Here is a 72,089-nt window from a genome sequence, read left to right as displayed (position 1 = left end):
CTTTATTTTCTAAAAAACTAACTTGAACCGGAAAATTTCCCAAGCATGAGATGGCCAATCAGAGAGGAGCTTTCTGATTCCCTCCAGTCATTTCTGTCCACACACACACGAAGCTCAGGAAGTAGGAGATGTGGTGAGTTACCAGTTGGTTGAGCTGAAGTTCTGCTGTCTGATCTCCACCATCTCCAGTTGGGAACGAGAGAGAAGAAGGAAAAGCAGCCGTCAGGAAGATCCAGGAGGAGTGCAGCAATGGGAAAGGTAATCCGTCTGTCTGTCTGTCGTCTCCGTCCAGATGCAGAGCTGCTTCATCGATAATCCCACCTGGGAATGATGCAGCTTCAGATTCCCAGTAGGTCCAGATGCGCACATCACGGCTGATGTGATGCAGAACATTTGTTCAAATCCTGGATCAATAAGGTGCTCCTCTCTTGGCTGATTAGGAACATCAGAGGCATTCCTAGCTAAAGCAAGCTGGAGAGGCCTGGATCTGGTACTGGTTTAGCATCATGTTTGGGCTCAGTAATAAATGAGTCAACAATAATAATAAATAAAAAAAGAACTAAACCTGCAGCAGCTGTTTCCATGATTCCCAAACTGTCCAGTTCAACTGCAGTAAAACCATCCAGATGTGATGCCTAAAAACCATCAACCACTACCGACTTCAGTCTGGTCCAGTGGAACTGGATCTCTGTAATCCAGTTTATTGGTTTCTATTCTGGTTTATACAGTTTGGACTGAATCCTGTCATTGGTTCAGTCCTCCATCCTGAGCTGCATGAGGCGTGTAGAAACAATACCAGGAACCAGTAGTTGGGGGAGGAGAAGACAGGAAAGAGGGTCAACAAGCAGCATAACTCTAATACAGGAATCCTGCTGGGAAAGAAGAGAAACACAAATGAAACAACAGTGTCAGATATTCGTACATGGAGGGTAAAGAGAGCAGACAGAAGCCCAGTGCATCATGGGACGTCCCCCAGCAGGCTCTGCTATAGCAGCAGGACTAAAAGGATGGATCAGGGTGACCAAACCAGACCTGACTGTAAGATGACTGCAGGAACCAGATCTGGTTCCTCAGAAAGACGTCAGATAACTGGAGGTTCTGCCTCATTAAAGGTCAGGAAACAACAGAAACTCCTTTCACACAGCTGATGTCGCGCGACTTGAAACATTTTCACACGGTTGAATCAGAAAAACAGATTCAGTTGATTCAGGAGCTGCAAACTGAGCTAGAGAACTGAACCAGGACTCGGGATGTAGGACCAGACCATGTGTGCAACCTGTTAGAGGCCAGATCTTCTTTACGTCTTTATGAAATAATAACAAGAGATAAGGATGGCCGAAGCTGCAGACGGCCTTAAGCATGAACAGAAGGAGTTTAGTTGGTTCTTTGGGTAACCGGGAGCCAGCTTTGCACAATAGGAGCGATATGATGTGATGATGGGGTTGTAATGATCTGGGCAGCAGAGATATGGACCAGTTGGAGCTTGTGGAGGGACTCGTTGGGGAGCCTTTGTGGAGGGACTCGTTGGGGAGCCCTTGTGGAGGGACTGGTTGGGGAGCCTTTGTGGAGGTACTGGTTGGGGAGCCTTTGTGGAGGGACTGGTTGGGGAGCCTTTGTGGAGGTACTGGTTGGGGAGCCCCTGTGGAGGGACTGGTTGGGGAGCCTTTGTGGAGGTACTGGTAGGGGAGCCTTTGTGGAGGTACTGGTTGGGGAGCCCCTGTGGAGGGACTGGTTGGGGAGCCTTTGTGGAGGTACTGGTTGGGGAGCCTTTGTGGAGGTACTGGTTGGGGAGCCGCTGTGAAGGGACTGGTTGGGGAGCCTTTGTGGAGGGACTGGTTGGGGAGCCTTTGTGGAGGGACTGGTTGGGGAGCCTTTGTGGAGGTACTGGTTGGGGAGCCTTTGTGGAGGGACTGGTTGGGGAGCCTTTGTGGAGGTACTGGTTGGGGAGCCCCTGTGGAGGGACTGGTTGGGGAGCCTTTGTGGAGGTACTGGTTGGGGAGCCTCTGTGGAGGGACTCGTTGGGGAGCCCTTGTGGAGGGACTGGTTGGGGAGCCGCTGTGAAGGGACTGGTTGGGGAGCCTTTGTGGAGGGACTGGTTGGGGAGCCTTTGTGGAGGGACTGGTTGGGGAGCCTTTGTGGAGGTACTGGTTGGGGAGCCGCTGTGAAGGGACTGGTTGGGGAGCCTTTGTGGAGGTACTGGTTGGGGAGCCCCTGTGGAGGGACTGGTTGGGGAGCCTTTGTGGAGGTACTGGTTGGGGAGCCCCTGTGGAGGGACTGGTTGGGGAGCCTTTGTGGAGGTACTGGTTGGGGAGCCCCTGTGGAGGGACTGGTGGACTGGTTGGGGAGCCTTTGTGGAGGGACTGGTTGGGGAGCCTTTGTGGAGGTACTGGTTGGGGAGCCCCTGTGGAGGGACTGGTTGGGGAGCCTTTGTGGAGGGACTGGTTGGGGAGCCTTTGTGGAGGGACTGGTTGGGGAGCCTTTGTGGAGGTACTGGTTGGGGAGCCCCTGTGGAGGGACTGGTTGGGGAGCCTTTGTGGAGGTACTGGTTGGGGAGCCTTTGTGGAGGGACTGGTTGGGGAGCCTTTGTGGAGGGACTGGTTGGGGAGCCGCTGTGAAGGGACTGGTTGGGGAGCCTTTGTGGAGGGACTGGTTGGGGAGCCTTTGTGGAGGGACTGGTTGGGGAGCCTTTGTGGAGGTACTGGTTGGGGAGCCTTTGTGGAGGGACTGGTTGGGGAGCCTTTGTGGAGGTACTGGTTGGGGAGCCCCTGTGGAGGGACTGGTTGGGGAGCCTTTGTGGAGGTACTGGTAGGGGAGCCTTTGTGGAGGTACTGGTTGGGGAGCCTTTGTGGAGGGACTGGTTGGGGAGCCTTTGTGGAGGGACTGGTTGGGGAGCCCCTGTGGAGGGACTGGTTGGGGAGCCTTTGTGGAGGTACTGGTTGGGGAGCCTTTGTGGAGGTACTGGTTGGGGAGCCGCTGTGAAGGGACTGGTAGGGGAGCCTTTGTGGAGGTACTGGTTGGGGAGCCCCTGTGGAGGGACTGGTTGGGGAGCCTTTGTGGAGGTACTGGTTGGGGAGCCTTTGTGGAGGTACTGGTTGGGGAGCCGCTGTGAAGGGACTGGTTGGGGAGCCTTTGTGGAGGGACTGGTTGGGGAGCCTTTGTGGAGGGACTGGTTGGGGAGCCTTTGTGGAGGGACTGGTTGGGGAGCCCCTGTGGAGGGACTGGTTGGGGAGCCTTTGTGGAGGGACTGGTTGGGGAGCCTTTGTGGAGGGACTGGTTGGGGAGCCTTTGTGGAGGGACTGGTTGGGGAGCCTTTGTGGAGGGACTGGTTGGGGAGCCTTTGTGGAGGTACTGGTTGGGGAGCCTTTGTGGAGGTACTGGTTGGGGAGCCTTTGTGGAGGTACTGGTTGGGGAGCCTTTGTGGAGGGACTGGTTTGGGAGCCTTTGTGGAGGGACTGGTTGGGGAGCCTTTGTGGAGGGACTGGTTGGGGAGCCTTTGTGGAGGGACTGGTTGGGGAGCCTTTGTGGAGGTACTGGTTGGGGAGCCTTTGTGGAGGGACTGGTTGGGGAGCCTTTGTGGAGGTACTGGTTGGGGAGCCCCTGTGGAGGGACTGGTGGACTGGTTGGGGAGCCTTTGTGGAGGTACTGGTTGGGGAGCCTCTGTGGAGGGACTCGTTGGGGAGCCCTTGTGGAGGGACTGGTTGGGGAGCCGCTGTGAAGGGACTGGTTGGGGAGCCTTTGTGGAGGGACTGGTTGGGGAGCCTTTGTGGAGGGACTGGTTGGGGAGCCTTTGTGGAGGTACTGGTTGGGGAGCCCCTGTGGAGGGACTGGTTGGGGAGCCCCTGTGGAGGGACTGGTTGGGGAGCCTTTGTGGAGGTACTGGTTGGGGAGCCCCTGTGGAGGGACTGGTGGACTGGTTGGGGAGCCTTTGTGGAGGGACTGGTTGGGGAGCCTTTGTGGAGGTACTGGTTGGGGAGCCTTTGTGGAGGGACTGGTTGGGGAGCCTTTGTGGAGGGACTGGTTGGGGAGCCCCTGTGGAGGGACTGGTTGGGGAGCCTTTGTGGAGGTACTGGTTGGGGAGCCTTTGTGGAGGTACTGGTTGGGGAGCCGCTGTGAAGGGACTGGTAGGGGAGCCTTTGTGGAGGTACTGGTTGGGGAGCCTTTGTGGAGGGACTGGTTGGGGAGCCCCTGTGGAGGGACTGGTTGGGGAGCCTTTGTGGAGGTACTGGTTGGGGAGCCTTTGTGGAGGTACTGGTTGGGGAGCCGCTGTGAAGGGACTGGTTGGGGAGCCTTTGTGGAGGGACTGGTTGGGGAGCCTTTGTGGAGGGACTGGTTGGGGAGCCTTTGTGGAGGGACTGGTTGGGGAGCCTTTGTGGAGGTACTGGTTGGGGAGCCCCTGTGGAGGGACTGGTGGACTGGTTGGGGAGCCTTTGTGGAGGTACTGGTTGGGGAGCCTCTGTGGAGGGACTCGTTGGGGAGCCCTTGTGGAGGGACTGGTTGGGGAGCCGCTGTGAAGGGACTGGTTGGGGAGCCTTTGTGGAGGGACTGGTTGGGGAGCCTTTGTGGAGGGACTGGTTGGGGAGCCTTTGTGGAGGTACTGGTTGGGGAGCCCCTGTGGAGGGACTGGTTGGGGAGCCTTTGTGGAGGTACTGGTTGGGGAGCCCCTGTGGAGGGACTGGTTGGGGAGCCTTTGTGGAGGTACTGGTTGGGGAGCCCCTGTGGAGGGACTGGTGGACTGGTTGGGGAGCCTTTGTGGAGGGACTGGTTGGGGAGCCTTTGTGGAGGTACTGGTTGGGGAGCCTTTGTGGAGGGACTGGTTGGGGAGCCTTTGTGGAGGGACTGGTTGGGGAGCCCCTGTGGAGGGACTGGTTGGGGAGCCTTTGTGGAGGTACTGGTTGGGGAGCCTTTGTGGAGGTACTGGTTGGGGAGCCGCTGTGAAGGGACTGGTAGGGGAGCCTTTGTGGAGGTACTGGTTGGGGAGCCTTTGTGGAGGGACTGGTTGGGGAGCCCCTGTGGAGGGACTGGTTGGGGAGCCTTTGTGGAGGTACTGGTTGGGGAGCCTTTGTGGAGGTACTGGTTGGGGAGCCGCTGTGAAGGGACTGGTTGGGGAGCCTTTGTGGAGGGACTGGTTGGGGAGCCTTTGTGGAGGGACTGGTTGGGGAGCCTTTGTGGAGGTACTGGTTGGGGAGCCTTTGTGGAGGGACTGGTTGGGGAGCCTTTGTGGAGGTACTGGTTGGGGAGCCCCTGTGGAGGGACTGGTGGACTGGTTGGGGAGCCTTTGTGGAGGTACTGGTTGGGGAGCCTCTGTGGAGGGACTCGTTGGGGAGCCCTTGTGGAGGGACTGGTTGGGGAGCCGCTGTGAAGGGACTGGTTGGGGAGCCTTTGTGGAGGGACTGGTTGGGGAGCCTTTGTGGAGGGACTGGTTGGGGAGCCTTTGTGGAGGTACTGGTTGGGGAGCCCCTGTGGAGGGACTGGTTGGGGAGCCTTTGTGGAGGTACTGGTTGGGGAGCCCCTGTGGAGGGACTGGTTGGGGAGCCTTTGTGGAGGTACTGGTTGGGGAGCCCCTGTGGAGGGACTGGTGGACTGGTTGGGGAGCCTTTGTGGAGGGACTGGTTGGGGAGCCTTTGTGGAGGTACTGGTTGGGGAGCCCCTGTGGAGGGACTGGTTGGGGAGCCTTTGTGGAGGAACTGGTTGGGGAGCCTTTGTGGAGGTACTGGTTGGGGAGCCCCTGTGGAGGGACTGGTTGGGGAGCCTTTGTGGAGGTACTGATTGGGGAGCCTTTGTGGAGGTACTGGTTGGGGAGCCTTTGTGGAGGTACTGGTTGGGGAGCCTTTGTGGAGGTACTGGTTGGGGAGCCTTTGTGGAGGGACTGGTTGGGGAGCCTTTGTGGAGGGACTGGTTGGGGAGCCTTTGTGGAGGTACTGGTTGGGGAGCCTTTGTGGAGGGACTGGTTGGGGAGCCTTTGTGGAGGTACTGGTTGGGGAGCCCCTGTGGAGGTACTGGTTGGGGAGCCTTTGTGGAGGGACTGGTTGGGGAGCCTTTGTGGAGGTACTGGTTGGGGAGCCCCTGTGGAGGGACTGATTGGGGAGCCTTTGTGGAGGTACTGGTAGGGGAGCCTTTGTGGAGGTACTGGTTGGGGAGCCCCTGTGGAGGGACTGGTTGGGGAGCCCCTGTGGAGGGACTGGTTGGGGAGCCTTTGTGGAGGTACTGGTTGGGGAGCCTTTGTGGAGGGACTCGTTGGGGAGCCCTTGTGGAGGGACTGGTTGGGGAGCCGCTGTGAAGGGACTGGTTGGGGAGCCTTTGTGGAGGGACTGGTTGGGGAGCCTTTGTGGAGGGACTGGTTGGGGAGCCCCTGTGGAGGGACTGGTTGGGGAGCCCCTGTGGAGGGACTGGTTGGGGAGCCTTTGTGGAGGTACTGGTCTGGGAGCCCCTGTGGAGGGACTGGTTGGGGAGCCTTTGTGGAGGGACTGGTTGGGGAGCCCCTGTGGAGGGACTGGTGGACTGGTTGGGGAGCCCCTGTGGAGGGACTGGTTGGGGAACCTTTGTGGAGGAACTGGTTGGGTAGCCCCTGTGGAGGGACTGGTTGGGGAGCCCCTGTGGAGGGACTGGTTGGGGAGCCCTTGTGGAGGGACTGGTTGGGGAGCCCTTGTGGAGGGACTAGTTGGGGAGCCCCTGTGGAGGGACTGGTTGGGGAGCCCCTGTGGAGGGACTGGTTGGGTAGCCCTTGTGGAGGGACTGGTTGGGTAGCCCCTGTGGAGGGACTGGTTGGGTAGCCCCTGTGGAGGGACTGGTTGGGGAGCCCAGCGAGGAGGGAGTTGCAGTAATCAGCGCAGAGTAGGCAGTATGGAGGCGGGGATGTTGCGATGGTGGAAACAGGCAGACAGAGGGATATTATTGATGTGGCAATGGACAAAAAGAAATATTTACGTGTGAATTGACAATATTCTGATTCTTCTAAACTGGTTAATTTATGAGTAAAGCTACGTTTCACTTGGTCAGAGAAGATCACCCCACGGGGGGAGAGTTTAGGTGCAACATGACGCTGCTAGAAGAAGAGTTTGACCTCTGAAAGTCCATAAAGTCGCATCATCGTCAGCAAGTCTGAGACAGATTCTCTGCTTTACGAAGTCATGTGACCAGTAGACAGCGATGTTTACAGGTAAACAGGTTGTGTTTGTGTGGTTCTGGTTCTGGATGTATGACGTGTTTGTTTCTCCCCCTGCAGCCGAGTTTGTGTTTGTGGACCTGACCTCCTTAAAGTCTGTGCGACAGTTTGCTCAGACGTTCAAAGATCGAAGGCTTCCTCTCCACGTCCTGGTCAACAACGGTACACTGCACACGCCAACACGTTCACACCGTCACACCAGACTCCCGCTGCAAACAAACATCATCGTTTTCCTTTTAACATAATTAATCATTTTATTTTTTTTATTTTGTGAAGACTATTTATTTATCGATTGATTGATGTATTTATTTATTTATCTATTGATTGACTGATTGATTGATTTTTTTCATCTTTTGATTTATTTATCTGTTGATTTATTTATTTATCTATTGATTTATTTGTTAATCGATTTATTTATTTATGTATTGATTTCTTCATCAGTTTATTTATTGATTTATTTATCTATTGATTTATCTACTTATTTATTTATCGATTGATTTATTTATTAATTGATTTATTTATCTATTGATTTGTCTATTTATTTATTGATTTATCTATTGATTTATTTATCTAGTGATTTATTTATCTATTTATTTATTTATTTATCTGTTGATTTATTTATTTATCTATTGATTTATTTGTTAATCAATTTATTTATATATGTATTGATTTCTTCATCAGTTTATTTATTGATTTATTTATCTATTGATTTATCTACTTATTTATTTATTTATCTATTGATTTATCTATTTATTTAATGATTTATCTATGGATTTATCTATTGATTTATTTATTATTTATTTATCGATTGATTGATTTATCTAGTGATTTATTTATTTATTTATGTATCTATTGATTTATTTATCTTCTGGCTAATTTCTAAAATAGTCCAAAGATATTTATAATGAAATAAAATAAAATTTGGCCTTTTTTTCGGTATAGGTGACGTAGTTTTCTCGGACCAGGTGACATTATTTACTGTCGAGTGTGTTTTGGTCTGATATGGAGGATGAGTGATGTCTGATCAGGCTGCACGGTGGATGAAGAATGCGATGATGATGATGAAAACATCTCCACATCAGTGCAGACAGCAGCAGTTGCAGCAGAAAGAAATAAAACATGTTAACGGAGCTGCAGATGATCCGGTTGTGTTTTCTTTCCCCTAGCCGGGACCATGCTGGTTCCTGAGAGGCAGACGGAGGACGGCTTCGAGTTCCACTTCTGTCTCAACTACCTCAGCCACTTCCTGCTGACCAACCTGCTGCTGGACGTGCTGAAGAGGTCGGGGAGGCCGGGCTGCTGCTCCAGAGTGGTCAACATGTCCTCGGCCACTCACTACGCAGGAGTTATACACATGGACGACCTAAACAGGAGGTACGACTTCTTAAACACCGGATGCTCTGCATTGAAAAACAGCAGCAGATGCATAAATCCGACCTTCCTCCTCCTCATCAGGGTCTGCTACAGCTCCCATGGCGCCTACGCCCAGAGCAAACTGGCTCTGGTCCTCTTCACCAACTACCTGCAGGAGCAGCTGACGGCCGGCGGCTTCCATGTGATTGTAAACGCCGTGGACCCCGGTATGGTGGACACGGCGCTCTACGACAACCTCTGGACACTGGCCCAGATGCTGAAGAGACCCATCGCCAAGGTGCTGTTCAGGGTACGTGGTCACCTCCATCAGTAGCTGCGTTTCTCACAGTTTCTCACTAAATAAAAGTGATTTGTGGAAGTTTTGCAAACAAAAAAAGCCATTTGCAGGTGTTCAGCCCATCAGCCTCAGTTCTCGTAAAATCTCCTCCGGCTGACGGGATTTTACAAGAACTGCGACTAAGGCTTCAGCTTCTACATGTAAAACCAAACCAAAAAAAAACCAGACAGAGCAAAAATGGCATGAATGGCTTTGACTTTTAAGGGTTAATGATCCTCTCTGACGTCCTCCAGACTCCAGCCGAAGGAGCAGCCATCTCCATCTACGCTGCAGCCGCCGCAGAGATGGAAGGCGTGGGCGGCTGCTACCTCTACAACGGCCAGAAGACGCGGTCCTCCGAGCTGTCCTACGACCCAGAGCTGCAGGCCAAGCTGTGGAAGAAGAGCTGCCAGCTGACGGGTCTCCAGGAGGACTGAGACGTCCCGCCTCTGCTCACACTAGCGCTGCTGTATAGTTTACATCATATGAGAAGACAGACTGGTTATGGTGCCACATTCCCTCAGATACTTGGACTTTTGCTTCAAAGTCTTCCAGAAATCATGAGTTTAGGTGGAGATCTTTGGACGTTTTAGCACCAGATGGGTTTGACTGACAGCTGGAAGGATGTGAGTTTGATCCTGAAGCATTAAATCCATTTCAGTCTGTGATTATAAATTATTAAATTATGTTTCTTTCTGTTTTAATCCCGCTGAACATGTGAGGAAGTGTTATTAATTTAATGTTTTAAATCCAAAGTGCCTCTTTTGATAGCACAAGGTCATGATCAGAGGGTCAATATGAGCATGTTTACAGTGTGAATGTGGAGAAATCATTCCAATAAAATGCCAACATGTCAGACTGCGGTCAGTAAATCCTGTTTTCTTTGCTCATCCAGAAAACCAAAGATATTCTCTTCTCTGCCAACAAGGATCATTTTTTATATTTTATTATTTATTTTTTATTGTATTTTCCTCCCGATCATCTTCATGTTAACGACATCTGATCTGTTCATGGTTGGAAATGGACATCTGCGTCCTCTGAATCACTTCATACTGACTCAGACATTGTGGAAAAACAAGCTCATATGAATCAGTTTTTATGGATACAGTCCAATTACACAGTCTGGCCGAAAGGGAAAAACAAAGTTACACGCTTGTTGGACGCTGTTGCTTCGCGTCATTGAGCTTCTGCAGTGTCAGGATGGAGAGTCCGACTATTACACAAAGCCTTCTCCAGCCCATCCCATAGATCAGGGCTCTCCCACTCCGGTCCTCCAGGTTCTCCATGTATACCTGCTCCAGCACACTTGACTCAAATGAATCATTCATTGTGCAGAACTTCATTGGCTGTTGGATCCATTTAATGTGAGCCAGATGTGTTGGAGCAGGTTTACATGGAAAACTTGCAGGACAGCGGCCCTTGAGGACCAACCAAGCGGCAAATTCTGGTGGTTAAAAGTGAAGCCTATGCAGAAGTGCATAAAACTGCAGTTCCCCCTTCGTCCACTAGAGGCTGCAGAACAGAACAAATCCCCATAGACTCCCATGTCAAAAAGACCAACTTCACAGCAGAAATAAATATGTTTACAGCCTGGTTCAAAAACCCATTTTAGGTTTAATAGGTCAGGTTCACCTTCATGACAACTGTGGGGGGAGTGGATTTTTTTCTAACTCGCCCGTTTAAAAGTAATTTAATCTCGAAGTTCGGCATATTTAGGGGCGTGTACTTTTGATTGACAGGCACCAATCTCCCGCTTCAAGTCAGAAGAACGTAGAACAACCGCGGTTTTTAGCCGGTTAACAACGTGACTTAGCTTTAGCCCTCTTACCTCCGTTAGCTGGTTATCTCCTGTTATCTCCGGGTTAGCTCAGTTAGCTTTTAGCTACAGAAAGCTCGGAGTTCGCTCGATGTCAATCATCCACCATGGATGATTGACATCCATGTCAATTGACATCCATGTCAATTGACATCCATGTCAATTGACATCCATGTCAATCATCCATGGCGCTCACAGCCCCCATCTCAGCTCCACCTCTTTGCCCATATTTATATTTTCCGGGTGAGACGACATGCATGCCTCTGCCAAGATGACGATGTAGGAACCGCCCACCGAGCTTCAATTCAGCTCTTCAGAAACCTACGGATGGCGTCATGGAGACTCCGCACATCTCTTTATATACAGTCTATGGGACCAACTTTGGTTCCTCCTGCCATAGATCCTCTATGAGGTTTCAGGTGTGAACTCTGTGGTGTGATGACGATGTCTCCTGTTCCCTGAACCGCTCTTTCCCAACCTGAGCGCCATCAATCTGTTTTCATCTTGGGAGAATAGAATAACCTGATCATTCAGTAGGTTTAGTCATCAACTGACCTCCTGAACCAAGACCTGAGCCTAGTCTTGACCAACGGCAGTAACTCCACATCATAGACTGCCCAGTCTGAGTTCTGTTGGCGCTTTCTACATCAGCACAAACACCCTGCATCAAAGTTCATTTTTCTGTGATGCAAATTAATCCATTTCTATTTTCTGTCTTATCGCTCGGGTTTAGTTTCACCCTTAGTTAACCTTTGTGTACACTGCTTTTAGTTCAATAGAAGAAGAAAAGAAGACAGCCACAGATGTGACATCTTCATGTGATATATCCAGGTTTTAGGTCAGAAGCATGAAAGTAATTTCAGTTCAGGTTCTACATCCAGAGCAATCTGATCTCCAGCAGGACGGACCACTAAAATAACAATGTAATTACCTGGAAAAAAAACACAAACGCTACATTTTATCCTTTATTTTTGTGCAAAGAAGTGCAAATACATAATCAAGATGTTTGTATTTAATAATATTTCCTTTTAAAACACATGAACATCTGGATTCTTACCAGAGATGTCTGATATTATCAGCCTGTTGATATTATATTGATATTATTAAATGCAATATCAAATATGAATTAATGGAATCTGTATTTTGTTAATGATACAACTTCAACACATGTACATATTATTTATAAAACACTGAAGCGTCCTCTAACTCAAAAACAGATGTCATGTGTAGTTTTCCACATAATTGTATCCAAAAATATTGATGTCAGTTATTTGTATCAGAGATTAAAAGTTGGACAAAATCTAAACATCAAATACCTTAAAAAAAAAAAAAAAAAAAAAAAAGCCAAAATTAAACATCCCCAATTCTTACTGAAGAATATTAATCAATATATATTTATAGGGGTGGGAAAATAAAAAAAAAATCAAATATTAGGATTTCTTGCTTTACAATTTTAAACAATTTTTTTGTTTAAAAAAAAAAAAAAAAAAAAAATATATATATATATATATATATATATATATATATATATATATATATATATTTATGTATATGTATATGTGAATGTATAGGTCATAATTTTACATTCATGTAAAAATACAAACTGTTTATTAACCTTCACCTTCTTCAGACCAGGGGATGGTAAGCAGCATTTTCCACGGCCTGCTGGATGGATTGGGTGTAAAATGGTGAAAAACATGGCAGCTGTTTATGAGGATAAACAAATAAAAAACAAATCCAGTAAAATTTACAGATTTACTGCTGTGAATCTGGAGAGATTCTATAAAATCCTGCCTCGCCAGCGATGGACTGGCGATCTGTCCAGGATGATGAATGAATAAAGTCCTGCCTCGCTTGTAAAACATGACATGAAAAATCAGCAGAAAAGGATTATTGCAACACTTTTTTGTCCCTGAACATAAACTTTACAAACATGTGAGTAACTGGTCCTGACTGGCTCTGAGCCGGTCTGCTTAATCAGCCTGGGATGAGGAATCTGTTCAGTATGTGGGCTCGGCTCAGACCTGAAGCAGCTTGTCGCGGCTTTAATGACTTAGTTCTCGGTGGGATTTGCAGAACCTGCTGTGTTTGGCTGTTGCTTCAGCTCAGACGTGACCTGAATGCACAGAGCTGAACGGGTGAAACACTCCAAGATATTCAGGTCAGGAAAATGTAGGAAAACCGGGATCAGCTGCACTGTGACCCAGATTACAGTTTTAATCCCGGTTTCTTCCATCATACCAGAACTGAGGAAACATGATGTTACAGAAATACAGTTACCCTCATATGTTTTCATCTCCTTTCATTAAAGAAAAGGCTGAATTTACAGCAGTCACTCAAATAACTGGAGACTTAAAAAAGTCCTTCTTTAATGAATAAACATGAGCACAACTGTAAATGATGTAAACTGGGTTCTGCATCAGTCAGAACCTTCTGGACCATCTCAGACAAAGAAATGTGTCTTCCTTTTGAAGAAAGACCCCCTCCTGCTGGACCGGTCCAGCTCTTCTCTGTCTCTGAAGGAGGTGCTGTGGACCAGCTGTGAAGTCCTCAGACGGAGCTTCTCCAGGCTGGGTCTAATCCTCCCCAATGAGGACCTCCTCCTGACAATGTTCTGCCTGCTCCGGTCCTCCCCGTCCACAGAGTCGTTGTCACTGGAGTCGGGCGCCTGGAGGGGCTTCAGGAGGACCTTGGAGAACCTCCACCGGCCTCCTCCAGTCTTGCGTCCTCCGTTCTCGACCTGGAGGTGCTCGTAAGCCCCGATGATGTCCCTGATGTCCACGCTGGCGCCGTCAGCCAGGTAGTGGCAGGCCTTCCTCCCGCTGTAGTCTCTGATCTCCACGTCCGCGCTGTAGGCCCCCACCAGGAGCTTCACCACCTCCATGTGGCCGTGCATGGCGGCCACGTGCAGCGGCGTGTACCCGCTGTTGGAGCGCACGTCCACGCTGAGGTTGATGTGGTTCTGCTTGGCGAAGTTCACGACCAGGGCGAGGACTTCTGGCTTGCCGTGCTTGGCCGCCCAGTGCAGGCACGTGAACCCGGTCACGAAGTCCTTCCTGAGGACCAGGCTCGGTTCCGAGGTGAGGAGGCGGTGCAAGCCGGCCCACTCCCCGTCTGAGGAGCTCATCATCCAGGCATGCTCCAGAGGGTCAAGGGTCGCGGTGGTCCGGTCCTCCTCCAGGGAGGAGGAGTCGCTGTCGTTGTTGGACAGGTAAGCGCAGCCGCGGAGCCCCAAGCTGCGCCTCAGGTGAGGGGAACTGTTCATCATCAGCTCGAGGAAGTGTTTCCGGCTTGCACGCGGGGTGTTGTCCTCACTACCAGACAGGCTCTGTCCGTCCGAGGACCACTCGTCCTCCCGCGGGACGTCCTGAGGGTTCACCTGCGATGGACCGGGGAACGGGATCGCGCCGTCCTCCACGGGGAGCGGCGACGGTCCGATCACCGTGATCTCCAGTACGTCCGGCACGTGTCCACTCCGCGTGCAGCTCTGTTTTCCCCCCATCTCACCTGAGTTTCTGTCCAGCTGCGTGGTAAGAGATGTGAAAGAATGCGGAACTGTGTTGGAGTCATTTCCGTAACCTGAGCCGCGCGAGGCGGCAAGCGGCGGCCTCACCTGCGCCGCGTCACCACCGCTCACCTGGTCCGTCGCAGGCGCGTCACGGAGCGGCGCGCTGGGAGCCTCCTCCTGCTGCTCCTTCTCCTCCTTCTCTGCTGGTGAGCGGAACCTTTTCCTCAGACACACGTATTTCTCACCGTCCTCATTCCTCACAAAGGCAACGTTGTCGACGTAGCTTTTAAAGGTCTGCCTCGCGGCCGCTTTCCGCTGCGGCTCCTCCGGGAAGGCGGCTTTAAAACGCTCCAGCAGCTCCGAGCTCCGAACTTTTCCTCCGCGCTCCTTTAAAAAGCCCAGAACCAAGTCCTGGGTGACGTCCATGGTCCACTCGCCTCCTTAATCCTGCAGCGTGAAGCCGAGATAAGCAGCAGGGAAAAGCTCCGGATGATCCATCAGAACCAACCACAACTGCTGATGCAGGTAAACTCAGAAGCAGCGTGCGGCGCAGCTGATCTGTGAGCTTTATATCTAGCGTGCTCCGTCTCCTAGCAACGGCAAACAGAAGGCGGAGTTTCTGGATTGTACCATTATTCAGTACAGGAGGGGTTACGATTAAGCTCAGCGTTGATTTTTTATTAACAAATCCTCAGTTAATTGTAGTTAGTCCGTGTTATAAAGCTATACACAAAAGTCTGACCAAACAAACACTAGTAAAACGTAATTTTTTTTTTTTTAAATTTTTTTTTTAAAATCACGGAGCTGTTTATGTCAGATCCCCTCCGTTAGTGAACGGTGCAAACTGCAGGATTGTCGTAATGAAATAAAATAAATACTTTAGTAATCCCCAGTAATCCCCAATCCTGATGCTACTACCCCAGCAGATGCTGCAAATCTGACTGCACTCTCCACAACAGACTTATATGCAACATCTTGAAATGAAATTTAATGAAAAATACTTCATTATTCCCCAAAGGGAAATTCAATTAACCTGATTATTCAGGCAAATTTCATTACCAGCTTTGATGAAGAAAGATTAAACTTTACTGTAATGAAGAAAATTCATGTAGGTTATGTAAAAAAAAAGAGGTTACAACACGTGTCCCATGTTCAAGTTTGTAAAGAAAGAAATGAAAAAACATGGACAAATGTTTTGGCATAGTGGTGGTTAATACTGTGATAATTCTTCCACAGCATAATCCTTAAAGGAGAGGAAAACTTGCTGAATTAACCTGAAACTGACAACAGTTGGAAACATATTAATGAAACTGGACGGGATGAAAATAATGGCACCCATTACATCCAAGTCAAGCAGTGCTTGCAACTCTTATTGGGATTTCTGCACCTCCACAGAAGATTCAGCAGGATTTAGAACGGACTCATAGACGGCCACTACAGAACAGTCCATTATTTTGTTTTAAGCGGTTCTTGACTAGGTCATTATGCTGGAGGACCTTTGGCCTGCAACCTAGATCAAGCTTTCTGAGACTGGTGAGCAGATTTAACATAAAATCTATCAGTCAAAGTTGGACTAATTCATCTTGAAAATGATAAGGTTAGCAAATTAGTAATTAACAGATCTAAAATACATATTGTGATTCACTCCACCACAAGTATAACTTCATTATATATATCTCTATATATATATATATATATATAGTTATCAAATTTTCTTCCATTTGTTACATTTCCAGCTTTATATTGCTCCTGTTCCAACCTTATACAAATGTGTTGCTGCCATCAGATTTAAAATGAGCTCATATTTCCCATAAAATTGTAAAATGTCTCAGTTTTATCATTTATGTTGTTTATGTTCTACTGAAAATAAAAAAAGGAGTTTATCAGATTTACAAATCATTGCATTTTGTGTTCATTCATTTCTATTTTACACAATGTCAATTGCATATTTATTCACATATGGAAATTAAACTTCTTCTCTGTCAGGTTTTAGGTAAATTTCAATGTTGCAGAAATGGTTTTAAGAAATTCGTGACTGTTGATCCATTTAGGCAGTGACTGTTCAGGCAGGTTTCTTGGTGTGGGTGGGTGTGGAAGAAGCCAGGTATGGGTGCAGACAGGTGTATGATGTCATTGTTGTGGGAAACAGGCTGGTTGCCATGTTGCAGTGACAACATGAGGGGGGAGTCTGTAGTTGAGGCTGGTGATGCCTACACCAACACCTACTTTCTACTGTTAACAGTCAGGTTGCAGAGTTGATCGGTACATCTATAAAGAAATATAATTGATTAGTTGATTAAAATCATAAGAGGAACTGTTTAAATCATTACAGAGCAATAATGTAATAATGAACTTATCTTTTCATGAAGAAACTGGATTTGTAAATGTTTAAAGTGGCACTAATAACTTTTCAACCTTTAAAATTTGCATTCAAGCCTCCTTTGATGGCACAATGAAATCTATTATATGCATTTCTGGAACTGTTGCTGCCCAGCAGTGTACTGAGGTTGGAAAACTCCACATTACAACTTTATCTCATGCTATGTGACGTTGCAGGCAAGTTCTGCTTCATGTCACATGCAATGATGCTAGCAAGCTGATCTTAATGTCTTTCCGCATCTGCATGGATCAACCGTGTCATTAAAATAGTTTAAATTTGAAAGTAGTTTCCACTTTATTCAGCCTGTATGATTATTAAAATTAGCCTAAACTTAGTTTTTGTCCCTGTGCAAGTACAGCTACTAATGTTATGTGAGGATATTAACCTGGTGTTAGCACGGAGCTACGCAGCATTGCTAATTTAAGTCTATGCTAGGTCTAGATTAGTTTCAAGTTTAAATTTTGGAAAAACATGTCATGTTTAGTTATTGGTGTATTTAAGGACTACAAATAAACTCAGTTTTATCAAGATTTCCAAATTGGAGCTGAAAATAAACTATAAAGATACTCAAAGTATCTCTGTCTCCATTAGCACACCTAGCCAAACGCTACATTATATAGTTTAATTTAAAAAAAAGTAGCTAGCAATACTGCTGGTTTATTTCAAAATAACTACAACATAAAACTATGGAGATGTATATCCTACAACCAGTTTTATTTTATAGAGGAAGATATTGTATAAGAATGTTGTGAAAGGGAGATATTTCTGAATTTTTAGCAAACAAGTGAGCAATGCAAGTCAGTGGGGTTGCAAAGTCAAACTTGTTGTGAATGGTGATCTAGATTATTAATGGAGGCAGTTTAAACTACAATTTACTCAACAAAATATCACATTGCTGAGTCTTTATATCACGACTGCCTGACACTAAACAAAGAGCAGCTTTAAATGGATTTGAGGCTTGCCCAGGAAAGTTACCCGTGCTTGAAGAAACCATCAGGAGATTTAAATTCAACTCATCAAAGTTTTTATTCAAATTAAAAATGTCCCAAACAAGAACACAGCAACAGGTCAGTGTGTCTGTTTTAAAGACTTAACAGCAGGAAGGACGTCATCCAGGTGAGTCACACCTGAAATACAAGAGTCAAAGGTGAGTCGACTGTGTTTCTTCACATCCCAACAATCCAACATCAATGACCTTCAACTCATTTTCAGGAGATTATATCATATTGTTTTGCTAAACATCATCTGTGAGGACTGGATTGGAACCAAACTAGCAACCTTGTGACTGGAAGACAAGCAATTCATTTCCTGAATCACAGCAGCTTTATCAGGAATATGTTCACGCAGCCAAACGGCTTCATTGTGAGCCTAATCAGTCACATATTAGTTTGTTGTTACAAGAGAATTCCACTAGGGGCGCATTACAGAACTCAAACTGGAAATAGTTGCTGAAAATGTAGGATGCAAATAAAATAAACATGGTAACAATACAGGACAAAAGTATTTAGTTTTAGTATTTAATGTTAAGATAATTGAGGAAGAAGTAATTCCAGTGGTGTCATAGATGGTACATTAGGCCTCTAAACAAAGGAGACATGACTTGTCTGAAACGTTACATAATTTTCTTTGCTGTCCAACTGTGACCTTACCTCTGTATAAATGGTCCCTTCATGGCACCTAATGGATATTTACATGTTGCAGTCTACGGACGCATAGCGTTAGTTTCTGAGGACAGTTTCCCGTAACTGATCAATTATTTGTAAGAATAAAATCAGGCCTGACTGGCACAACTTAATGAATCCACTTAGTCCAGTAGGAAGAAAATAACTCCAACTTAAAATGAACTAAAGCTGTCGTCTTTTCCATGTTGTAAATGTCGTTTGTACGGCATTCAGGGTCAGGATTTGCTGTAAAAGACATTTCATATTATGTTCCTTTTTTTTTTTGAGTAGCAACAACAAAATATTTAGGGATGCTCTGAAACCAGTATCGGTATTGGCTCAATACCAAGCATGTGTACTCGTACTTGGTATTAATAAAAGTGTACCGATACCACAACTGATACCACGCTAGTCAAGCTAGCGCAGATGTGTTTGACAACATGCTTCGGATGTGTTTTAAAAGAAATAAAAGCCTTGAATGTTAAAATGTGACATTTTTTGTTACACTAAAACAGTGATTCTCACTGTTATTTTCAACAAGAGTCGCACTCCATATACTAAGACAAGAGGAGAGCCGCCACGCCCCCAAAAAAGCGTTCCCACGCTACATATCCTGCTACGTTGCCAAATCAGTAACATTCAGATTTTTAGTTAGGAATGGTTATCCTAAATATTGCACGGAGTAATGCCATTGTTATGCAACAGTATATGGTGAACATACAATAATGCCTCCAGAATGTGGCCGTTTCTTTATCATTATACATACGGAGCTACCGACGGAGCAGCTCTTTGGCAGAGTTCGGTGCAGCTGAAATTAGCCAAAACTGGCAACTCTGACAGGGTCAGTTAGGGCTGTTAGGAGAGCAAGGTTACTGCAAGCAGCCTGCAGTTCTTGTTTGTGGAGAGAACTGCACCGTTGAGGATCATTATGACTTGTTTAGATCGCATTTTCAGAAAGCCAGTGGCTGCTTCATGAGCCGCAAGTCAAGAGTCGGTGAGACGCATGCGATGAGGAACACGGCACTAAAAGGTAGATCTTTGTTTCAAAGCCACACATTTATAGTTGTCCATCCATCCATCCATCTTCTGTCACTTATCCGGGGTCAGGTCGTGGGGGCAGAGGCCTAAGCAGGGAAGCCCAGACTTCCCTCTCCCCAATCACATTTGCCAACTCTGCGGGGGGGGGGGGGGTCCCGAGGCGTTCCCAGGCCAGCCGAGAGATCTAATCCCTCCAGCGTGTCCTGGGTCTTCCCCGGGGTCTCCTCCCAGAGGGAGGCGTTATTTAGGGCTGCATTTAGGTAAAATGTGCCAAATTAAAAACTTGTTGAAATTGTTGACTGTAATGTTATTATATTTGTATTGGTGAGGTAACTTCAGAAAGGATGGGTAATTCATTACAACCTAATGAAATCTTACACAGTTATGACAGCAATAATGACCATCGTCACAATAATGTTCACATAAACAGGGCGGCTGTAGCTCAGGAGGAAGGGTAGTCGACTTGTAACTGGAAACTAGGGGGTTCTATTCCAGGCTTCCCCTGACTATGTGCCTAAGTGTCCTTGGGCAAGACACTGAACCCTAAGTTGTCCCCCGACGTGCCTATCGTGGTATTAGTCGCTTTTCATAAAATGACTATAGAATAGAATAAACACATTTGGTATCGGCAAATATTGGTAATTAAACTCCCAAAAAGTGGATCGGTGCGTCCCTCAGAATATTCATCAAATATTTTTCATTTTTTCATTCAGGGCCTTTATTTTCCCTTTTTGATGGTCTCTAGTCACCGAACAGTCCCAAAAATCCTGTTGCAATTTGATTATTACTATTCCTCTAGCACACCCGCTGGATATTATTGTAATGGTATATCTGACGAGGTGCGATAAAAAAAATCTCACCAAACATTTCATCGTATTCAGTGCGATGAATGTATTTCATCGCACTCAGACCCTGTTTAACGCATGGAAAACACAACAACAATTACGGGCCTCAATGTCATAATTGTACAGCTGCATATTCTTATTTTATTTGATCTTTTGAAGAAAAACACATTTTGGGTCGAACATTTATGCCGCCACAGAAGATGCCGAGGTTTCATACGGCAAACAGCTTAAGGTGTGTTGTTACAAAGTTTCACTGCCCACTAGAGGCCTAGCTTGCGTACTACATCATTCCTGGTCCTTTTTGCATAGATAGTTTCTTCTGTTGTGTAAATGTTTTCCATTCTTTCAAATATGGAAAAAGTTTTGGGGCAGCATGGCGGCGCACTGGTTATTCTTGTGGCTTCACAGCAAGAAGGTCGCTCCTCCGCAGGGGGGGAGGTTCAAACAGAAGCCTTCCTATGTAGAGTTAGCATGTTTTCTCTGTGTAATCGTGGGTTCTCTCCAGGTACTCCGGCTACCTCCCACCATCCAAAGACATACATGTTAGGTTGATATGGTTTCTCTAAATTGTCCCTAGGAGTGAGTGTGAGCGTGAATGATTGTTTGTCTCTCTGCGTTGGCTCTGCGATGGACTGCCGACCTGTCCAGGGTCTACCCTGCCTATTCCTCAAAGACTGCTGGGATACGCTCCAGTTTCCCTGTGATCTAAGTCACACGTGGACTAAGGGGTATAGAAAATGGATGGATGGATGGAAGTTTTGTTTAAAAATGTTGTGTAAACACAACCTATGTATCTCATATATTTAATATATCTAGTTTCAGGGACCTGCTTCATCAACATTTGCTCTGAACACTGTTGGACACAATCAGGTACTTGTCTTCTGCCCCTTGGTGATCACATTTGGTACTACAAGAATTTTTACATCACACAGTACATACTGTGTAATGTATCTGCATATATATGCTCATCATTTCCATTTTACATTTAGTTCAAAGGACCAAATAAAAACTTTCAAAATGAAAAATATATTATTTATAGAGTCAGATGTAGAAAATGTGATGGTTCACCTTTTCATTGGCTGTCAACTGTATTAATACATCTAAATGTATAGCCTGTTTTCCTTCTCTTGCTTGTATTTATGGTTTGATTGTGTTCGTACCTACCCAGAATGAGCAGCATTTCTGTAACGAGGGCGTGGAAAGCTGGGAAGAACTCATCGTGCTGCTTCACTTTGAGGATGATGCTGGAAAACGAGACAAAAAGCTGAAAACCAAGGTCTTCATCATGCAAACCTGCTCCGCTCTCATGTTCCAACCTGTTGATGTCGGCTTCTCCCAGCACGTCCTGGAACGCTGCAGCACTGGTGTTAGAGGAAACCAGTCCGACAATGTGGTTCACCACCTCAGCTGCAGGAACTCTGCTGTCTGATGGGAAAACCACAAACATTTGGGTTAAATTCTTCCAAACCCCTTTCGGAAACATCTGAAAGGAGTAACTAGGTTCAAAGGGTACCAAGGTTCAGAACATCTCTGAGGTTCCTCATGGTGTTGGTCATCTCCCCCAGACGGGAGTACACCTCGTTCATGCGTGGAAAGACCCCGCTGAGGGAGCAGACATCAAACAGCTTCTGGAAATGAGACACCATGGAGGCCAGAGTGTACCGGGTCGGGCTCCGGAGCGTCTGCAGAACCAACAACAACGTCAGCGAATGTGTGTGAATGAGGTCGAAGAGAAACAACTGAAAATTGGACCTGCTCGCCATCGGCTGAAGAGTGTTCCAACATGGTATCTACCAGCACCATCATGTCCTCCAACTTCACTCCATCTGCAGCATCACCATTGTAAGGTTGCCCCGGCAACAGCTTGGTACTCAGTTTGTTTATACTGCGATGAAGATCCTGAAAACACACACACACACTGATGAGAGCGTCAAGACAAACAGGTTTCTCTCTGGACACGAAGGCAGCTGGACGTCACCTTCAGCAGGTGGAGCTGCTGCGCCCACTCCTCCAGAATCGGGAGCAGGACTTGGAAGTCCGCCGGGTCAGAGCGCCGAGAGGATGGTTTGGGTCTGCAGAGTCGTAACGGAGCGTTGGGATCGGTGACAACAGCAGTGATCTCAGTCAGAAGCTGGAAGATATAAACACAAAAAAACCCAGATGGAGGAGGCGGAGATGTTTCAGGAAGCGGAGAAAAACGCCACCGAACTCTTACATTGTGGTACTGGACACACAGCCGGCATCCACTGGACTGCTCGCTGGTTCGCTCATAGAGCTCATATGCGTTGTGTCTGAAAAAGAGGTTGGTTCTGACATGAGTGCTGAAACCATAGACTGCATATAAAGAGATGGGCGGAGCCTCCGTGACATCACCCGTAGGTTTCTGAAGAGCTGAATTGAAGCTCGGTGGGCGGTTCCTACCATCGGCATCTTGGCAGCATCATGCGCGTCGTCTCGTCCGGAAAATACATATATGGGCAAAGAGGTGGAGCTGAGAGGGGGGCTGTGAGCGTCATGGTGGATGATTGACATCAAGCGAACTCCAAGTTTTCTGTAGCTAAGAGCTAACCGAGCTAACCTGGAGATAACAGGAGCTAACCAGCTAACGGAGGTAAGCGGGCTAAAGCTAAGTCACGTTATTAACCGGCTAAAAACTGCAGTTGTTCTACGTTCTTCTGACTTGAAGCGGGAGATCAGATACCTGTCAATCAAAAGGACACGCCCCTAAATATGCCTAAATAAATTACTTTTAAACGGGCGAGTTAGAAAAAAATTCACTCCCCCCACAGTTGTCATGAAGGTAAACCTGACCTATTAAACCTAAAATGGATTTTTGAATCAGGCTGTAAACATGTTTACACCCCTTAACCCCCCCCTTCCCCATGTGCACCCCTCCCCATGACAACAGATCTATACAGACAAGCACAGCCAGCACCTTTACTTCACCAATGCAACACTGAGTGAACCACTCCAACTACCTCTTGCACATGTAGCCTACATTGTATTCAGTGTATATTTTTAATTGTTATTAGCTTATATTTCTTTTTTTTTTTTTATATTTCTACTTATGTATCCACTATTTCTATTCATACTTCTATATAGCTTTTAGTAAATATGCATATTTCCTTCTCTCAGCCACTTCTGACACCTCCGTTCCAGTTTCGTATCTCTGACATGTGAATGTGAGATGATGCGACAATAAAGAATCCTTGACTTGACTTAAAAACTGTCTCATGGTCTCTCACACTGTGATACACACACACACACACACACACACACACACACACACACACACACACACACACACACACACACACACACACAAGGACACTTAAATCCTACTGCCACTATGCTGAATCCAACTTTTACATTGTTTTAGAGGAGATTTCAAAACGTCAAGGTGTTTCGGGATGAAGCTAAAACTATCATGATATGATAATTGAATTTCACTTTGGGGATTAATAAAGTATTTTTCATTTCATTTCATATCAGTTTTAGGGCGTACCGCCAAGCCTTCATTCTCTCTGCAGCACATCATCTTTATTTAACCATTCTGATGATTTATCGGCCATTAAATATCTTTATAACCCACAATAAAATGTTTCCCATTCAAATGTCTGGGATATTTTTGCAGCATACTTCACCTGTAGGATCTGATATTGGGTCTAATAAAGTCACACAAAGTGTTCAGCCATGATGGTCTCAGCAGATTCACACACCTGGAAAGTCATGTGACCAATAAGAGTTTACCTGGTGTTGGTGTTTCGGTTAAATCCCTCCAAACGTCTCAGCTTGTGCTTGTAGAACTTCACTTCTTTCAGCGTGGGCCTGGACACAAACAGCGTTAATAACCGCATGATGGCTGGCTCGTCTCACACACACACACACACACACACACACCTCGCATCCAACTCCTGCTTCAGCCGATCAGCCTCCTGCTTCAGCTCCTCCACCTGACGGCGGCTCTGGTTCTGCTGCTCCTGGAACGTCTTGGGACAAAAGCAGAGCAGGAATAAATTGTTGCTTTGAGGAGAAATGGGTTCTGAAAAGGAAAAGCTGGTCAGATCACCTGCAGGATGGTTTTAAAAGACGGAGTACTGGACGTGGATGTCTTCTCACGCAGTTTGGATCCTCTGGCAGATCTGGAGAGGGCAGCAGAGCCAGAACCACTGGGATCAGAGACTAAACTTTGGACTGGGAGCGTGAACAGAACCAGAGTTACCTGAGCTCCTCCAGCAGTTGGCTGAGTTTAGCTTCATAGTAGCCGATGACGTCCATCAGCCTGCAGGAACGGCAGCGGTGAGACTGATTTAAAGCTTCACGGCCTCAGAGAGAGTCTTCTAGGTGTGACAGATGAGCTTACTGTGGATCGGCTGCAGAGCCGGGCTGGAAGAGCTTCCTGCAGATGTTCTGGAAAGCCTGACTCTGCCGGTCCAAGCGCTGCTCCTCCTCTCTGACAGCGAAGTGGAGCTTCCTCTGGACCTGAGCAGCCTCCTCCTCCTGTCTCCTCAGCTTCAGCTCCAGCTGCTGGCACCGTTTCTGAGCGGGTCAAACAGAAGCTTTGCTTTAAAACACCTCGCAGGCCGGGATGAACGCGAGGCGAAACGTTACAAACACCTTCGCGTCTGTTTTTCCCCGCTGCAGCTGCTGGGTGTAGCTGTGCTGCTGGGCAGCTTTGCCCAGGTAGCGGTCCTCCAGGTCCTGGACTCTGGTCTTCACCTGGTCCAGCAGAGACTCCAGCTCCGTGATCCTCTGAGACTGCTGAGCTGCTCGGTTCACGTGCTTCTGGACCTCCTCTCTGACAACACGAAGGGAAATCTATGTTTAAACATGAGTCAGCAGCTCGGATTGAGCATCTCAAAGCCAACAAGAGGCGCTCTCCGATGCAGACTTCCTCTCTCTCCCTGTCACTCCCTGTGTGGGAGAACGTTCCACACACCCAGTAGCTCCACTGCCTGCCTACTGGGACCAGCCAGGCCTGCCATCCCATGTCCCCACCAAGCCCTGGTACTTCCTCTCTGAGGCTTCCTCACATCCCTCTTCCCATGGGATCGTCAGTTCAGATGACCTTCTAGGACACCTCTGACCACATGATCTGGTTGGGAGACATTTAGACGACCTGAGGGGAAGTGGCGTCTCCTCCCCACCTTCATGCCCAACAACCATCTGCCGTCGACCTTCCCTGGTCTCCCTTTCCGCCCCCTCCCCGCTTGCTCAGAAATAAAGTGAGCGATGATGTAAGCTTTGTGACATGCTGGAAGTGAGGAAGAGGCTGGTCTAACAGCTGTTAGCAGCTGCTTGCGGTGCTTTTTAGTCATTAATTCATTCGTTGCCATGGTTACAGCAAGCAGAAGTCCGCAACTTCCCGTTAGGAAACCACCAACGACACTGGATCGTGCAGAAAGCTGCAGTATTTCTAACTTGTATTCTTGTTATTGATCATTGGCGTGACTGTTGGGGTGTGTGGTAGTGGGCGCCGTGGACGTTCCAGTGGATGAGATAGGATGACAGGAAGACAGGTGGTCCATGCAAACACAGATCTACATTATTAAACACACTCGCTGCAGACAGGTGAACGCCTCAGAGATGATCAGCAGCTCTGTGCTGCTGCAAATGTTTCTACATCCCAACAGGAGGGCACGCAAATCCCGAATCTATGCTGATAAAATGCATTTCCTGATACTTTTACACAGAATCACATTTCATATTCTCCAATCACATTTCCACTAGGGCTGCTCGATTATGACAAAAATTATAATCACGATTATTTTGACTGAAATTGAGATCTTGATTATTTAACACAATTATCCAGTATTTTTAAACAACGCTGCGCGTCGTGGTGTCCTAGACTCCGTGTCGTGCATTATAACCGTCTAATGGACGGTTCCGAGTTGTAGCTTATATAGGAACTATTTTACATTGGCCTGGATGTACGTTTTAAGCCAAACAACCGCTGTCAGGCTGCAGCGCGTTTCTCTCATCCACCTGTTAAAAGACGGCTGATCTGAACCAGCTGATTAACGCGTTGCTATGGTAACGCCCCGGTAACAGAGGGATATTACAGTGTTTAACTGGCCGAACTATGTATAGGAAAATAAAGCAGCCAGTTGTCACTGACAATGGTATAAACTATGTTTAGGTGAACTTCCACAACCTACTGCAGTTATTCTACATTGACCTGCAGCCGGAGCCGACTGAGACTGGCCGCCTGGGAGTGCTTTAGGACGGGAGAGGCTCCCGCTGCTCCTTCCTTACAGTAACTGCAGAACAATATGTGCCTTCAAGTCAGTCGCCAAAACACCAGAAAAGTCTCTAATAACTCCAGTAAAAGCTGCTAGATTCGTCGCTTTTAACAAAAAAAGCCTCCAGATTTAGCGAGAAAGTCTCCAAGTTGGCAACAGTGTCTGAATGAAAGCAAAGCGGCTGTGGGAGGAGTTTACAGCACAGCGCTGCAACGCCAGAGACGCTCAATTAGCAGCTGAAGACAGCAGGAGAGGAAACTGCAGAGAGAAACACTGCAAAAACTCAGCCTTAAAAAAACAAGAAAAAAATATACAAAAATGAGGTAAATGTTGCTTAAAATAAGATAAATTATCTGCCAACAGAACAAGAATATTTGGCATGTCAAGACTTCCCAAAACAAGTAAAAATAGAGGAATTCTCTGGCTTAAAAACCAAGAATCATCTTACCTTTAAAAAAAAAAAAAAAGCATTGAAGATTTTTAATCTTACTTAGATTTCAGTTTTTGCAGTGAAAATAATCGCACCCTTTTATTTTTATGATGGTTGAAAACCCAGATTGTAATTTCCTGTGGGACCCCGTCAACAACAGTGGGATGCTTTCACAGGCTGGCATTTTAAACCTCAGATGGTTTAAAATGCATCTGATCACACAGTCAAGTGTTTCTACTGGACGTACTTGAGTTGGTTGTTGGACCTGACCAGCTCCTGGATGAGGGCTTGTCTCCTCTCTGAGTCTGTCAGCATGATCCTCAGAGTGGTCCTCACCTCACCAGCTGACTTCTTGTCCAGAAGGACCAAATCTAACAGTACAAAGATGGAAAAAAAAAACTTTTCAAACCTTTCCAACGTTCAATTTTTTTTTAATACTTTAAGAGCATTTAGTCAACTTTACACGTCAGTTTCACGTTTCTTCACCTGAAAGATTCTTATTCTCCACTGGATCTGCAAAAAACACCGGCTTAAAGCCGTGATGCTGCAGAAGTTTGTTCACGTCGTCCCACTCCACCTGCTCCTGCTGCAACACACAACAACCATCAGCCAACGTTACAATGTACGTCTGCTGCACACAGCTGGGAGGCTGCAGCCCTACCTGAAACTGCCTGCAGGTCCACACATAAACATAGCTCTCATTTCTAGACTGGAGGAAATGTGCAGACCTGGAGTCCATGTGTGCTGAAACAGATCCAGTAAAACCAGAATGATGCGAGTGGAGCATCTATACTGCAAGGCCAGTTTGTAGAATGATGATCAGGTGTCTGCAGCCTCCTCAGATACTGATGCAGCTCAACAATAAATGAAACGTGATCCACACTGACCCCCCCCCCCCCCCCCCCCCCCCCCCCCACACACACACACACACACACAGCAGAAGTCTCTGATGTCTTCATTAAAATGAGTCTTACCTGCTTCATCCTCCCAGCCCCCTGCAGGGAAACACACACCACCAGGTTTATGGCAGGAAGCCTGTTTGACAGAAAACTGATGGTTTTATTCAGTCTGGGTGCAAATCGGAAAAATAACAGCAACTGTTAAAGATTTAGGTTTGCTGGCTCCCATAACAAAGAAAAAAAAAAAAAAAAAAAAAAAAAAAGGATTTAATTAAATTAAAGTAGCTTCCTTAAAGTCTGATGAATCCGACCTGCCCGGCATAAAGAGCTGAGTAACGTGACCTGCTCCACGTTACACTGCGAGCGACGAGTTCGTGTTGTGAGATATTAGTATAGTTTCCCAAATCTTAAAATCAAGCATGCTGTCCAGATAAATTACCGTTTATCAGGTTTTCTTGCTTCTAGGGAAACAAACAAAACAATGAAGATCCCTCTTCCGCCATTCAAATGGTGCGCGGTGACGTAGAAGCTTCGAACCAATAGGAAGTAAGTATTTCAGTCTTCGACCAATCATCTCACAGAAGGACTTCTTGTTGTAATGGAGACATTTAACCACAAGATGGCAGTAAAGGCGCTAAATGTTAAAGATGAGTTCTGACAGAGACGATTCTAATACTCCTGCTGGGACCTCATTTGTTTATTTTCTTATTTATTTATTTATCTATTTATTTATTCATTTATCTATTTACTTACTTAGTTATTCATCTATATATTTATTTATTCATTCATCTAGATATTTATTCATGTATTTATTCATATATTCATTGATTCATCTATATAGCTATTTATCTATTTATTTATTTACTAATCTATTTATTTATTTAGTTATTTATTCATCTTTATATTTATTTATTTATTCATCTATATATTTGTTTAGTTATTCATATATATATTCATTAATTTATTTTATTAATTAATTTATTTGTTTATTCATTTATTTGTTCATTCATTTATTTATTTATTCATTTCTATCTATCTTTCTTTCTTTCTTTATTCATTCATCGATATATTTATTTATTTATTCATCAATCTATCAATCAATCAATCAATCTATCTATCTATCGATCTATCGATCTATCGATCTATCGATCTATCTATTTATTCATTAATCTATTTATTCATTTATTTATCTATGTATTTATTTATTTAATCATTTATCTATTTTTCATTTATGTATTTATTTATTTATTCATTTAAATTAAAAACTACTTTTAAAATAAACAATCAAATTTCAAGAGAATACAATTATTGCTGATTTATTTGCATATGTTGTAATGTCTAGATAAACTAAAACTGCGTTCTGTGTTCGGTTTTTCTCTCATTTAAATTGTTCTGTGTTTCTTTAATCTGCTTTTACTATTTTAGTTTGTTTTAATTCTTCTAATTTTAGTGTACTTTTATTGCCTCTCGTGCACTTTGCTTTTAATGCTTCATTTAAAGCACTTTGAGTTGTCTGGTACATGAAATGTGCTGTAAAAAAAAACCTGTTTTCCCCTTGAATTGAATTTAAGCCAGTTGGTTTTCTGTTTTGCATCTTACCGTTTGGTTTTATCAGACATTTTGTTTCTAAGAAAGGCCTTTCAAGTAAAAACCCCCCGAAGCAACTAAAAGGAGAAGAACATTCATTCCATTTGGAGAAGTGGGAACCAAGACATTTCCATGGAAAATAATTTGTCTCAGAGTAGCTGCTGCTTAAAACAAGCTTCATCTTCCTCACTTTAGTTCCACATGTTCTGCTAAACAAAACAAGATATTTTATTAAATTAACTGGAGATGATGATTTATTACAAGAAGATTCCTTAGCTGTCTAGAAAAAAAATGCTTTGCATGAGTTTGCATGCTTTCTCTGTGACATGATTGTGTGTTTGGACCCATACTGACCGATGCTGGAGCCACAGCCTGGATGAACTAAACAAGAGAAAACTCAGAGCTGCTGCTTGTGGAACAATCAGGAATCAGGAGTATTTTTACGCAGACAAATGGAAGGAAATGCTCTGCAGAAGTCATGTGACTTTATCCTGGATGTCAGTGTGCTTCCAAACTGCATCATGATGCAGGTCAGATGTTTCTGCCTATCTGGAGCTCTTGATGGGTCAGAGCATGAGCTCCAGATGTTTTAGTTTCATGAAGGACTTTGTTTGGTCAGTCCATCAGGCTGACTGCAATATTAAACATATCAGCGCTCCGGTTGTTCTTCTGTCTTTAATTATTCTCCTTTAAGTTTTTAACAGAATCAGCCAAGAACCATCAGGCCCTCTCAGACCACCCTCCAATCAGTCCCACCTCCTCCTGATGAAGTGTCCTTGGACAAAACAATGAGTCCCACTGTGTCAAGCTTTCCTTAAACGCTGTCTGGAAAGAGGATGCTGTCTTTAGTTCTGCTCCTACATAGACAATGGGCCTCTTTCACCAATAACATCTTACAAATCTGTTTTGAAGAACTTAGATCCATGAATACGTTTATAGACTACATGATTGTTTGTATCTTCAGTCTTAGAAGGATGAATACCAATCTTCATAGTTTAAAAGATGTGCCAGCTGGCCATAATAACATCCAAAAATGCCCATGAAAAGGGCATAAACGTATGTTCTGCAGGCACAGAGGTGAGAGTGAGACGAGGAAAACTACACATAATGCCAAAAGAAATGAATAAAATAAATAATTATGAAGATGAGGTCAGCTCAGTATCAGGTGATTTTATTGTTAATTTCTTTGATCCAATGGAAAGCTGTCTTTGGCTCGGATGTAAAGATGATTGTACAACACAGCTTCATAGACGAAGAGAAAAAGATCAGTGAAAGCAGAGAAATACATAATGAATCTATTGGAAGAAATAGAATAATAATGTGTTTTAGAAATATACAAGTGAATGAAAATGATAAGTGTCTGGTAGGTGTGTGCAGATAAATCCTGCAGAACCAAACGGCAACATCCAGCAGTTAAAAGTGAAGCCTATGCAGCAGTTCCCCCTTCATCCACTAGGGGCTGCAAAACAGAGCCAATCCCCATAGACTCCCATGTTAAAAAGACCAACTTCACAGCAGAAATATACATGTTTACAGCCTGGTTCAAAAATCCATTTTAGGTTTAATAGGTCAGGTTTACCTTCATGACAACTGTGGGGGGAATGAATTTTTTTCTAACACGCCGGTTAAAAAGTAATTTATTTAGGCATATTTAGGGGCGTGTCCTTTTGATTGACAGGTACCAATCTCCCGCTTCAAGTCAGAAGAACGTAGAACAACCGCGGTTTTTAGCTGGTTAACAACGTGACTTAGCTTTAGCCTGCTTACCTCCATTAGCTGGTTAACTCCTGTTATCTCTAGGTTAGCTTGGTTAGCTCTTAGCTACAGGCAGGTCGGAGTTCGCTGGATGTCAATAATTCACCATGACGCTCACGGCTCCCCTCACAACTCCACCTCTTTGCCCATATTTGAATTTTCCGGACGAGACGACATGCATGCCTCTGCCAAGATGGCGATGGTAGGAACCGCCCACCGAGCTTTAATTCAGCTCTTCTGAAACCTACGGGTGACGTCACGGAGGCTCCGCCCATCTCTTTATATACAGTCTATGAGTTACACACAATATTACGGAAGATGAGTCGTGTTTCAAGAGTTTTCATCAATGTTTCAACCAAGCGGCAACCTCCGGCGGTTAAAAGTGAAGCCTATGCAAAAGTGCATAAAACTGCAGTTCCCCCTTCATCCACTAGGGGACTAAACAGAGTAAACCCCCATAGACTCCCATGTTAAAAAGATCAACTTCACAGCAGAAATAAACATGTTTACAGCCTGGTTCAAAAACCCATTTCAGGTTTAATAGGTCAGGTTTACCTTTATGACAACTGTGGGGGGAGTGAATTTTTTTTATGACACATCCATTTAGATCAGAGTTGGCCAGATCTGGTCCTCGAGGGCCACAATCCTACAGGTTTTCCATGCATCCCGATTCCAACAAACCTGACTCAACTAAATGAGTCACTGTGCAGAACTTCTTTGGGTGTTGGATCTGATTAATGTGAGCCATAAAAGTAATACATCAGAAGTCTGCAAGACATCGGCCCTTCAGGACCGACTTCGGACTGATTTAGATGTTATTTTAGTCTCAAAATTCGGCATGATTAGGGACGTGTCCTTTTGATTCACAGGTATTCAATATCTCGCAGCAAGAAGGCAGAGTGCAGCACAACCTTAATACAGCATGACTTCACATATCATCTTTGTGTTGATCTCCTGCCCCGCGCTAACCGACCTGGCCAATCGCTGTCTCCTCTCGCAGCCCTCAGCCCGCTTAAAGGCTACAGCAAGCAGAAAATTGCCGTGAATATTTTCAAAGCGGACAGAACAAAACTTTCACCTGGAGATGACCAGGATCCAGGATTGACTCTAGAATCAACAACATTCATTCATTTTCATCCATTATCCTAACCGCTCAGTCCGATGAAGGGTCGCAGGGAAGCTGGAGCCTATGCCAGCAGTCTTTGGCCGAAAGGCCAAAAGGCAGGGTACACTCTGGACAGGTCGCCAGTCCATCACAGGGCAAAACAACAACAGTCGTCGAATAAAGAAAACAGAACCGGATCAACATTAGGCTTGTTTCTCCAAAGTTGAAAGTGTTGCAAGTGCTGAAGGCAGGGCAGGATAAAAGGTGCACAGTCCCCTGGGCCCAGAGTGTTCCAGGGGCCCCCTTCCCCACCGCAACATTGTGAAAACTGTGAGTGATATACTGTGAAACGACGTTTCTAACATCTCTCAGCCAGTGGTACCAATTGCAATACACTAGACACTGTGGTGTAACTATCTGGCTTTTATATACATTTTGTTTTATGTCCAAACTGCTGGTATGTGCCCCACATGGGCCCCACACGTGGGTCTCCTGGGCCTGTGTCCATAATGTCCATTGGATAATCTGGCCTTGGCTGAAGGGCCAACAGTTTGACTTGGCGCTAGCTCTTCTTCTGCTCTGAGTAACCACATGAACACTCCAAGTCATGCTGACATGTTCTACAAAACAGTGATATTGGGTTTTTTGTTTTTTTGTTCTTCATTTGTAGACGAGGTGAGTGAGCGGCAGAGCGAGGTGGGACTCATGGCACTTTGTTTTGGATGACAGGTAGCGCTCAACTGCAAACCTTGCGGCGAAAAAATTTCTTATAGTTTCCCTTTAAACCTTTTTGTTTATTTTGTAAAGTCATCACAAAACGTTCAGACAACAGCCATATTCTGCAGCACAAACATTTAACGTGTCATTCTTTTTATCTTCCATGTTTAGAAATAAGTATTTTATTGTTTATTTTTATCATCTTTGATTTATTTTGTGAATTAACCCTTTCATGCATAGCAGCCATACAATGGACAACTATTTACAAGCTTTTTTTTTTTTTTTTCTTTTCGCATATTCATGAATGAGGATGGTTTTTTTGGTAAATAAACCACTTCAGTGGATGATAGTGAGTCATCCAATACATTTCCACTCACTGGAGAATGAATAGATATATTATATAAATGAACATGATGTAATTACACAAGTTTGCCTTTGTGATCAATAGGAAAAAATGATGCAGTATTTTATAGAAGATTTACATAGTATAATTATGTTTATGTATTATTTTATAAATATTTTGTAGGACACATTCAAATTAATAATATATCATTATATATTCTAAATATCATTAATAAACAAAAAAGTATCATTGCATATGAATGTAGAGGTAAAATACTGTATTTAATTATTTATTAATTATTTTTCATTAAGGATTTTATTTAGAAGTAGCACATCAACACATAATGATAAAATATATTATTATTATTATTATTATTAATAATAATAATAATAATAATAATAATAATAATACATGTATATCTTATTTATATATATTTTATTTATTATTTTATAATGTTATTATTATTATTGTTATTATTATTATTAATAACAACAACAACAATAATAATAATAATAATAATAATAATAATAATAATAATAATAATAAAAAATAAAAAAATAATCATAATTAAAGCCGCAAGCGGCATCCATCGGGTCCTCGCCTCATGCCGAACCCTCCACCCGAACTCGCCACAAAGCTTCCGGGTGGATGTGAAGTAAAAGGCATGAATCCAAAACTAGTTTGTTAAAAAACAATGCACATACAGTGCTAAATGGGCGTGAACGCCAAGATGGCAGAAACCCCGTTGCAGTGGTAACAGGTGGTCAATGCACTTTTTTACTCGCCTTGGGTTGTTACACATGTGTACCGAATTTCGTAGCCCTAGGTCAAAGTAGAAGATCGGGCCCCTAGGGCCCCCCCCCCAAAATGTGCCCCCCCACCACAATACATATTAAAATATGTTAAGGACCTACCAAATATGAATGCTTTCCATTTTGGTGCAGATCGGATGTATTTCCGCACAGATATTAGTAAACCGTGTTTCATGGCGAGATGGATCTTTTCAAAGATGGCGGACACCCTGTTGCCATGGTAACAGGTTGTTAATTGAGTTTTTTTCTTGTCTCGGGTTGGTACACGTGTGCTGAATTTCATCGCCCTAGGTCAAAGTAGACGATCGGGTCCCAAGGGGCCCCCCAGAAAAAATGCCCCCCCTACTATACATATTACAATGCGTTAAAGACCTACCAAATATGAATTATTGTAATTTTGGTGCAGATCGCATGTATTTCTGTGAAGATATGAGTGAACCGTGTTTCATGGCGAGAAGGTTGTTTTCCATGGGTTGCCACGGCAATACGCTTTCTTCTATCAAAAAGATTTGAATAACTTTTGGTCCCCATCTTGTCACGAAGCTCCATGGCGAATGTGGAGACAATAGCATGAATCGCCTCAGACTAGTTCGTTCAAATACGAATCGACAAAAACAGGCAAAAAAATGGCCGTAAACGCCATGATGGCGGACAACCCATTGCCATGACAACAGGTCTACGATTGACTTTTTTGGTCGTCTTATGGTGTTAGACATGTGTACCGAATTTCGTCGTCCTAAGTGAATGTAGACTTTTGAGACCCCATTCTATTTTCCATCTTTGGCGTTTTCTAGGGGGCGCTGTCGAGGCATTTTTGCATTGGCGTGCACGCGGACACGCTTTTTTCCATGGGTTGCCACGGTAACACGCTTTCTCCTATCAGAAAGATTTGAATAACTTTTTGTCCCCATCTTGTCATGAAGCTCCCTGGCGAATGTGGAGCCAATCGCATGAATCGCCTCAGACTAGTTCGTTCAAATACGACACGCCCAAATTGACAAAATCGGGCAAAAATATGGTCGTAAACGCCAAGATGGCGGACAGCCTGTTGCCATGACAACAGGTGTTTCATTGACTTTTCTACTTGTCTTGAGGTGATAGACATGTGTACCGAATTCCGTCGTCCTACGTCAAACTAACCTTTTTTGACCCCATTCTAGGGGCCATTTTTGGCGTTTCTAGGGGGCGCTGTCGAGGCATTTTTGCATTGGTGTGTACGCGGACCCTAGAATATTGCTATTTTTGCCGGGCTTGAGGTGTGTGCCAAGTTTCGCAACTTTTCACGGGGCCTAAGGGGGTCAAAAAGGGGCGAGTTGTGGTGATAAGAATAAACATTTCAACAATAGGGCCCTGCCATACTTCGTATGGCTCGGACCCTAATAATGAGAAGAAGAAACGCTGACGATGGGGGATATTTCTCCACCATCCCTTTAAGCACCTAAAACCAGACACTGCCTTCAAGTTGAGAAATTAGACGAAAGCATAATTCATGGTGTCTGACATTTGCAGTGACCGGCTGGGAAGTGTGTGATGTCGGTGTACACACACTTGTGGCTCTCCACGTGTAACGAGAGTCTATTTCAAACATCCAGATTTAATAAGAGCCCAGCTACTCACTGTGTCCTTACAGCCATCGACTCCACTGAGCAGAAAATTAAAATGGAAATTCAGTCCCTGACGGGTTAAGGGGGGGGGGGCATTGACCTGCTCTGAATGATTTATAGTGGGTGATTACATCACCTTGATACTTACTGGACCACCAACTCATAACCATGCAGTTAAACATGCAGTGAAGGTCCTCTTGCTGGTCAGGATGGATTGGTAGCACAAACCGCTCATTAGATGTTAAATTAATCCATTTTTTACTTTTACTTCCCTTAATAACTTGTCTTGTTATGAACTAAGATTGAATCCCTTTATGATAAAGCTGGAGTTGGAGCGTATTTCTGACCACATGCTGCTGCGCTGAGATCCATGGAGTTCATGCAAAGGCCATTAAGTAGCTAATGGAGTTTGATAGCAGAGGAAATGAGCTGCAACAGGTGAGACGGATGGATAACTTCAGCAGCTGAAGGAGAAGCTTCACGTTTCTTTTCTTGTCTGACTGGACGTGATGCCATCTGCTGACCTACAAGTTCGATATGCAGATCAAGCCGACAACGCTCCCGCAGGATCATCTATGGTCCAACATCCACGGAAAGTTCCCCAGTTAGCCACATACTGGTAAATACCTTTACAATGGGACTTAAACTAGGACAGAGTTGCATGTTGATTAAATAGACAGAGTAAATAATTTATTACATATATATATATATATATATATATATATATATATATATATATATATATATATATATATATATATATATATATATATATGTACACACACACAGTTGTGCTCATATGTATTCATACTCTTTCATTAAAGAAAAGGCTGAATTTACAACAATCACTCAAATAACTGGAGACTTAAAAAAGGAAAAATAACTAAAAATTTGCAAAAATATAATTTAGTCATATAAGACACTGTTTTTTCATTTAATTGAGTTGAAGAAAGAAAAAAAAAACCAGACCAAACAATTTGGTCCTGACAAATGACTGGACAAAAGACTTTTCTGTTGAACAGTGGGACAAAATACCTGTCAACAGGTGCAGAAGTCTGACTGAGAGGAACAGAAAACACCTGACTGGAGCGGAAACATTAAAGGATTGTTCAACTAAATATTACTTTATGACTGATGGAATATGGAATAAATTATCTTATGTTTGTTTTTAAAAAAAAAAAAAAAATTCTATTGAACCAAAATTAGAAAATAATATAATGATTTTCATAAAATTTTTATTTCTTATTACTTTAGTCAGTTTCAGCTTATTTTACAGGCAGCTGTTTTTTTTCCCCTTCTTTAATGAAAGGGGATGAATAAATATGAGCACAACTGTAAAACTGAAGAAATCGCAGCTGGTTCTCAGCAGAACTCTCACAGTGGCATTTTGGATCAGATGGAGACATTTCAGAACAATAATAAACAGTATCAGTCGTCCAAGCTTGTAATAAATCCATGGACAAGTTTTTCTGCAACACTTTGGGACTGGATGTTCCTCATTTTGGGAATACTATGTAGGTTAAGAAACCTGTTTATATGTATGCCAGGAGACCAGTCCTGGTCCAATATAAAGGTTCCTTATTGTATATACCATGCTGTCTAATAATATTAATATTATTTTAGAACTTTTGGTTTCCAGTCCTGGTGTTGATGGATCCTCCTCTGCTGATTTTGGACCTTCTGGCACAATACAGTAAACCTGTTGTCACAAATCTGAACAGTGATTTTAATCTAGACAGGCCGATCAGTGCAGTGGTTGAATCCAGCTTTTTCCAGCTGAGGTAAAGCCTAAACTTGTTCCTTCTGAAACAGTAATTCATGTTTTTATAACAACACGAATTGATTACTGCAACGCTCTTTACTTTGGCGTCACACAGAAATGTTTGTCCAGTCTCCAGTTGGTACAAAATGCTGCGGCTTGTCTGCTGACGGGAACACTTATAACAGAGAGCACATTTATCCTGTTTTAGCCACCCTGCAGTTCTTTTTAGGATTCATTTTAAAATCCTTTTATTTGTTTTTAAGTCTCTAAATGGCCTTTTCCTGCCTTCCCTCTCTGAGCTGCTGCACTTTTTCTCTCCTTCCCGAACCCTCTGGTCAGCAGATCAGCTGTTCCTGGAGGTCCCGAGAACGTGGAGAAAGCTCAGTGGGGAACAGAACCAGCTCTGTGGAACGCCTCTTAAGACCCACCTTTTTTCACTGGCATTTTACCCAGAAGGAGTTTGCTTTTGTAGCTTCTATTGTTTTTATTAACTTTACTGGTTTTATTGATTTAAATGATATTGTTTTTTTGTTTTATGTTATAATATTTAAGCACTTTGTTCAGCAGTAGCTGTTGGAAAGTGCTTTATAAATGAAGTTGGCTTGGCTGCTTTCAGAAAGTATCGGTTTAACTACAAGCCTCCATATTTTACTCTGATGTGAGGAAGACTCATCGTTCACATGAACAAAGTGGAACTGATTTGATAAATATGAATTAGACCAGTTCAATGCGGTTCGTCTAATCCTGATTATTTGTTCAAACCAACAGAAAGTTGTGATAAATGATACCCAACCTGACCAGCACAGACATGGATCTGTTGTCTGATGCCGCGAGGAGAGCACAGATAGCTGCTTCTTCGCTATGATGAGCCCTGAAATCCGACCGAAACACTTTAAATAGATCACTTCTGCAGAAAAAGGCCTTCAGGGTCTTAGCAAGAGAATCCAACAAGACTCAGGAGTGATGGACTGGCTCCCTGGCTCTTTCCTAGCATAACTCAGAAAGGCTCCATCCCCATTGGATGCAGGGGTGAGTTAGCAGTTTTAATGTGGGACAGATGACAAACAGAAGCATATTTTCCTTATTTTATATCCCTCGTGTGTAAATAAAGCCACAAACGAACTCTTTCAGTAACTTCTGCGACATGTAAAGCTCTACGTCGGGTGTTTAGAGCGAAACCAGAGCTGCTGTCTGGATTAACACAACCAGAAAAAGTCATATTATAATTTTATGTCACACATAAAGAGTGTGCTTCTTCTCACCCGATCAAAGACTCAGACCAGCAACATCATTTGCAAAAAGCTTGTTGAAGTCAGAGAGGTATAGAAAGCTGTTTTCACTAATCCCACTCCACCACCAAGCGCCCTTTCCCTCGCTTTTTTAGCCCAGCTCTATCAGCTCTAATCCCACAGCCTTGAAATCTGCTTCCTTTACTCATGCACACAGGAGGATGGCGCGAGGAGGGAAAAATAATTTCACTGCAGAAAGGTCTGTGTTTTGCAGTGGAGGGGTTTGGCTGCCGATGATGCAGACAGGACAGGTAATCCATGGTGAGATTATCACGCTCTCTCATGTTGCACAGGTGCCAGTGGCTGATATGGCCCAAAGTTAATAGGCCTCCAACAGCTCGTGTGGGAGATGGTGGTCAGGACAGCTTTAGATAACAACAGATACACAGCAGCTGGCAGACATCATGTCAACACCAAGGAAAACTGCTACAGCGTTCACTAGATTTTACAGCAAACCTCCCAAAAAACTGTCACAAAGTGCTTCTGAATATATAAAGCTGTCTGAATAACCTGGTTAGTTGTATTTCTTCAGCGCCATTGGTCAGAATAAGTCCAAAGGAACAGATCTACTAAGATCCCAGTTTGCTACTGGTAATTTGCAGTGAAATCTAGAATTAAATGGGGTTGAACCACAGTTAGTGGGTCCGTAAATGAGTCAGCAGACGTGTTTGAGACTTTGTAAGTAAATGAGGGTTTGGTGGTTTGCACTATGATGAGTTTGGGGAGAAAACATGACCCAGAGCAAAGAAAGCTGAATGCAACAAAAAGAAACGCTGTATGGGCCTGAAACGTCATATATACGTAGAGGCCGCATTGTATCACGCTGCCTATATGAGCTGACGTCTCATCACACCGCCATCTTGGATGGGTCTCCCATGAGTTTATCTGTAACATGTACCCCAACCACAACAATAACTTTGTGAATTTTTACTTGATTTTTCTCACAGTTTGGTTTGTTACAAAGGACGGAGGTATTGTTATGATACAGATCACTGTAAAATATTAAAAAACAACGTTTTTATGCTAAAATATTTTTTATAATGCTATTTCACTAAAACGTAAGGTTGTTACAATATAAATAAATGTATTAATGAATCTGATACTAATATATTTGATTATTTATTTAAGCATTTAGATTATTTATTTTTATCTGGTTAAATAAAGTTTTATTCAACCTTGTGAAATGTAATTCCATGCAATCTGCTTTCCATATTTCGCCAGTTATTGCAATCATATGCTGAACAAAATACAGGGATAGTTGCTGCTTTCTCTTCACTACAGTTGACTCTTTTATTTACATTAACCAATTCATCAGTATAGAGACACAAAGTCTGAAAATAAAGTATTGTGTCAAAACGGTGAAATTCAGAAGTTACCCAAAAAAACATTCAGAGAGCATAAACCTCCACCAAGGCCTTAAAAAAGTTCCTGGATCCAAACAGTGATCCGGATCACCACCAAAATGAAATCAGTTCTTTTTCACGTTTCCAACAAGTCCTGAAAATTTTATAAAAATCCGTCTATAACTTTTTAAGTTATCTTGAACACAAATAGACAAACAGATAACGCAGATAAAAACATAACCTCCTTGGCAGAGGTAATTATGCTACCATGTAAAACTCTCTTTGTGAAGCATCAATATCATATTTTTTCCATAAACACCTCATAGGAGTAAAATTTATCATTTGCATTCAGTAGATTATTAACTGTGTTAACATTATTTATAAACCAGTTATGTAGAAAAGTGTTTTGTTTGTGTGTAATGTATACGCGTTGTTCCACAGAAAACTGTTATGTGGGGAAACTATGTTGACTCTGCAGCAAGACTTGAAAGTGCAGACCCATCCAATATGGCGGCGACGCCGGTTCACTCTCAATGAAGTATCTACCTATGTATGATGTCTATGGTATGGGAGTGAATTTATGAATGTTAATGCTGCAAAACGATGCGAACAGGGGAAGAAGTAAAAATACGGCATTAAGACTTAAGAAGGTGAACCAAAGAAAAAACAGCATATAATAAAACCAGTGGGGGTGTATGTACTGTCACCTTTAAAAAAGAAAGAAAACATGAGAATAAAACTGTTTCTTGTTTCTAATAAAGACCTTATTTATTTTTACTGATTTCATGAACGGACGCAGCTACAAGCCAGCCTCTAAAAACTCGCCAGATTGCAGCTTGGAGAATTCAAGACTGCTTATTTGGAATAAAAAAAAAGCATGATGCACTGACCTGAGATGTTTTGAACATGGGTGCAATCATTTGCTCCTATTACTATAAAAATGCAACTGCTGAAAACAGTTTACAGGTTACTCTAAATTGCCCATAGGAATGGTTGTTTGTCTCTGTGTGGCCCTGAAATGGACTGGCGAGCTGTTCAGGGTGTACCTGCTGGGATAGGCTCCAGCTTTCCTGCAACCCTTCATTGGATTAAGAGGTCTGGAAAATGAATGATGGGAAACAGTTACTGGTAGTGTGGTTCATGTTTAATAAAGAACATTTTTACAGCTGCTCAAAAGCTGTAAGAACCAGACAAATCGACTGGAACGACTCAGTTTCTACATCACATTTCGACTTGCCATGCTTTCCATGTAGTGCTGATGCATTAGGTCCAGTTCTGCTTCCTTATCATGACAAAAAAATTTAAAAATCTGGACGACATGCAGAATGAAAAACACTTCACTTTCCATTCTTTTGTTCCCGCTCTGCAAGAAGACCGGTGTGTCGTCTCCATGTTGGAAAACAAAACAACCAAAAAGCACCAAACAGAATGAGTCAGTCCTGGTTTAAACAGGACATGAAGACTCAGCTGAAAGTTGAAGATTGAGGTTTTGACACAGATTATAAAAAAGTTTGACAGATTCTGACATAATCTTTGGTGAATATTTATCATTAGGGATAGGAAAATTGAATCGAAAAATCAAAAATCGGGATTTTTTTCATCACAATTTTAAAATAGATTTTTTTTTTAAACTAAAAAAATTGAATTTTTATTTCATACAATAAAAATAATCCATGATATTTTTTTTTTCTTTTTTTGCCATTTTCATTGTTTTTATTGATCTTTTTACTTGTCTTCTTGGGGATTATAGCAGAATGTTGGTCTGGGTACTGTGTTGAGGTATTGAAGGTTGAGGTTGAAGATTAAAGGTCCAGTGTACAGCATTCCATTTGTACCTGGATTTTCTAGTAGTATTTGTATTTTCAGAGTTACTGTGCAGAAATATCGCGCAAACATCCTCTGAAGTCAGAAACCCAACAGAGAAAGTGGGAGCAGACCCACCTAAACCCAAGTTTACCCGTAAAGATGCACAACTAAACAAGGTTGAATGAAGAGTAAACATACATTTATATCTAAATGTACTCGATTAATTGTACATAAATTATCATTAAAGGTAGTGATTCTAACTGCTATACAGAGATTAAGTTTACAAAATGTCCAAAACACTAAATAATGGATGTAGTATGTCTGCTAACATTAATAACTGTTGCTAATTTGTTAGCCTTGAGAGTTTTACGTAAAACAAAGGGGATCCTGGCGCCATCCATGTTGGTTTTCCAAGTTTTCCGACTTTGTCAACATGAACACTGTCTATTCTGTCATGATGTCATTCTCAGTTCTGACTTCCAACCTCTGAGTCAAATCTTACGCAGAACAAGAATCATCTTCAAACGCTACGCACAGGTTTGAATGGATGGTGGGCGTCAGAGGCTAAAATTCTTCCAACCATAAAGATGTTTTTTATCTGTGACTGTCTCCAGTGTTCAAACATTTTGTCCATTCAGAGACAGGGTAGTAAAAATACATGGCTGCTCCCATGTATGTAAATCCACGGCAAGTAGATATAAATGGCTCCTTTTGAAGAGGAAAAAACGGTTTTTAATTCGTCAAATTGAATTCTTTTGTCATTGACTGTTGTTAACACACTTTTGGGTAAATACCAAAATACATCCCAAAACACGAAAGTGTCCAAGTTCTGGGATTTACTATGGTTACTGTACACAGTTTAATACATTTAATGACCTTAATGCAAATTTTAATTAGCCATTCTGTAGTTTCTGTAGATGTCTCATTAGTTAGTTTTATCAAGTTTATTCTTTTAAAGGTAAGAAAGTCACAGTATTTTGGAACTTTATGATGCAGGATCAACGACAACAACAAAAACATTCTTTACTATGACATCTTACACATATCCAGTCTGTGTCATGTGATCATAGCCATCACTGTAACATGATAAAATGTTCAGCAATAATTCAAAAAGTTCAAAAGAAGTTGTGATGTTGAAATAAAAACTGAATGCAATTATTCACCAATCTCATTAACTGGTATTTTATTCCCATGTTGAAACCAAGCGACGACTACCGGCGATTAAAAGTGAACTAGTGGAAGTACCAAAAACTGGGGATTAATTTATATATATATATATATATATATATATATATATATATATATATATCTCAAAATTCATCAAAATGACAAGTGTGTCATTGTGACTGATAGGTACCTGATATCCTGCTGCAGGAAGGTAGAGTGTTGCACAACCACGGTTACTAGCCGCCAGCTAACAGCATGATTTAGCTATAGCCTGCCTGGTTAGCTCCTGTTAGCTCCAGATTAGCTCTTAACTGAATTTGATAGATGTCAATCATCCACCTTCACGTTCACAGTCCCCTTCTCAGCTCTACTTCTTTGCCCATTTTTGTGTTTTCCGGGCGAGATGACACGCATAATGCTGGATAGATGGCAATGATGAGAAGCGCCCAATAGCTTCAATTCAGCTTGACAGAAATTTAGGGGTGATGTCACAGAGGCTCCGTCCGTCTTTTACATAAAGTCTGTGATTAAAACTGAGACTTTTAAACATTTCACAGAAAATTTGAGCTCATTTTGATTTTTAGTGTAATAGAGCTTTTACTGACATTACTAAACATGTACTAAACATGTACTAAAACAGTAAACTGTTTTTGCAGACAGTGATTTGCGCCTAGAGATTCCTCCTGATTATCTTAAAAGTTTTACTCTGGGAAACATTTTTCTGAAATTGTTCCATAATTTTTAGGCTCCATCCACACTGGTGAAGCGTCCGACCATCTTTCCATCTGAGAGGCTCTACCTCTCTGACATGCTCCTTTTACACCTGGTCTTTTCAGATTTATACAAGTTACTTTTCCTTTTGCTGCTCTTGTTTCAGCATTTTTCAGATGTGTTGCTGTGTTAGCATCAGAAGCTGAAGACTTTTAACACATCTAGCACATCTAACTTCACTGATGATCTTTTAGATGTGCTGATGTTCAAATGATCTGCAGAAACTCCTACAGTTTAACCAGATGTTGAGTCTGTGCAGCAACTTCAGGAAAATCTTACACCTCAAACTGTAGAAGCTTGTAAAATAATAATAAAAAATGTATATTGTGAAATAAGTAAAACTAGTGTTGAGAGCAATGCTTTGTTCTCTGGGTTTGGGTCCGTTTGAAGCTCCCATACATGGCAGGAAATCCACAATGATGACCATTTTTTGTTTGGGCGATGGTGCCACTCTCTCTAAACCACATCTGGAATCAGATGTGAGAATAGTTGTCAATATGATGGAAAACATGTTTCAGCTGTTGAAACATTTCTTTTTTAAGTATCTTGGAAGGCAGGTTATGCTAACAAGTGATCTTAGAATAATCAGTGTGACCTGTTTTACCTTCAATAAGCGGCATCTTGACCATAAATATGGACAAAAATGCTCCGCTGTTACATGTAGTCCCTAGAAAATCCTCTTTTTTTCTCTTTGGGTGGAGTACACTGAGAAACAAAATTGCTCTTGCTGTTTTAGAAAATTACTGAGGCTGTTTGAAACTATAGAGTGAAAAAATGAGGCCGCCCAATGTATTTTTATTATTATTCATATTCAACATATCTGAACATATTAAATATCAAGTTTAAAGATACTTGAATATCCAAGTTAGATAACTAAACACGTAGAACTGAACTTTCCTTTTTTCTTTAAGAAGCACTTTTTGGTGAGGAATAAATTCAGACAACATACTTTTATCACATCACATGAATATAATCAGAGCATGGTTACTGAGTGCGGGAGGAGGCGTTTAGAGCCGTCTAATGCCTTCAGAATGAGGAGTTTAGCGGCTTGTAAGTGATTAAAAAAGATCACAGTAGAATCCAAAACAAGTGGAGGAGATTGCTAACAACTGGACATCTAAGCCAGTCCACCCAGTTAGCAGACTACAGGTTGCTCAAAGTTCAGGCTGAAGTTTGTCAGAAGGAACATGAACAAAGATAAAGACTTCTGGAATCATATTCTTTGTACAGATGAGTCTAAAGCTGAATTTATTTTAGACACCAGAACAGAGGACATGTTTGGTTGTTGCCAAGTATATTGGAGAAGAAGCTGATCCCCGCTGTGGAGCACGGAGGTGGAAGTGTCATGGTATTTTTTGGTGCAGCAGGACCTGAACAGCTCACGATCATCAAATCGACCATAAATTATTCCACGTCAGAAACTGAGGTAGAACTGGACCCTCCAACATGACAATAACACAATGTATACCAGTGAACCCAGTGAACCCTAGGGCTGGGCGATATGATGATATATATTGTTTGGACGATATAAACCGTCCATCGTTTCATATGAGGCCCTATCGTTTACGCCACAATAAGGTAGCAGACGTTTTTCAGAGCAGGATAATTCACTAAAAGATGACCAGCCAACCCAAACTGATGAGTTTGTTCCTAAAAGAGGGGAAATTTCTGTCTGGATGCGGTTTGGATATAAAAAGACCGACGTGGAACCGACAACAGGCTAGTCCTAACAATGGACTCCGACACAACTAACTCATTCTATCAGCTGCACAGGAATCAGGATAAAGAATAGAGTCAATGAGCAAAAGCAGCATCAAGTGGAGGCGAAAGCTCATCATAAACTCCAGACACAAACGCTGCAACAGGTATTTACCCATAAAACGTCATACGGCCAAAGTTCCTGTAGGTGGAAGGAGATCACTGCTGCTGTTGCCAAGCAACATCTGGCACATAACTGATGACTGACACAACATTACACAAACAGTTTTATATCGTTATGCATATCGTTATGGGGATATAAAATGAGCGATATCGGGATATGCGATTTTGGTCATATCGCCCAGGCCTAGTGAACCCACCAAGGACTGGCTGAAAACTAGTTGTGGAAAGGCCAAGTCAAAGCCATTTGAGATGCAGAGGGGTCACCGGACAAGAAACCCATCAAACCAGAACTGAAACAAACAAACAAACAAACAGCTCTGGTGGAACAGACTTTCCTCAGACTGATATCAGAGAGGTTAGACGGCTATAAAAAGAGGTAACAGCAGCTAATCTGCTGATCTAACTTCTTGCTTCTTCTTCAGAATACACATTTATTGACTTCTTTAGTTTGAGCAAAACAAAGCAATTTACTGAGATTTATCAGTAATTAAATCCCTTCCTTAACCAGAGATAGATTGGACAGCGGCACCATAATTTCCAGGATATAAGTCACTGCTTTTTAACAAACAGTTCAACAGCAATGCAGCTAAAGATTATTATTGGCAAATTTTGTGCTTAATGTACACAATCTCTTCATGGAAAACGAAGAAATGCATGCAATGCAGCCTTTAGGTTAAAGGCCATCCATGTTGCTGCTGCAGAAGGAAACAGAGCTGCTGGGTGAAGGTGTGGCTCGTTCAGCTGTAGACCAGAAATGACAGTGTGTGTTTCATTTTTACACGACTTTCTTCCTGTCATGATGAAGCCGAAACAGACTCATTTGGATTTATTTACAGAAGAGAAATGAGGTTTAAAGTCTGGAGCAGGTGAGACTGTGTACGTGTTTCTTCCTCCTGATCTAAGAGCTAAGATTGTGCCTTCAACCTGCAGGAACCACGTCGTCTGAACGATGCTCACGTTTCCTCTCTGTGTGCTGATCCACCGTATAAAGTTGCATAAGTAGAGAATAATAAGCTTCAGCAGGAGGATTTATAATCACAGAAATGTTCAGTCTGTGGATTTGTTGCCTATTTCTTTTCAGGAACAAGCGGTCTGGTCCAGAGGGAACATCTTCCGCCACCAGCCAGAACCAGCCTTTGCTCAGATGGAGAGTGAGAACTGGTCCTGTTCGATGGGCTTCTTCACCCAGGCTCCCAGTCCGGCTCGGTGGAAGGCTCTGAACAGCACCTGCTTGGCTGAGTGGTACTCCAGCGCCGCCTGCTTGGCCTCGTGGTAGCTGCTGGGTCGTGTGGTTCTGATCCGCAGGGTGGAAGAGAGCTGTGGGACATGGGAAAGATTCAGACAAATTTGTGTGAATACTGTGGGTTCGGATAAGAACTGGTGAGAAAATCCACTGAAGAGTCTGAACAAGCTGAAGTTTAGAGGACTTTGACTTGGGTCTGACTACGAAGCTCCCCAGAAACCCCAAAAAGACAAAATGCTGGGCCAATTTGCAACATGTTTCTGTACGCTTTATATATATATATATATATATATATATATATATATATATATATATATATATTTTTTTTTTTTGTATCTCATTAACTCAGAAAAACAAATAAGTTTGATTTTTTAAAATAAACTCAGATCTTTCAAAATTAAATTATCTTGTTAATTCGTTTTTAAATTGATCTAATTGTTTACGTTAATTCTAAAAAATATATTTTAAAAAATAAAAAACCTAAAAAAAATCGACAATAATGTTTAAATAAATGAAAATTTTATTTATTTGATTTTATTTATTAAAATTATTTAATACACTCAGAAAAACGGAACAGATCATTTATGAAATTGTATTGTTGATTAAGAAAACAGAAAACAGATTTGTTTGTAAAATGACTGAATACATTGAGAAAAACAAATAATTTAATTTAAAAAATTATCTAACAACTCAAAAATTAAATCTAGTTTATAAAATCATTTAACATAGAAAACTAAACATAACTTTTTTTTGTTAAATTATCTTGTTAATTCAACAAAAAAAAGATATTTAGTTTAGTTTTCTATGTTAAAATATCTTGTTAATTCAACAACAAAAAAAAAGTTTAGTTTAGTTTTCTATGTTAAATTATCTTGTTAATTCGGCTACACGGTGGCACAGTGGTTAGCACTGTGGCCTCACAGCAAGAAGGTCACTGGTTCACTCTAAATTGCCCCTAAATTGTGAGCATGAGTGGTTGTTCATCTCTCTATGTGGCCCTGCGATGGCGAGCTGTCCAGGGTGTACCCTGCCTGTCGCCCAAAGCCAGTGACCCTGAATTGGAATAAGCAGTTTAGAAAATGAATGAATGATATATTTATATATAATATATTTATACAGTAAAATAAATATACTTTGTTTCTATAAAAATGTCCTTGAAATCTTACATATTTAGAAAAACAATTGCTATTTTAAATTAATGTTACACTCCTTAAAGGCAGAGTATGTAAGATTTCAAGGCGATTCTTTCCACCACCGGGTGGCAAACACCAGGTTGTGAGCAAAACCACAAAACTGCTACCTCCACAAACGACCACAGGTTGGCAGTAATGAGCAAAACTCCCCCCTCACCCCTCCTCCTTGCCAGCTCCAATGAGGGCAGGAATTGCTTGTGAGCTGTAGCTCAGAGCCGCTCTGCAATAAATGGGCTTATACTCCCCCTACTGGTGGAAAAAAGTACTTTTTTTTTTTTTACTGGTCAGAAAACATTCAATAAGGGTCTTCGTCATTAATTAAACTTGTAATTTAATAACGCATCAAATATGGACCGAGTGGAACCTATATGTTTAAAAAACTATCTAATTATGATTGTAGTTATTATTTTAGTTAATTTATTTTGAAAATATTGAAAATCGTACATACTCTACCTTTAAAGGCAAATATTTTCTTTTATTTCTATTGAAGACTTCCAATTCATCACCTAATCATTTTAGACCATTTTTTGCAAATTCTTTATGTAAAAATCAAACATAATCCACTGAAATCGCAGGTTAAATTTGAGAAACGAAGGAAAAACAGGAAGACTTAATCTTCCACAAACTCCTGACACCGAAGAGATTATTTTACAGGACGCTAACGGATTATTCGTTGTGAATTAAAAGGTGATCTGACATGAGCGGAACAGCATTCGTCACCTGAAGCGTCTTAAAATCTGTTCTTCATAGTTACTCATTTATTCCCATGGCTGCAGTCGTCAAAATCTTTACGAGGTAACACATGTATGTTTCCTCACAGAATCCTCAACAAACAGAGCATCTGTTCCTCAGCGAGGAGGAGATTCTGGCAGGATATTCACAGATGGTCAAATAGTAAAATTAGTGGAATTGAACAATTCACAATTAAAGATATTATTTTTTACAGCTCATAACTTACCAAAGAGAGTTCTCTTCTGACAAATATTATTGTAATTATGGGTAAATACCATGTTCACAAAAATAAATGGAAAAAAACAGATGCCAAATATCAAGTGCTTTTAAAAATGAATTTAGAATATTCCTATTGTCCATTAAATACATTATTAATCCAAATCAGACTGTTGCTAATCTCTAAAATGTTTGACCCTGTAGGTTGTTTTTTATGTTTCTGTTTGTATGTTAATCAGGAAAAATGTCTTGCCTTGTTTTCTTTTATTTTGTAATTGTCTCTACAAGATGTTGTAATAAAGTGTGAAAAAAAAAAGGATCCCTGATTTAAACAGTCAATTAAAAAACGAATAAGTAACGTCATAAGTAGCAATTTTACTTTTCAAATAAAACTTATCCAATAAAAAAAAAAAAAAAAAAAGTATGTTTCCTCATTTCCTGCTTATGAAACCTTGGATCTACGTTTCTACAGATGTGTGTTATTGTAAACCCAGACGCGGTCCTCTGTGTGTTATTGTTACCAGGCAGTGCAGACGCATCCAGCGGCTGGAAAGTGTGTGTTTGCAGAGCCGCGAGGGCCGACCCAGATCGTCTTTCCCCGTGGTGGCATTAATCACCTCCAAGCCGTTGTCGCCCACCGTCCAGTTCACGCTGAAATTGGGCGCTTTTCCCGGCTGACGAGCCTCTGCGTTGCTTATTCCTGCAGAAATTCCATGTTTGTTCCATAACGAAGGCTGGAACAAAGCAAACTATCGTTCATGAAGAGCAGCGAAGGAGTCGGCTGCTTCTCACCGCTCAGAAGGGGTCGGTTCAGGCAGAAGGGGGGAGGCAGCAGCTCCAGGTCGGTGATCCTCTGGTACATGGCCCGGGACAGGTGGTCTGCGTGGTACAGGCTGCCCAGGATGATGCTGGAGAAGTAGACGGGCTCCGTGAAGTAGCTCATCAAAGAACCCTGGAATCCGACAACGTTCCACCTGGAAATAAGCATCAACATGTTGTTGGGGTGAAGTCTCCACAACTTACGGCGGATGTTGGGAAGCTGGGAAGAACCTCTGGACGCTGACCTGGTGATCTTGTCCGAGCAGGACATGGTGAGCAGCCGCTCCCCCTGCAGGACGCCGTCCCACGTCTGGATGGTGTTGCTGGACCTTACAGGGATGGTTCCCTCACCAGACTCGATCTTGGTCCTCAGCTGCCCGCGGGCCTTCCTGTTCGGGTGCTTGTCTCCCTGATCTGAGAAGCAGCGACAGACGCGGTGAGGACGAACCCCAGCAAACATCTGGATCTGCTCCCGTCTGAGCTCACCCTCCACTCCAGCCTCATGCGGGGAGAAGATGCGAGCGTCTCCACACGGGGAGGTGCTGATGTACAGGTGGAACTGAACGTTTTCTTTCAGCTTGAAGCCTGGTCGGCTGTCACACCTGCTGAAGATGGACTTCTGGTGCTCCTCTTCATCGCTACTGGAGATTAAAGTGACATTTTTTTCATCAGGGTTATTATTTTAGGTGCACCTGGCGGGTTCGGTCGTTGAAGGAATCACCTGAGGAAGAGCTCCAGCTGGGAGTACAGGAATCTGATGAGAGAGCGCCGAGCTACGATCTCAGCATGACAGTCGTTGAGGGCCAAACCTCGGTCGCTCATGTACTCTCCGTTAATGCACTTTGTCCCCGTGGAAACACAGATGACCTGAGCTGCTTTTACGTCTGTACCTGATGTGGAAAATAAAACCGTTGAACTTCTACCGGCAACATTTAGGCCTGACAGCCGTCAGACGGCACGTCAGAGATGTTCAGATGTTGTTTCTTCACGCAGATGGAGAGAAAATCAGTTCAGCATTGTTATTGATGCATGAAATGATTCATAAACTGTAAACCATTTTTACACTAATGGAAAAATGTCTTCGGATTTTATGCATGTGTCAAATATTAGAAAAAAAAAAAAAAACACTCCCAGATTTTAAAGTGAAATTTCTTTCAGTTCAGTCATCATCAAATTTTTCATAAAGCACTTTAATAGCTGGAAAAGTGTGACAAAACTAAAATAAAATGAAAGTATAAAATGCAAAATATGCGAACAACATAAAATTATTAAAATAAATATAATTTAATCAAAATAGTAAAATAGAAAAAATCTAATCCAGACAAAAACTAGATTAAATCAAACTGTCACAGTGGGAATACTAAACATACAAAATAAAAATAAAAAAATAAAAATAAATAAATAAATGAAAAAGTAAATTGTAGGGGTGGGAAAATTAAATCCAAAAATAAAAAAATCTGGATTTTTTTTGCTTCAGAATTTTAAAATTAATAAAAAAATAAACAAAACAATCCTTTAATTCTATATCAATAAAAATAATCCATTATAAAAGTTTTGTCCTCTTTTTTGCTTTTATTGATCTCTTTACATGTCTTCTTGGGCATTATAGCAGCAGAATTAAGGTCTGGCTGCTGTGTTGTTTTTTCCTGATTGGAATTAAGAAAAATGACAAGCAAAAAAAAGTTTTGTTTTTTTTTTTTTTGGTTTTTTTTTTGTTGCTAATCTGCAAAAATCAGCCATATTGAAGAATTCTGAGAATAGCAATTTAAATTGAATTGGCACCCAAAAAAATCAGAATCGAATCGGGACTAAAGCATATCGTCACAGCCCCAGTAAATAAGTTCCATAAAAATAAACGAGAATTTTAAGTCATTTTAGTGTTTCCTTCATGTTCATATCAACCACAGCATCAGAAAGCTTTCCAGGAAACATGTTGGCAGATACTGGTTCCCAGCTGCAGGACATCCATCCATCCATTCCATCCATCCATCCATCCATCCAATTATCCATCAATCCATTTATCCATCAATCCATCCATCCAATTATCCATCAATCCATTTATCCATCAATCCATCCATCCATTTATCCATCAATCCGTCCATCCATCCATCCATCATCCATCCATCCATCCATCCAATTATCCATCAATCCATCAATCCAATTATCCATCAATCCATCAATCCATTTATCCATCAATCCATCCATCCATTTATCCATCATCCATCCATCCATCCATCCATCCAATTATCCATCAATCCATCCATCCAATTATCCATCAATCCATTTATCCATCAATTCATCCATCCATTTATCCATCAATCAATTTATCCATCCATCCATCTTCCACTTTTAAATAATAGAATAAAATCAGATTAGAATCCAAAAGTGCCACCTTTCCACCGGCTCTTTTTTTTTTTGTCTTGTCCAGCATTTAGGCAAGCAGAATGATGGTCTGGATGCTGTGTTCTGCTGAGCAAATTTTCTCTGCCAAGGGAAGCTTTATAGATATAATGATCCCCTTGACTTTCTGAATTTTTATTTTATTTCTATGTTTATTTTGTATTATTGTTTGAATTGTAGAGTTTGTACTGCTGGACCAGAGAGGACAGACGAAAGACAGAAAGAGAAAGGAGAAGAAACACCTCATAAGAAAAGGGAAAGAGATAAAGGGAGAGAAAAGGGAGAGAAAAAAACAACAACTAAAAAATAACCCAAAAACAAAAAGAAAGAAAACAACCTACAGATGTATACATACACACATACAGGCACACACATACATATACACACACATACACACGCATACATACACATACATATACACACACGTATACACACATAATATATATATATATACACATATATATACATATGTACACATATACATATACACATACATACATATACACACACCTCTATGCACACACATACATACGTACAAACTTATACGCACTCGCCAGTATTAACACATATACATACACATACAAGCCAACTTTAGATCATAGTAACTAAACTATGAATCTAAAAAGTTAAATATAAATGAGAAACAAACAGAAATGAGAAAACTAGCTGCTGTTAGTGAATAAAACTGCGTGACGACTCGGTGACTGTGTCACATGCAGAACATGCAGAGTGGAACGTGTTCCGGAAAAGGTGATCATGCCAGTGTGACCCTTCCCACACAAAGGCAAGAGGCACGCCAGGAGTACCCCCGAGACCAGGGCCATCGGCAGCCATCCCCAGGCGCAGACCCCAACCGCCCCACCCCGGAGCCAGCCATGCACCGACCCAGGAGGAGGCAGAGGGGGGTCCCAGCCAGAGTCCCCCGCAGTCAGGGGGAACAGGCCCCAGCAGGCCCGGACCAGCGAGGACCGGCCCCGCCGGGCACCGGCCACCCAGGGCAGACAGAGCGCGGGCCCCACGGCCCCAAGAGCCCAGAAGCAACCCCCCACCCCCGCAGGCAGAGGGCCCAGCCCACACCGACGGAGGGCCGGGATCCCCAGACCGCCACCGAGCGGCAGCCAGGCCGCACCCCAGTGCACCAGCAGCGCCCCCCGAGCACCAAGACCCCCCCATGCACGCACCCACGCACACAAACACACACGCACACACACACACATATGCACACACGCACACACACGTGCACACACGCACACACATGTGCACACACACACACCCACCCACCTACCCCCACCCACACGCATCCACACTTCCTCCTTAAACACACCCTATACACCCATTCTCTTACACACGCTCAAACTCACACTCTCCTACCCCCGTTCTTTATACACACACACCCCCTCACACACACATCCCTGCTCCCTCTATAATCACCCATTCTTCCATACACGCATACCCCACTCTACACACACACACACACACCTCCCTACACCCCTCTATCCACATTCACAGTCCTCATTGTACACCCACCCCATCACTTCCCTGTACCACCAACATAACCCCACATACGCACCCCCACCCATCTGCATACACCCCCCCTTCCTCCTATCCCAGCGGCCATCCACTTTCCTAAATTCTTTCACCCTGATCCCCCCACCCCCCCTCTACCCTAACATTCAGTCACCACTTCATCCATTGGCTCATGCACGCCCTCACCTTTCTTTCCCAACTTGTCCCCTGTGAGATACCCCCGGGGGAGCAGGGGATAGGAGGGCCCCGATCAGGGCCCCACAACTACCCCCCACCCCTGTCAATGCCCCCCCACCACTCCACACATGCAGCCGATCCAGCACCACCCAGGGCCAGCAGCAGTCCCACCCCCGCCAGGCCAGCCCAGACCCAGGCCCCCTGAACAGCACCACTCCCCCGCCCAAACTCCTCCGGCACAGCCCCAGAAATAGGGGCGTGGCAGGACCCCATTGTCACCCCCTCCCTCCCAGCTTATGAATGATTGTGAAGTGTGTGTTGTTTGCAATTAAAATTGGGAAGAAGTAACCACATCATGTTGGGAGCGGGACCACCAAAGCAGCCCCGCCCACCGCACACTGCATGGCCCGCCCCCCAAAATATGTCCATGTGTTGTCAGTGTGTGTTTTTTGTGTTATGTTGACTAAGTGTAATTAAAACTGGGAGGTGAACCGATGCTGGGTGCAGCGATCGAAACCACCTTGATGGCCTCTCTCACCATCCAGATCAACGTGTCCACCTCCCAACGCCCTGCCTGTGTGTGGTGGAAGAAGGGAAGGAGGGGGGTCCGGGGATTTAGGTCCCGAGGGAAGCGCGCCTCCCTCAAGAAGATGAGCCACCTGCGGCACGAGGCACGTCCCCCATTCCCGGGGCCCCCGAAGGCCAGGACAGGCCAAGGGCAGCTGCCCCAACAACCAGGGCCCTCAGCAACCCCAATAAAGGAGCCGCCACCGGCCCCAGAAGGCACCAACGAACCACATGCAAAAGTGGGGGGGGGGGGGGCAAAGAAGAGGAGGGGCGGGAGAAGGAGAGACAGACCAAGGACCCACCGCCCCCACACCCCTGGGAGACGCCCCCACCCAGAGACACGTTGCATTCCCTTTCCACCGGCTCTTAACCACACCATGTATTTGTGAAACTGTGAGGACTCTTGACTCCTGAAAGGAGTTGAAAATCTGCATGAACACATCTGAACCATGAAGCGATTGCATCTTAGAGGTCAAGAGTAAATGTATGTGTGTCATATATGAACGTTTCTACAGTTTAATTGATACAAGTGTATATTTGATGTGGCTCAAAATGTTTGATATTCATGTTGCATTTGGACAAAACTGTATAAAGACCTTAAAGTTACTGACAAAATGGTTTACGTAGTTTATAAATCATTTATGACACATTTATAACAATACTAGGTTCATTGTTTTCTCCATACATGCAGGTCTTGATGAACCTGGCTGGTAAGATTTAGCTGAATTTAAAATGAATGAATATCAATAAGTGGAAAGCCTCTTTTCTTCAGTGTCACATCATGGTATTATTGTTTCAGATTTTTTTCTATATTTAAGCAAAAATGAAAGAAACAAGCACCTGTCAGTACACACACTGTTAGACAGAGAACAGCAGATGTTTAAAGATAAGGGTTTTTTTTTACCTTATGAACCACACTTTTTTACAGGATGAACATTTTATTGGCATGATGCTGCAACACACTTATTTATTCCTATAACAAATCTAACTACAAAATGAATACCTGTTGTCATGACGACACCTGCCAGGACTTTTCGTCGAGCGTGTGGAGACGTGAAGTTATCTGTCAGTTCGCTGAACTTATCAATGACCAGACGGGAAACTGCATCTGCCAGAACCTGGGGAGCCCAGCATGGAGTCGAGATGCAGAGTGATGTCAAACTGAAACTGAAGGGCTGAATCACAAACAGCTGGAGAGGCGCACAAAGCCAGGACGTTCCTCTTATCTGCACTCTGTGAATATTTCAATTAGGAAATCTACAGCGGTGTGAATGACAGGTGGAGTTGTGAGCAGCTTAAAACAGAGGAATCCTCTGCTTCAGTGCTCTGAGTCGAGCGCCACGGCTTTAATGAACCGCAGCGTTTGAATAGCTCTCAGGGGCTGATGCTAATTTAGATAGCAGCTTTGTTATCAGCGTGCAGGGATTACAGGATGGGATTAGTTTATGTGTAAATAGATTCTCAGTGTATTGAACTTGTTCCTCCTGAGGCCATCTCCAATCAGACCTTTTCTAACAGTGGTCACATGTGGAGGTGACAGTAATGCTAGTAAATATGCTCCAAGCTAACCACAAACTGCTTTTTCTAGTACTTTATTGGCTGATATGGCACTGATTTTAGTTAAAACCATGCCAGTAGTCTGAAGAGTTTTACACTGGAAAACTACCAGTTGACTTGACAAAAAAGATGCTGCTTTAGTAAAGCTTTAGCCCCCAACATAGCTGTTAGCATCACTGTGAGACAGAAACGCCTTCACCATGATAAGATGGTGGCCCAAGGAGGGGTTTTAGTCAAATAACTCAATTTATTTCTGAGGTAATCAACTGATATTTCTTTGTGTTCAGGATGAAAAGTGGAATTGTAATTTGTTAGGCTTCATACTGCCAGACATTAGTATTTTCAGGCGCCACACTGAATTATTGACCATTGTACAAGTCAGGCCTCAGGACAAGATTTGTCTTATCATATTTTTTTGTCTTTTTTTATTGGTTGTCTATTGATTTACCCACTGGTACTTTTAAAAAATGTACCCATTTTACTTTCAATGCAAAAACAGTTTGTTTTATCTCATCTAGCTTCACCAACGTCATGTCATAAAGTTTGAGAAACACCAATTTAGCTTTTAAAATAAAGTGTGAAGCTTCTTATTCATATGTTAAGCTGAAGTTATCACAAGATCGTCAACATGCTTTTCTATCATGTGTTTGAGATAGAAAAGATATACCTGCTCCATACATTGTCTGATGGAGCAGGTCTAATGGGGTTAGTCCAGGTGAGGTGTGTGTTTATCGTCTGAACTCATGACTGGCTCTGACATCAGTGAGGGTCTTTTTAACCATGATTTCCATCTGCTTGGCCAGGTTGAAGCTCAATTGAAGGATCAGATAGTTTCAAACATGGGAGAACTGGACTGGTGGGTTTTTTGTCTCATTCAAAGCTCATGTTTTTCTTTTAAAATGTATAAGGATCTATAACCCAAGTATCTAATGCCCAGAGTCAAATCTACACGGTGATAATAGCTTGTTTAGTTGGGTTGTTTGCTGACCACTTCATTTCCCAAACAAACTTGAAGCTTGAAATGCAATGAGATTGAAACTCAGCAGGATGTGCATCAGGAAAGTACACCTATGTGTTTTATTAAGGGCACATTTACACACACCTTTCAGATTAAAATCCTTGTCTGTTTGTCCAGAAAGTCTGTCTCATTTGGGGGATTGTGAAAACGCAAACAAATTCTGATTTGAATCAAAGAAGCGGACTTGGTCTGGCTACAAATGAAGGTTTGGGTTCGCTTCAAGTGGACCAAATATGGGAAGTGTACTGCAAAACAAAGTGCCTAGTGGGTTCAGCACACAGAATCGTGAGTAAACACAACCAAAACATCGTGGGGCAATTAGCAGCTCTGGATAGGAAATGCTATGCGGTCAATATGGAGGTATTTGGTAAAAGTTATGATCAACACAAGACCACCAGGATCTGATGCAGCTCTGTGTTCAGCAGTTATGTACTACAAACCAAAGTTTTTTTGGTTTTTTTTCATGAACCAATAGATGAACTAGTTGTCTTCTTTGCTGGTTGCCTTGTCTCCGCCACCTTTGGCAGAGAGTGGAAAAAGTTAATTTAAAGGTTTGATTCATTTGAGTAGTGCTGCGTAAACACAACCTCAGTCTGTTAGAATGTTGCCCACCCTCCTATCTGAACTGACAACCCAATCAGACCAAATCGAGCAAACTATTCTGGTGTGAACGCACCCTTAGGGTCCTCCCAAATAAACAGTAAAGGACAGCAATAAATATGCGGGTAATAGTTGTAACAAGACAGAAGATAAAACAACAAAAACAGGGTTTGCAGTGGTCATTTACTCATGCTTACCTGAGGCAGGTGAAGCTGCAGTCCCTCTCTGGGTATGGGCTGTTGTGATGGAGCTTGGTCCAGCTGCATGTTGAAGAGAGCAGTCAGGGCGGCTTGGGCTGCTCTGGCCTTGGCCAGCCTCTTGTTGCGACCAGAACCCTGGAACTTCTGAGCATCTACGGTCACCGACATGACAAAACTCTTCGCATGGCTCTCCCCACTCTCTGACACGAAGTCAAACTTGAGGTCAGGACATATCTCGTTGAGAATCATGACAGGATTCTTGCCACTTGTTGGGGAGATGAAGGCGGACGGTGGTGGGGGCAATGGACACTGAGGCAGGCTCGGGATAGGGGAGGGTAGCAGTTGGTAATCCATTCCCAGAGAGGTGAAGGAACTATTACAGTTAGAGGTCAGGTAAAAAGGGTCATGTAGAGGGGTTGATGTCTCAAAGGCATTAAAGAGCATGTCTGGAAATTCAGCGTGGTCTGAGGTGAAGTCTGTGTGAACAGCCAGGGTTCGGCCCATCGCCATGTGGGCTTCGGATGCATTGGGGAACTGGACGAAGGACCGCAGAGCCTTCTCTGCTGCAGTCAGCTTGGCCTTCTTCTTGGTTGGACCAGAACCCTCAAAGAGCTGCCCATTGACCTCCACAGTCATTACAAACATGGGTGCATGGACCGGCCCGGTCTGAGACAGAAGTTTGTACTGCAGCCCTGGTCTGATCTCGTTTAGCTGCATGAGGGCGTTCTTGGGAAGAACTGGCCCGGGAGCCTTTTTACGCTTCTTGGGCCTGTACCTGGAATGCGAGTGGCCATTATTGCCCTCCTCTAAGGGACGCTTTCTACCACTCCCAGCACCCCCATTGGGGAGTTGGGCAGCCTCAGCTGCACGCGCCTCTTTGGAGAAGAGATTGTCCAAGTTTCGATTTTCCTTAACATCTGTGTTGCATGAACCTGCGGTGCCCAGAAAGAGTACCTTACAATGCCTTCGTTGCAGGATCTTGTAAATGTAAAATTTAGAGATTATTTTTTTTATTTTCTTTGAAACTGAACTGAATGATGTGTGTTTTTTAATCAATACTTGGACTGTGATGTACTAGCAATACTTCACTAGCAATACTACTTAAAGCTCTTTTCACACGAGATATAAAATAATGTCTTCTTTTGACCAAAGTCTCTAAGACTGAAAATATGCTTTTAAAGCCCCAGTGTGAGAGGATTTCCCCTATTAATATGCATTTTACTGATGTTAAATAACAATTTTATCGAAATGAAAGCGTTTTCATAGGTTAGAATGAGTTAAATATAGATGCATTAGTGGCGGTGCACCCAACAGAAGGCTGGATAGGATAGCAAAAGGAGGACAAACTCATTAGCCTTATGCTTTTTAGCTGTGAATCCCCGTGTGTCGTTGGGGGTGGAGGAGGAACAAGCAAAAAAGGATCATTCAACTTGTGGTTTTCCATTGAAATGGAGGCTCATTCATACCCTTCGACCCACGAGAGAGAGAAAAAAATATGCGAGAAAAGAAATAGAAATAGCTGGGAGTAAAGGAGAGCCTACATGGGTGTAGCATTTACCAGATGGAGACAATTCATGAAGGATAGGGACTTACAAATTGATGTGGAGGTTTCTAGCTTTCTGCTAGACAGGTAAGTTAGTTCAATCTAACAGTGAAGTATATTTTTGCATTATGTTAGAAACAGGGGAGGTAGTCCAGCAACTACTTCATCCTTCCATTTGAGTCCGATAATTTATATAATGGCAGAGACAATAATTTGTTAGTTAGCCTACAGTGGAAAATGTCAGTTTTCAGTTGCTGTCACTCTTCACAGAAGTCATACCAGAAGGTGACTGTGCGCTTCTTTCAGCTGTGTTTACCAAGAGCGTTTCCTCATGTTTCGTAATTTACTTCAGCTAATTTGTCATGGGGCTATTAGCGGCTATTAGCTATTAGCAGTAGCTTAGTATCACTACATGGAGGGGCATGCTTGTATTATTATCAGCATCAATAACAAAACAGAATTATGTATTGCTCTGAACCCAATCACCTGACAGGACACTCCAACTTTCATTCATTCCAATTCAGGGTCGCGGGGAAGCTGGAGCCTATCCCAGCCGGCTTTGGGCGACAGGCAGGGTACACCCTGGACAGCTCGCCAGTCCATCGCAGGGCCACACAGAGAGACGAACAACCACACTCACGCTCACACTCATTCCTAGGGGCAATTTAGAGTGACCAATTAACCTATCATGCATGTCTTTGGATGGTGGGAGGAAGCCGGAGTACCCGGAGAGAACCCATGCATACACGGGGAGAACATGCAAACTCCATGCAGAAAGGCCACTGACCAAACCAGCCAAGGATTGAACCAGCGAGCTTCTTGCTGTGAGGCCACAGTGCTAACCACTGCGCCACCGTGCAGCCTGGGACACTCCAACTTGTGCAAGATATTGATATTTCACATTTGTGACTTGCTTAAACAGCGAGACACCAGAGAGCACTACTTGGTTGTTTCCATTCAGTTAGCGCACTGGGGCTTTAAATCATTTCCAAACTTTCTCTTGATAAGAGTAAATTTCTGAAAAATCCCAGTTTAGGTCAAAGTAAAGTTAAGCTCAGAAGTCATTTGACTGAGATCTCCAACATAGCAGCTGCCGCTCAAACATGGCTGGAGTCGTTATTTGTTTATTTGACTCCAGAAAAGGCAGACATTGAGAAAAAACACCTGAAAACTGCTTGTGTGAAAAGAGATTTAGCGTAAAAATATGCATACAATTTTTCTAAACTCTGAATAAGCTCTTTAAAAGCAGTCAACATTGTTGAATTCAGCACGATGAGCTTGATTTTGGGAACACACATCACCAGGTTCTGTTAACAAAGCTGATCGATCGTAATGTAAACTTTCATTTATAACATCCTCCAGCAAAAGCTCCATACGTCACTCCTTTCAGGGCTCGGGACAGAAAACAATCCTAAAATAGCAGGTTTGAACTGAGCCTGAAGAGAAAAAAAACACCTAAGAAATCACAGAAATGTTTAAATAACTCAAAATCACTTAACATTATAATACTCCATTTAACATATTTAATACATACAGTTTCTGTAACATCTTGCATCACTTTATGGTTTAAACCCTGCTTAGCACAATCTCAAAATAACACATCACATGATTTTGTTTTTACATTTTCTGGGACAAATAAAAACTTAACATTGTGCTGCTTCATTTTCCTTCCTGTGAGTTGGAGTGGAGGAGTGTTGGGAAAGTGGGGAAGCGTTATTTCCTCGAAAACAAACCGATTAAGTCTTTACTCTCATACAAGGTGTCAAGTTACATTTACATCCAGAAATATTTCATTTATCCAACTAAAATTAGTTGGATTGGAGATTCTAGTTGACATGTTTACATGTATGTTGGATATAGCTGTGTGATAACATGATAAGCAGATTTAATATGATTTGAACAATTTTGGCATCCTTAATGCCTACTACTTTTCTTTTTATTTTGGAATCTTTTTGACCATCAAAATGCTGAATAATGAATTCTATCAGTTTCCTACAAAAAGTTGGATCCACCACAGTGCACCGTTTTTCTAGTCCTCCATAAAACTCATTACGTCACGTAACCCCAACATAGCTCCAACAAGCGCTAAAAAAACATCCACCATATAAACATCAGATTGAGTGCAGACATGGTTGTTTGTTCCTTCTGATTCTTCTGATTAAAGGTTTAAACCATCTCTTTCGATCAGACTGAAATTCTGTCAGATCAGGCAACGTATTTTTATTCTGACTAGACGCTTGATAGGATTAAAGATTTTCCATGTAAAAGCAGCTAATGTGAGAAAGGAGAAGGAAATAAACTGAATGTTTCACCACCTGAACAGCAGGTTGGCTCTTTATGCTAAAATATGGTTAAATGTTCAGTAGTCTGCTAAATGTGCCGTAACTCTGAAATGAAATATTAGAAAGTCATTTGCAACTTTGTAATTATGTACAACTGGAACTGGACTTACAGCTTCCTGGAGTCATCAGCTGTGTTTACATTACAATTTTTCCCAAAATAAAAGCGATATTTGTGAGTTTCCACAAACAACAATTGAAAATTGCAGGTTTTTACAAGAATTGCAGCTTATGCAAGGTAACCACAAAGCATTATTTTGAGGTTTTCTACTTGCTGCAGAGATTCTGCCACAGCTTTTCGAAGCCTTTCTCCCTGATTTCCCTTTTAATTGTAAAACTCTGGAAAACTTGCTAATAATTGCTCCATATCGCGCCATCTTTACTGAAAATGAAATGGTCACATGGCTCCCTACATCACCTCATGAGAACGTAAAAACTTTTCAGCGATCCTTTAAAGGTTCTTTAAATCAGGTGTTTCCATTACTGGCTTTTTATTGCAATATTTAGGTGTGGTGCAATTCTGTGGAAACACAGCTGATGTACTGCAGAGACCAAGCAGAGAAGCCACAATTCAGAACATTTTTTCCCTGGGATGCTGCATTAGTTTACAGCAGTATTTCACTTTACACACCGTACCACATGCTAGTAACTGGATATCAACACACTGTCAGTTTTAAATGCACACAATGGATGAATAATCAAAGAAACACATAGGGGCATTATTGTAGGAAAAGAGAAACGACAACACAAGAGGAGGCACAAGTCAACATCAGCCTGACTTTTACAGGGTGGAGAGATCTCAGAAAAGAGACAGGATGAAGATGATGCAGGAGTTATTAGGAAGCACCTCACTGAGAAAAACTCAGTAGTAGGGGTGGGAAAATCAAATTGAAAAATCGGAAATCGGGATCTTTTTCTTCACAATTTTTTGTTAAAAAATCGATCTAAATAAATGAATGCACTATAAAATTTTTGTCATTTTTATTGTTTTTAATTGATCTTTATACTTGTCTTCTTGGGGATCATAGCAGCAGAATGATGGTCTGGCTACTGCGTTGTTTTTTTCTCGTTGAAATGAAGAAAAATGATGAGCAAAAGAAGTTTTATACTTTTTTTTTTTTTTTTTTTTTAATCTACATGAATCAGCAACATCGGAAAATTGTGAGAATCGCAATTTAAATGGAATCGGCACCCAAAAAATCGGAATCGAATCGGAACAAAAGCATATCATCACACCCCTACTCAGTAGTGTGTTTTTGAATTTCCATCCCACATTCAGCTGCACTTTGTTCAGGGAGTAGCTCATGAATGCAAGCTAAAGTAAGCAGGTGGCCAGTGGAAACGGCATGAGAGACGTTGTGGGATTGTTCTCATAGGAAATGCAGTGCCAGGACACATAGCCACAATGGGTATGGTTACATGGTGTTTTTTTTAATTCGGAATTAACTTAATTCTCTTTTGAGTTTACATGAAAATAATAATTCTGAATGAACGTTTACATGAAACACGTCCTCACTTAATTCCTCTTTAGAGCGGCGGGTTGGGAAGGGTTCTGATTGGACAGAGGGTGCACGTGACGTATGACGTACACCGGAAATAAACAAAGTTGGCTCCCTGCTTCTCGTCTTTTCAGTCGTAACTTGTAAAAACTACATAATAAGTACCAGTTTCGCCGCTATTTTTATTATAAATGTGAAGTAGCAGCTCAACACCAGTATACTATTTCACTTTCTGCAGCAACTGAGAAGGAGAAGAAAGATAGACCACCGAACACGGGAGGCAAAACAACGCGCGTCACCGGGGCAGGACAAGGTAACGAGCATGCTCAGAACGACCGGAAGTAACTTAGAGCGGAATGAAGGTTTACATGACAGAGGAATTAAATAGTTTGGAATTAAAATGTGAACAAACCAGACACTTACATCGGAATTAAGTTTAGTTCCGAATAAAAATTAGCATTAGGAATTAAGTGTTTACATGGTCGTTTTTCATCCGTTTAAAGCGGAATTAACTTTTATTCTGAATTAAACAGGACTTAAAACTCCCATGTAAACGTACTGAATGATTTGTTTATATATCACCTGGTAAACTACACAGAAAGTTTTTATTTACTCGTGAGATTTTAACCCACTTTTGGCAGGTTGGTGGATGTTAATTCAGAGCCCGGACTGTTAAATAATAAGAGTTGCTGCATTGATGAGTGTAGCTTCTAGTGTTTTTAATTGTGAAAAAGACTAGAAAGCCTCATCCATTTACCTTTTATTTACTAACAAGATGTTGCTTCTTTACTGCTGGTCTTTTAAGAGGGTAAAGAGTGGATCTGTTCAGTTCAGATGCACACCTTCCAACATCAGCTGTAAATCCAAAAAATAAAGATCGTCTGGACTTAGCTGAGTCTGGAGAACTGCGGCGTTAATAAGAAGCATGAGAGTGATGAAACAGGAGAAAGAACAGAAGACAATACCCTGAACAACAAGAGGGGGATGACGGGACATGTTGGTGTTAATCCACAGAAAACCAGACAGCACTGCTGGAAACACTTCCTTTTGGATCCTCCCTTCATTACTCTGGAAACACAGACATGTCTGGCTAAAAATGCAAACATCCCAGTGATGTAATGAGTCACCTGACGTCTGATGTTTCACGGTTTTTCCAGACTCTGAATAACTACGTACATAAATCCTTGAACAACCTTGAACCCCCCTCCATCACAGCCCTGCTGCCCTCCCCGCTCGCTCCAACATAATCCACATGTTCCCCCAGCGGGTACCAGATTACCACTATCCAACACCAGTAATGATGTGAGTGAGGAGAACCAGTTTCTCGGCTGCTCCCGCTCTTCAGTTAACTATTGATGGATCTGATCAGATTTTCAGCAAAAACAGCCAATTTATCAAACGTCAGGTCTTTTCTTTGTGTCAGGTGAGGGCTTTTACTTTTCCAGCAGGTTTTTTAAATTCAGAGACATACATCTTCTCTACAAAATCCGTCTGAAGCATCCTGGGCCCGGTGAAACACCCACACATAGGAGCTCCTTTTTAGCTCAGAAAAGTCCAAATGAATGATGGCTTAAGCCCCACGTTGTTTCCTTACCTGCAGGATGAAAGGCGTGGCAACGGACTGAGGAGTCTTAAATCTCAACGCCAGCTCAAAAGGCTCGACCATCTGCTGCTGGGTCACGTTTAGCTTAGTTAGGTCTTTGAGCTTTGTTTAGTTATTATTAGTCATTTTGTTTTCACTTCTCTGTGTAATTTGGTTTGGCTGAAGTGCTATATAAGTTACCATTATGTGTCTTTGTGGGGGTCAGTTTTCTTTAGTTGAGTTGAATTGTTTAAGTGACACTGACTGTCGTTATATTTAGTTAACCCATTTTTAAAGATTGGTTAGTTTACTAATTCCTTTGGACTTTTGCATTTATTTTGTAACAATAAAAGCCCAGGTTTTTTTAAAAATACATCCTCATGGCTTTACTGTTTGGTCCCTGATATGAACCAACAATCAAAATGGACTTAAATCTCACAGCAGATACATCCTGATTCTGAAAGGTCACATTCCTTTGAACGAGGGAAATTAGCAAACACAGACACCTTTATTTACAGTATAATTAGCTTATCAAGCATCTTCATATAACTTGAATTGTTTTCTAAAACCGGATGTAATCTCATTTACAGTAACAGATTCATACTTCCTGGTTGGATTTGACATGAAAAGCAAACTCACTCATGCTTTCTGTGGCGTCCCCCTCCACGGTAAGCAGCCTCTGCTGGCTTCGAGTGGACCGCACTCCGCCTGCAGGACAAACAGAGCTCAGTCAGACTGGAAACTTTGGTTCGGCTGAACTTATCGGCTCTTTGTGGGAAGAAATGGATGCATTTAAACCACTCATATAAAAAATACAATTAATCAGATTCACCTGTCAAAATGATTAACTTAAATATCTAATCAGCCAATCACAAGGCAGCTAATCAGTACATCTAGTCATGCAGAAATGGTGAAGACGACCTGCTGAGTTCAAGCTGAGCATCAGAATGATGAGTAAAGTTTTAGGTGCCTTGAAGTGGCATGTTTGTTGGTCTGAGTATGTACTGGGATTTTCACACACAACCATCTCTTTGGTTTACAGAGAAGGTCTGAAGGAGAGAAAATATCCAGCGAGCAGCAGTTGTCTGGACCAGAATATCTTGTTGATGTCAGAGGTCAGAGGAGGATGGACAGACTGGTTGGAGATGATGGTAAGGAAACAGGAAGTCCAGTAAGCACTGGTTCCAACCAACATATGTAGAACATCATCTCTGAACACACAAGACGTCTAACCTTGAAGCAGATGGTCTCCAGCAGCAGAAGACCACACCGAGTAGTTTCCTTGTTCCTTAGTTAACTTAGCTAACTAAGAACGGGAAAATCAGTCTACACAGACTCAAAAACTGGACAATCGATGATGGAAAAACGTTGCTGGTCTGATGGGTCTCCATTTGGGTCAGAATTTGGACGAAACAACATGAAAACAAGGATCCATCCTGCCTTGGACAAACAATTCAGGCTGCTGCTGGTGTACTGGTGTAGGGGACACTTTCTTGTCCCACTTTGGTCCCCTTACTACCAACATGACATGGTTTAACCACCACAGCCAACCTGAGTATTGCTGCTGACCATGTCCATCCCTTTATGAGCACAGTGTAGCATCATCTCTGAACACACAACATCTCCAACCTTGAAGCAGATGGTCTCCAGCAGCAGAAGACCACAGCGGGTTCCCTCCTGTCAGTAAGAACAGGAAACTGAGGCTACAATTCACAGACTCACCAGAACTGGACAATAGAAGATGGAGAAACGTTGCTGGTCTGATGAGTCTCCAGTTCAGCTCCATGTTCACATTGAAGGGTCAGAATTTAGAGGAAACATCATGAAAACATGCCTTGTTTCAACGCTTCAGGCTGACGGTGGTGTAATGGTGTGCGGGAGATTTTCTTGTCCCACTTTGGTCCCCTTAGTACCAACATGACATGGTTTTAACCACCACAGCCTACCTGAGTCCTGCTGCTGACCATGTCCATCACTTTATGAGCACAGTGTAGCATCTTCTGATGGAAACTTCCAGCAGGATGATGAACCATGTCACAAAGCTCACATCATCTCCATGACGATGAGTTCACTGTCCTCCAACGGCCTCCACAGTCACCAGATCTACATCCAGCAGAGCAGCTTTGGGACGTGGTGGAACAGCAACTGTGTGATGCTTCATGTCAACATGGAGCCAAATTTCTGAGGAATGTTTCCAACATCTTGCTGAATCTATGATGAAAAGAATTAAAACAGTTCTGGTGGAGAAATGTAGGTCCAACCCAATGCTAGAAGGTGGACCCAATATAGTAGTCGGCGATTGTAATTCTAACCACAATTACAGTAGTTTCTCATGGTTTCTACCAGTCCAATCCACTGGTGGTGTCTTTCCTTCATAACAGATATCACTAAAAAGAAGGTGTGCGCTTATTCTTGTTCACTGCTCTCCTTTTTAAATATTTGTATGGAAATATTGATTACATTCACAATCTTTAGTGAATCGCTTTTTGAGTCAGTCACTGTAACTTAATCAGAACGCTGCCTTCACGAACGCAGACAGATGTTTGCTCGGTCTTATCCAGCTTGGCAGACGAAGCATCAAGGTGAAAGACTTCCATTTCAAATCACGAGCAGCTTTATGTGGCATGTTACAGGATGCAGAGAAAACGACAGGATGTTATTTCGACGGTGTTACACAATGCTAAAATAATCCTGGAAATACTTTTTGCAGATGTGTTGCTGCCATCAGGTTCACAATCAGAATTTTATTTACAGTCCAAACTTTCCTTGAATTGAGTTTGTAGAAATTCAGTCAGATTAAGTCAGTAAAAAGGTCCATATCAAAGACTTCATTACTCATTTAGTCATTTACACGTCATCTATCTATTGATTATTTATCATTATTGTCAGATTTTGGATTCGTATTGGAATAAACTGATCCTCTCATCACAGCTCCACGTTGCGTCATCTAACCCCCCCTCTCCACCTCTGCCTCGCCATGCAGCACTCTTGTCAGACAGAAGTACCGTCTCTCAGGCTGATAAGAGACACTGAGCTGAGTCTAATCAGGGAGCCGTCACTCAGAGAGGAATACACTGGGCAGAAATAAACAAACTGCAGAAACGACATGCTAATTATTATGGGGGGGGGGGGGGGGGGGGGTCTAAACTGGTTCGCAGCAGCTGCTCAAAATTTTACAAATGGTTTGACAAAAAGCTGGGATGCTGCGTAAAATGTAAATAAAACAGAAAGCAATTAGTCCCAACATCTGTCCGTAAACATCTGGGAAGGGAGGAGACCAGTTGCTGCAGTTTTAGTTTAGGAGAGGAATGTCCCATTCTGGTCTGATGCAGGATTCCAGCTGCTTTACTGGATTTCTGCTGTCATGAAGCTCCAGATGTTTTGTACTGGTGAAAGGTCTGGACTGCAGGCAGACCAGTTCTCCTGTTCCACCATGCTGTTGTGATGGATGCAGGATGTGGTTCAGCATGGTCTTGCTTAAATCTGCAAAGTCTTCCCTGAAAGAGACGTTGTCTGGACGGGAGCAGAAACTTCTGGACGCTGACAGCTGCCATCCTGCAGGTTTTAGAAGCTTACCCGATCGAACACAGATGGTTCAAATGAAATTGTTTGAACACTTCGGCGCCAAGTTCTGTAAAATGTCCCATAACTCTGAGCTGTGTTCACGGACAGTGATTGAGTCCATGCAGTGATTTCCAGTGGAGCAGGCTGTCAAACTCCAGTCCGAAAGGGCCGGTATCTGGCAGGTTTTTGTTGTTTCTCTCTACCAACACGGCTGATTCAAATCAAATGGATCCAGCAGCTTCTCGTTGCATCTATTTATGAATTTTGGTCAGGTGTGTTGGAGGATGGAGACAACAAAAACCTGCAGGATACCGACCCTCAAGGACTGGAGTTCGACACCTGTCCAGTAGAGAATCATGTCTGCTTTTACAGCAGATCACAGTGTCAGCATCCAGTTTGGACCACTGACCTTTCCTGAGATTCCTCCTCATTCATGATATTTTACCATGTGGATGCTGAAATATTCAAATTCTTCCCAATTACACATTAAGGAACATTTTTCTGAAACTATTCCACAGGTTTTAGACCCATTATGTCTCAGATTGGTGAAACTGTCCATCTTTTTATCTAAAAGACAGAAATGGTCCTTTTACCCAGTCATGTCACCAATCTGTTCCCACTTAACCAAATTAGCTGTCAAATGCGCCTCCAGTTACTCTTCCAGCCTTTTATTGCTCCTGTTGCAACTTTTCACAGATGTGTTGCTGCCATCAGATTAAAAATAATCCTCATATTTTCCATAAAATGAAAATAACTGTTTCATAATCTGATATGTTTATCTTCTATTAGGAATAAAAAAAAATGGGTTGATAAGATTTGTAAATCACTTAACTCTTTCTTTCATCTACATTACATGCAGCACCCTGTATTTTCTGGGTTTGTAGTGTCAGTTTTATGGCTTTTAAACCCTAAATTTCTGTAGAGGTGTAGAAAATGACTAACATTCATGCATGTTTCCACCAATAAAACAATTTATTAGCTGTTACATTGTAAACCAAACTATTCAGCTACTAATCTATTTTTACTTTATGCCTCAGAAATATCTGCAAAATCTCTATGTTAACCAGGAAACTGCAGCTGTATGAAACTCTTGGTAAGCATGCACACACTGGATCTAAAATGGATCTTTTTACATGTTTGATGTGATGAGGAAAATGAAGAACAAGGTCTAATCTTACCTTCTGTTGCTTCCTTTGCTTTCAGAATCTTATAAACGACTGCCATGTGTTTTTTATACAGTGGCCAAAAAAGTGCAAACGCGCTTCTTATACAAAAACTTGCTGCATCTGCGAAAACAACTTCAAGAAGAACGTCAACAATTAAAATGAGCTGATATTTTATAAATAAGTAAATAAACCAGGCACACACTGATGTAGTTTATCTCTCTGCCCTCATGTTGCTCAAACATCCCACCAGCACCTCTGTTCTTCTCACCATTGTCTGTTCTTCAGGTAAAAACTGCCTGGAGGACAGGTGTCGTAAGGATCCACCCCCATGCAAAGCACCCCTATAATGTGAAAATATGAATTATGTTTCACCATAAAAGGGGAATGGTAAAGTCTAAATAAAAAGAGGTGTGTTTCTAGTTATCTATAGTCAGCTACTTACAATCTTTTGACTACTGAGCAAGACTCTTTCATTATAGGACTTTTGTGAAGATCACTTACTAATCTAACTGCTAACTGATAATGTTAATAATAATAACGTTAGCTAGATTGCTAATGTAGCTAACATTTGTCAGCATAGGCCTGTGAGTGTGTTTTATAACATAACATTTCCTGTGATTTATTCGTCTTATAGAAGACAAACGCAAAAATACCGTATTTTCACGACTATAAGGTGCACATAAAAGTCTTAGATTTTCTTCAAAATGTGCGCCGCGCCCTATACTGCAGTGTGCCCTGTGTGTGTGTTGTTGCTGTTGTTGTAAGGCGGACATAGTAAAGAACACCATGAGAGCGTTAAATGTATATAAAAGAACGGGTATGTGCGTTATGCAGAACATCGCTGTTTTAACAACCCTGAAAATGGCAAAAAGATGCGCTAATGAAGCACAGTTTAAACTGAAGGCCATCGGGTACGCGGAGGGACATATCGAGCAGCTGAGAGAATTTAAGATTAATGAATCGATGGTTCGCAAGTGGAGGAAGCTGAAAAACAAGCTCCGATGGGTCAAGAAGAGGTAGCTGAGTTTCCACGGACATAAGGCGAGGTGGCCCGAGTTGGAGGAAAGACTCGAGCAGTGGATCATTGAGCAAAGAACGAGTGGGAGAAGCATTTCCACATTCATCATTCGACTAATAGCAGCAACGCTACCAGAAGAAATTAAAATTGAACATTTCCAAGGAGGTCCATCTTGGTGGTTTCATTACATGAAACTGTGCCATTTTTCCATCCGGACAAGGACTACGGTAGCGCAGCAACTTCCAGCAGATTATAATGAAAAGTTGGACATATTCCACTCCTACTGCAGCAAACACATTGCTGACAAACACATCCAGCCCAACCACATCACTAACATGGACGAGGTGCAGCTCACTTTTGACATCCCGGTGTGTCAAACTGTGGAGAAGAGAGTTAAAGGGGACCAGCACGGTATCGCTATTCATTTGCGTAGAGTGTATATAAAACCCGCGTCTTATGTATGTGTTAAATACAGTAATGGCACACATAACTGAGACTGCGCCTTTTAGTATGGTGCGCCTTATGGTTGTAAAAATACAATATGCCGACAACCCAGACAATCAAAACAGTATTCTATAGGAATGTTTTTACACCAACCTACTTGCCACTTTGTGGGAGGACGGGTAGAGAGAAGCAATCTCTAGAGGAAGGAGTGAGTAAGAGGAATGGTATTGAGTCTACATCTACAGGACAACAGGTTTGGTGCTCAAAGAGAGCTCCAAGGACCAGGAAACCAGGGACCACGATGAAGTATGAAATCTAGGAAGGTCCACTGTTGGGAAAAACCACAAGGGAAAGACCCTGTAGGGTCAAAAGACAGAAGCCAAATGACCACAAATCAAATGCAGGACCCTAAGAACCACCAAACCTCCAGACAGAGGGCTTCCTGATGCTTGAATGGAGTGTCTGGTGAATCCATGTGTTGTATTCTTGAATTTAACTGGACTGGTTATGCACTGGTTATTCTGCTCTCACACCACCTCAGTTTGGCTTCAGGTCTCCAAGTTCTCTGCCTAAAGGTAACTTATTGCAAAACGTGAAAAGTTGAGCTAATCGCCAGAAATTCTTTGATGCTCAGTTAGGTTTTTGTCCTTGGTAATCTATTTCAGAAGCAGTTTATAATGTTTGCAGCACTCAGCTGCAAGTAGGACCTCAATTAGACCCAATGAGATGGCAAATCAGCTTTCCTCTGGAAACAGAAGCAAGTGAAGCTCTGACAGGGGGAGCTTGCTGCTTGGTTAGTGTAATCGCTCCTCTGTGGGCAGATATGGCCTTCTGCCTCGCTGCCATTCAGCTGTGTGGCAGCAAACATTAGAAATGACAATGTTATCAGGATTTGTGGCTCTGCTGAGGGAGACGGTGGAAGGAGAACAGGGCTTACGTGACTTTTTCAAGATAATGGAAGAAGAAAATGAAGTCTGTGGAAGGGAGGTGTCAACATATCAGCAAGGCTTGTCACAGAACTTTAAAGAGCTTTAAATTATATTCGACTTATTCAAACACCTAGTTTACCCCA

At 42.9% G+C, this 72,089-nt stretch overlaps 4 protein-coding genes across 4 annotated transcripts in view; 1 reads left to right on the top strand and 3 right to left on the bottom strand.

Moving 5' to 3' along the window:
- The window catches only part of dhrsx (dehydrogenase/reductase (SDR family) X-linked), a gene marked incomplete at both ends in the record, with an annotated part of 28,126 nt that extends 18,837 nt beyond the window's left edge, over positions 1–9,289 (top strand). The window contains 5 exons of the mRNA XM_079264065.1: positions 190–258; positions 7,223–7,324; positions 8,329–8,536; positions 8,618–8,825; positions 9,107–9,289. Of these exons, the coding sequence (XP_079120191.1) occupies positions 190–258; positions 7,223–7,324; positions 8,329–8,536; positions 8,618–8,825; positions 9,107–9,289 (770 nt within the window). The remainder of the gene's footprint in view (positions 1–189; positions 259–7,222; positions 7,325–8,328; positions 8,537–8,617; positions 8,826–9,106) is intronic.
- A 3,822-nt stretch (positions 9,290–13,111) lies between these two features.
- Positions 13,112–14,602, bottom strand: LOC306774081 (ankyrin repeat domain-containing protein SOWAHC-like; the record flags this gene model as incomplete). The annotated part of the gene is made up of 1 exon (XM_079264064.1): positions 13,112–14,602. One exon carries the CDS (start codon positions 14,600–14,602, stop codon positions 13,112–13,114), a length of 1,491 nt encoding a protein of 496 aa, XP_079120190.1.
- A 3,022-nt stretch (positions 14,603–17,624) lies between these two features.
- Positions 17,625–27,780, bottom strand: cep70 (centrosomal protein 70; the record flags this gene model as incomplete). The annotated part of the gene is made up of 16 exons (XM_079264062.1): positions 27,747–27,780; positions 27,259–27,358; positions 27,020–27,143; positions 24,718–24,898; positions 24,464–24,639; positions 24,323–24,382; positions 24,170–24,242; positions 24,001–24,089; positions 23,851–23,928; positions 22,316–22,391; positions 22,079–22,231; positions 21,853–21,999; positions 21,614–21,782; positions 21,417–21,525; positions 21,265–21,344; positions 17,625–17,683 (listed from the first exon to the last, which is right to left on the bottom strand). The coding sequence occupies exons 1-16, from the start codon at positions 27,753–27,755 to the stop codon at positions 17,625–17,627; spliced, it is 1,683 nt and encodes a 560-aa protein (XP_079120188.1). The 5' UTR covers positions 27,756–27,780.
- Positions 27,781–46,753: 18,973 nt separating this feature from the next.
- On the bottom strand, positions 46,754–69,613 carry LOC306774078 (double-stranded RNA-specific editase 1-like; the record flags this gene model as incomplete). The annotated part of the gene is made up of 9 exons (XM_079264061.1): positions 46,754–46,930; positions 49,519–49,697; positions 49,790–50,230; positions 50,303–50,454; positions 50,538–50,706; positions 55,491–55,605; positions 57,860–58,794; positions 65,465–65,533; positions 69,568–69,613. The coding sequence occupies 9 exons, from the start codon at positions 69,611–69,613 to the stop codon at positions 46,754–46,756; spliced, it is 2,283 nt and encodes a 760-aa protein (XP_079120187.1).
- Between the last annotated feature and the right edge of the window lie 2,476 nt (positions 69,614–72,089).

This window comes from Telmatherina bonti (assembly GCF_933228915.1).
Source record: "Telmatherina bonti genome assembly, chromosome: 24".
Lineage (NCBI taxonomy): Eukaryota > Metazoa > Chordata > Actinopteri > Atheriniformes > Telmatherinidae > Telmatherina > Telmatherina bonti.
Note: the sequence above shows the minus strand (reverse complement) of the source record. Positions and strands in the feature narration are given on the sequence as shown.